Genomic DNA, 72,089 nt, shown 5'->3' with positions numbered 1-72,089 from the left:
TTGGCCAAACTGGATGTTGTCTATCAGACAGTCTACCCCTGGTAGTTTAGAGGAGGAAGGAGTAGCAGTAGGGACAAAAGAGGGGTGAAATCCGTATGAACAGAAGAAGGGTCTGTGTGCTTGGCATTATTGTAAGCAAACTCTGCTATTGATAACAGTTCAGCCCAATTATCTTGAGCTGCTGAGACGTAACAACGTAGGTATCCCTCCAGTGTTTGGTTAAGACGTTCCGTCTGCCCGTTGGTCTGGGGATGATATCCCGAACTGAGTGCCCTCTTGATGCCCAAAAAGTGACAGACTCCCTTCCAATATTGTGAAGTGTATTGGGGCCCTCTGTCAGAGACTATGACTTCAGGTAGTCCGTGTCTGGAAAACACTTCAGAAATGAATATCCTAGCCATTTGGGCTGCCCCTGGCAATTTGACCAAGGGAATGAAGTGTGCCATCTTGGTCAAGTAGTCTATGGTGACCATTATGGTCGTATAACCTGAGGAAGGGGGAAGATCCACTATAAAGTCGGTGGAGATGATTTGCCAAGGTTTCTCTGGTAAAGGCATGCGGGTAAGTAAACCAAAAGGAGGAGCTCGTGAAGATTTAGACTGGATACATGTTGCACAAGAGTTTACATAATCATGAACATCGACCTGAAGAGTTGGCCACCAGAAATATCGTTTTATCAAATCCAGAGTAGTCTGTATTCCCCGGTGCCCTGCCGCTCTAGAGTCATGGCACATCCGAAGGACCTCAGATTGAAGAACGCTGGAAGGAATTAGTACTTGTTCTGCGTGGAAATATAATCCTCGATCCCTTGTAAGATGGTGAGTAGAAAGAAGATTTTCACATCTGGATTGATTCTTAATGGTATCCTGCTTTAGTAAATGTAGAAAGTCGGAAATGCCTGCCACAAATCTCGCTTGAGGAAACATCTTCTCTGAACAGAATTGAGAAACATGTGGTTTCTTTCGAGATAAGGCATCGGCTCTCAGGTTCTGGCTTCCTGGGAGAAAGGTGAATTCGATCCGATAAGGCAAAAAAAAATACGCCCACCGTGCTTGTCTACTATTGGTGGTTTGAGCCTGTTGTAGTACTTTCAAGTTCTGATGATCTGTTCGGACCACTATGGCATGGGGAGAGCCTAGTAGAAGATGTCTCCATTCTTCGAAGGCCTTCTTAATGGCCAATAACTCTTTTTCAAGTACCGAGTAGTGTAGTTCCGAGGAGTTAAACGTTTTTGACAGATAGGTCACCGGTCTCTCCTCCCCTGAATCTGTTGTTTGTAGAAGGACGGCTCCTAGAGCATGGTGAGAAGCGTCCGTCTCAATGATGAACTGACGAGATTGATCCGGATTGAGTAAAACCCTGGCAGAGATGAATAAACCCTTTAAAGTCTCAAAGGCTTGTTGGGCTGAAGGGTCCCAAGAGAAGGCGATCCCCTTCTTGAGTAGTCGAGTAATAGGTAGGATAGTCTCAGAGTAACAGGGAATGAATTTCCGATAGAAATTTGCGAATCCGAGGAATCGCTGAACCTCCTTTACGGTGGAAGGTGCTGGCCAATCCAGCACGGCAGAAACTTTTCTTGGATCCATGGAGATCCCGTTTGCTGAAAGGACAAATCCTAGGTAGGTTATCTGTGTTTGATGGAACTCACACTTCTCCGCCTTACAATACAAATGATTCGTATGTAAGCGACTCAGGACTAGGTTGACGTGCTGGATGTGGTTTTCAAGAGTAGCTGAGAATATCAAAATGTCATTGAGGTAAATGACGACACAGTGAAGAAGCAAATCGGCGAAGAGGTGATCCATAAACCGCTGAAACACAGCAGGCGCATTAACTAGACCAAAGGGCATGACTTGGTATTGGAAGTGTCCGAAAGGTGTTCGAAAGGCCGTCTTCCATTCGTCATTAGGAGCGATTCGGATGAGGTGATAGGCCCCCCTAAGGTCCAATTTAGTGTAAAGTGCCGCTCCACGGACGGCTTCGAGAATGTCTTTAATCAATGGCATCGGATACTTGTCAGGAATAGTGATCTTATTAAGTCCTCTGTAATCGATGCACGGTCTCAATTCTTCTGTATCTTTCTTTGGAATAAAAAATAAGGAAGCTCCAGCAGGAGACTTAGATTCGGTAATGAGACCGTTCTGGAGATTAGCATGGAGGTATTCTCGAAGGGCACTCTTCTCACGTTGGGACAACACATACATGCGTCCAAACGGAACCGGTTGATCTGGAAGCAGGTCTATATGACAATCATCTCTTCGATGAGGAGGAAGTGTTGGAAACTGGGGAGTAGAGAAAACCCTGAGAAAGTGCTGGTGACATTCGGGAATCAGACCCAAGTGACCGATGGAAGGCAACTCGGTGGTAGGAGGAGGCTCTGATGGAATATAGATGCCTACAGAATTGTGTGAAAGACAATGAGCGACACAGTACTCCGAACCCAGAAAAAGTGTTCCTGCCTTCCAGTTTATGTAGGGGTTGTGTAATCGCAGCCAAGGCAGACCAAGAATTATGGGGAAGTGTGCCGCTCTGATTAAATCAAACACCAATGTCTCTTTATGAGAGGCGATCAAACAAGTTAGCTGCTTGGTTTGTTCTCGTATTGGTCCCAAGCTTAATGGACTTCCATCTACCCCTAGGATGGGTGTAGTAAAGGACTTAGGAGTTCTGTCTATCCCATTCTTGGCTGCCCATTTATCGTCAATGAAGTTTCCAGCGGCTCCGCAGTCGAGCAGAGCCGGTATACCCATCAAGTTCCGGTCAGGCAACAAGATGGTTAATGAAAGTACAATCATGGATGGGTTATGAGCCAACGGTTCAGGAGTGGACTCACCTTCGGTCGGGGAACCCTGAAGCTGGACTCCTACCGTGGTTCCCCTTACGGTAGGGGCTTGGCGTTTCCCGACGGCAAAGGTCTGGATCTGCGAGGAGGAACAACTGGACAATCTCGCAACAAATGGGAAGAAGACCCACAATACATACACAAATTTAAGGCTTTCCTTCGTTCTCTCTCTATTGCTGAAATAGGACCCCTAACTGATCCTATCTGCATGGGTTCCTCAGAAGGAATGATCTTATGTGGAAGGGTCAAGAGATCTGGGTTAAGACGAGGGCCTTTCCCCTTCTTCCTTTCTATTGAACGCTCTTGGAGACGGTAGTCTATTTGCATAGTCAAGGATATCATCTCAGCCAGGTTTGCAGGCTGTGGAATCTTGGACACCTCATCCTTCAAATCCTCAGCAAGTCCTCGTCGAAAGAGGGTGAGTAGTCCGTCATCAGGCCAACCGGTTTCGGAAGATAACTGTTTGAATTGGGTAATGTAGGACATAAGGTCCTTATGACCTTGCCTTAGATCTAAAAGCCTTTCCTGCGTGGCTACCGAAATCTCTTGCCGACCAAACATGGACCTGAGAATGTTGGAGAACGCTGGGTAGGAATCCAATATAGCGTTTCCGGAAGTGACTAACGGAGTAGCCCAAGCAAGGGCGGGGCCCGTTAGGTGTGAAATAAGGAAGCTCACTTTGTCCTTATTGGTGGGGAAGAATCGAGATTTAAACATAAACTGGATGGTGCAACTATCAAGAAATTCTTTTAACCTATGAGGGTCACCATCATATTTGCCCGTGGAGAGGGTAACGGGAGGGGTTTCAGAAAAAGCCCGGGCAAACTGTTGCTTCAACTGTGCATTGTCCTGTTTAAGACTCTGCATTTCAAGAGACATGGACTGCATAGCAGCCATCAATTGCTGCATTTGTTGTTCCATCCCAGCACTACCGCTCCGACCAGGTTAATGAGCAGTGGCGTTGCTAACTGTGACACTCTAATCCGGAAAATCAAAAGAAAACCCACAAGCGGGTGAATGTACATACAAGCTTCCACCAACCTGGTCAGAACGCCGGAACCGGGACAGCAACGGCGGAAATGAAGAGCCTCCCTGAGAGTCCTGAGCCCCCTACCCCTTCGGAAGGAAAGAAAACCTCAACTGGGAGAGGCAGGACCCCCAGGGAAACCCTCAAAGGGGAAAAAACCCTTGACGCGTTGTCGGAGATCCTTGCAGAAAGATGTCTATCCAAGGCACAGAACTCCTGGCTCGATGGCAGTATCACAGGTTCTATCGGGAGAAAATAACAGGTAAATATAGGAGGAAACCGGAATAGAAGAACAGAATTAATACAGGGGAGTATGTTCTTACGGATGGTGTTGGTAGATTCTAGCTGTTGATGAGAGGTGAAGAGTTCTCGGAGTGAAAGGTAGGTAAGGATGGAGTTCTAGTTCCTTCAGGAACTTCTATAGTAATGAGAGGAAAGAATACTAAACAGGAGCGGGAAAGAACGGATAAAAAACTAACCAGGAACGGAGAAGAAACGGAGGACCAGGGAAGGAACTCACTGAGTCAGGAAGACTTGGGATTCCGCTGTTTTCACTTTGTAATAAAGGCTTGGGATAGGATAGCGAACGGGTTCCCGGAAATGCAGGCTGAACGGTAGTAATAGCTGGAAGGGAGCGCTGGAAGGGAACGCTAGACGGTAGGAGAGAAAAAGGAATAAGTAGTCACAGGCAGGATAGCTTGGATACACGAGAGTAAGGAGTACCTAGAATTCGAACTTACGGAGCGTCATGCAAGTCAGTAGCGACGCAAGAGAGGGCGAAAGCCTTCGGTTCTGAAATAGTGCCACATGACTTGTCGTAAGAGTCAGCTGGTTGCGTGGATGAATCATGTGACCTATTCTTGACGTGCGCTGGCAACGCGGAACAACAGTACCGCTAAAACTGATAGCATTGACAGGAATAGACAGCGCTGCCGTACAACAAAGCGCGGAACTGCACAGTCTCCACTTATGCAAATGTAAAAAGCAGCGGTGACGGAAAGGTGTAACACTTGATCTCCATCGAGCCTATCACGTGTGTTCCCCTTAAGGCCGGCCCATCTCTTTTCCCACTTCCTTAGTACTTTTGTCCCCTCCCCCACCCTTCTGTGTGGTATTGGGACATGTGCATATGAAATGGCCTGCTTACCCACAATAGAGACATCATTTATTAGCCTTCATCTGTTCCTTTTCTGCTGATGACAAAGGCCCTCGTATACTACCGATTTGCATGGGTTCTACCTCACCTGTCCGTCCTCTACTTCTGTCTAACCACACAAAAGGCCCTGTTTCCGGTCTCTTTTTGTCTCATTTCCTTTCATTCATGTGATAATCCAACCTTAAAGCTAAATCAATCATGGCGGTGCAAGTGCTAGGTTGCGGCTCCACTTGCGCAATAGCATCCTTCAATTCTTCAAGTAGTCCCTGATAGAATAACACCGTTTGTTTAGCCCCCGGCCATTCTGTCTCAATTACCAATCTGTTGAACTGGGTAACATAGGTGACTAAATCCCTACCTCCCTGTCGTAATCCTAACAACTCCTTATCTTGAGCTAATGAAACCTCTCGGCGATCAAATAGCCTGCCAAATTCTCCTAAAAAACCATCCCAATTGTATAGCAAGGGATCGTCTTTCTGTACCAATGGCATAGCCCATGACACTGCATTCCCTGTCAAATACAAAATCACAAAAGCCGTTCTGGCCTGAATAGATTCAAAAGCAGTAGGTTTACACAAGAAATGGGTCAGGAATGTCATGTACTTTCTAGGATCACCCAAAAAGCGCTCTGGCGCTGCCAATGGAACACTACTAGGCGGTTGCACAATTACCGTGGGATTCTGAATCTGCGCACCTCTTGCAGCGCTTGCCCCCTCCAACGGGGTTTGCTGAGCCACCAAATTCTGTACTTGTGCTTTTAACGTATCAGATTCCTGTCTTGCTTGTACTAACTCAACTTGAATATCCTGAAGTGCCTTGAGCACATCGGACAGGGCCGGAGTGGTCGCCTCCATTTGGCTCGGGTGGGTGTAAGTATCTCAATCTGGGGGTGGCTTATTATGTCAATGCTCAAGTACACAATAATGGGGGAAGGTGTGTCAACACTCTCCCCCGAACCACAGAAGCCGAATGTAGTCGACCCTTCACCCGTGGTTGGCACAGATACCTGATTATAGTTACAGGATACCACGTGACAGCCAGTGGGGGGAAGAAGGTTAGGGAAAGATTGTGGACGGGGAGGGGAAGTATAGGAAAACTGGAAAGAGGTTTAGGAAATGCCTAAGGTGGATAGGACCAGGGACGTAACAGGGAAAAAACCCTACACTACCTCCTAACACTTTTACGATCATAGACCAAGACAGAAAAACCCCACACATCAATAGTCCCACTTAATACTGGGTACTGATGTTCATACTAGAAAACACTTGCCCTCCCTGATACCTCTTAATACAGGCACATGTTGTCATTCATATACATGGACCACATATAGGCAAGCAGTGATGAAACAAACAATTGGGAATTCATTCCCACATGAAAAAACGTAACACATGGCCCTCTGGGCAAGCAGTGGCAACATATATATACATACATATATCCTAACACATGTACAGTCATGACCCTCGAAACATAGCTAGTGAACGCACACCCTCCGGAATATCTAGTTGGCAGCACTGATACTCAAATGTAGTCTCTTGTAATGAGGGCAATAAGGCGTTTGATATTCATATGCGCAGCCCAGTAATTTGGTCTTGTAAACAACCTGAGTTCGTAACAACAATGGAATAACAAAACCCTTCTCACACTTATCTTTTCGTCCGGGAAGCTAATCAGCATTCCCGGACGTAATCTCGTGTGGTCCTGATAACAGCGCGGCTCATGTATGCAGCTGCTGCACCTTCGCCGCGGTCACAAAACATGAATGCCCTGATAGCAGCGCAGCTTCTGTATACGGACGCTGCACTTTTGCCGCGGTCACCAACATGTATTCACCAAACATCAAACCCTTCCCGTACTTATCTTTTCGTCCGGGAAGCTAAACAGCCTTCCCGGACGTAATCTTGTGTCGCCTTGGCACGAGTCTTCTCAAGGCCCACACGTTCATGAAAATGAAAAGTACTTGCAAGTACAAGTGGTGTTCCCTCAATCCTCCGGCATGGCTTCCGCATGAAAACAAAATAAGCCACACCTGCCGTGCGCCGTTGGCCCTTGATAAGCTGTACCTAATTAGTGTCAGCTGGCCAACGCGGGCAAGAACTACTCAAGGCCCCGCAGACTGCTGGGAAATGTAGTTTTACAGCCTCCCACATGTCCTCTTAAGCTTTTTTGAAACCCTGTCACCGCTTTCGCCTCCACCAGCCCATATTCCTAACAATGATGGGGTCGCCATTCTTTGTATATGCACAAGGTCTCTGTTGACATCAACCCATGTGTGCAAATTAGCATTTTTCCACAATCAACGAGGCACTTACTGTTCAGGAATGCAACCGCCTCTTCTGCTAGCCCAACCATTTCTTCTGCAAGACACCCCATCACTTCATCCATCCAACCTGGTTTTGTGAAATTCTTCCACATTATGTGGGGCTGTGGCCTGGTCCAATACCAGGGCAGCACAGCTCCTGCAGCATTGGTGCATTTTTAAAATTCTTGTTGTTGATAAATACCCTCCCCTCTATGTGGCACACCATCCTCTATTCCTTAATGTAATCATCTGTAGAAACGTACAAAATAATCATCACTATCTACTGGTATGTCTTGTGCTACAAACAATCTGTGGGCACCCGTGGCATGAAGTATCAGAGAGTAAATGCATCTACTTTCATTCAATCTCTTTCTTTCAACTTCCTGCATGTGTCCGTACCAATCCCTCATATTAGCTCTCAAAGATAATTTCTCTTTCTATATTTCTCTTTTCATTCTTATGCTTCTTCTACTTCTATTCTCTAATTTACTTATATTTTCTACTTCTTCTTTTCTCAAATTGCTACTGTATTCTAACCAAAGGAAAGAAAGAGAAAACAGGAAAATTACCATACACACACTACTATTCATGACAATTTTGTCCTCAAAAAATTATTTCTCCCAAAATGTGGAGCAGACAATCAAATTTGGAGCACATTGATGGCTGCACAATGTTGAAGAAATTCACGTTTCTTAAAGGCCTGCGTCTTCTTCCTCTTCTTGCTCCTGGTCATGGGGCAGGGGGCAGTGCTGTTGCTCTTTTTGACGTCTCCAAGGTGGAGCCATCCTCGCCTTCCTTGGATCTTGACAGCCGATTCAGAAGCCCACTGTATAATATAAGGTCCTAAAAAATATTGGGCGTCCCACTTCCTGACAACATTTCTAATTAATACCCTATCACCAGGGTATTACTACAAGGGTGGTGGTATCTGGACTGTTGGAGCATTATCTTTTCCCTCACTTCTGGCCACTGTGGCTGGTCCTACCTGTTTCAGCTTCACCTGGTGGGATATAAACTTCTGAGCATCAGTGATGGCGGTCAAATATGCATGAAACTTGTGTGCCGAAACTAGGGGAACATTCATTCTCCTGCCAGTAACCAATTAACGCAGAGTGAGGTGGTGATCTGAACCTGGCTGATTGCATGAGGCAAAGAGTGCCAGTGGCAAACTGTTAAGCCAATTTTTGTTGACGGTAGGGAGCAATTTAGCAATGCACTCTTTTAGCAGGCCATTAAGGTGTTTCTACCACACAGTTCACCTGAGGTGATAGATACAATATATAACTTATGCTTAGTGCCGAAAAAGGTGACAATATCGGATCGTAACAATTTGCACAGCTGGGAAACACCTCACGTACAATCAATTTTGCTGTAAATTTTGCATCTGGATGGGCGCATTGGCCTTCCTCTATCCAGCATGAAAAGAGACAAGCCACGACAATCATATACTGATAGCAGTTACATTGTTGCGTCATATCAACGTAATCAATGTGGAGATGCTGAAATGGCCCTGACGGGCGAGGTAATATTGCCTTCACCATCCTCCATGTATGCCCCACCGTAAATTTCTGACAAACTGCACAGTTAATGATGACGTTTTGAACATGCTCTTGCAAATTAGGGAAGAACCACTGGTCATGCAACTCTGCGGCAATGTGTTTTCTGGATGCATGCACAGGGTAGTGTAGCTGTTTTAATGCTACTGTCAACAATTCCAATGCCATTCCAGGCATTCCCATTATGTTCTGCTCCCACATCAGATCTGTAGGGAACAGTGAACAGCCCATCTTGGTCCATAATTCCTGCTTTTCCTGTGATGCGCGTCCTTGTAATTCAATAATCTATGTCATGGGCAATGCACTACATGGCTACGCTATTTATTTCTGACATCCCTTCTCACCACTTGGTGATAATACTAATTCTAACATGTCTTTTAAATATGCTACTTCTTTGGCTGCCTGGTCTGTTGCATCATTGCCACATGCTATTAAATCGGTGCCATTAGAATGGGCAGAGCACTTCATGACCGCCACTGATGTTGGCAGTGAGAGCACCTAATTTCAGAAAGCAGTACAACATGCTGCACTGGTGTGCCCTCTGATCGCTGGAACCCTCTTTTTTCCAGCGGGACAATCCTGAATGTATGGTGGATGTCATGTATGCTGAATTAGAGTAGATCATTAGCTTATTGTCAGTGTACAATTCTGAAGCTGTTATTAATGCCACCAGTTCTCTTCCTTGCTATAACCTTGAGGTCTCCATCCTCACTATGCACAACTGATGCTTCTGTGTGTCTCAATCCTGTGCTCTGATTGATCGTTGATGAACCATCAACTAACACAATCTCTCCCCCCTCAAGACCATTCTCCTTAACTTCGAGTATGTCATCCTATACATCAGTATATGTGGAAAAGTCATGTGCATAATCCCTGTCCTCTACCGGTTCGTTGATAAAGGCTGCTGGGTTACAATGCAGCACCTTTACAATCTTAACTGCAGGATTGGATATGATCACTTCATAGCCGGATGCTCGCTGTGTAGTGAGCGTGTGTTACGGAGAATTCTCATTCTATGGCTATTTTCCCTTACCTATAGAGTCCCCCAGCAGCTTTGCTGGATTTGAAGGGTTTGTTTCTTTTTACCTGCTAAGAGTGAGACTCTTTTTCCCACTCTTAGGCATTTTTGCTATGTGTGTTCTAGGCTATTTTTGTGTTTAATGTCTATGGGATTTTCTCACCCCCATAGGAACCATCTTTATTCCCATGTGTTGCACAGCACCCTCTGTGCAATGACACGGGGTGTCGTAGCGACCCCCAAACATATACTCCATACCCTGGGACTGACTACTGTCTCCCAGGGTATGTAAAGTCCCCATTGACTTTACTAGTCAATTTTTATGAACTTAACCAGTACAACCCATATTACTATGGAGGCACTGGAAAGGGTTAATAGTTTTTCCCTTAGGTTCATTTTCCAGGGGGTACCGTAAAGTCCCTCTCTCTAAAGTTTCTGGCTGGTGGCAGTGGTTACTACCATAAATATTCAACCGCAAATATTTTCCTATGGGATTTTCCCATTGTTCGAGGCTACCACTTTTTCTGACAGCCTCTAACATACCGCCGGTTTATTTTATTACTAACTTTACTCCGGTAGGTTTGATTTGCCAGAACTTTAATATAAATTCTTTCTCGTGTCTTACTCGAAATTCCTAACCCAGGTCGGGGATCGTTTGTTCGTCCTTTTGGCGGGCTTCTGCCAAGAAGCCCTCCTTTCGGCGCCACTGAGTCTGGGGTGGGTCCGTTGTGTGGGAAGGGGAATAGGACCCCTGGACAGGGTTGCCTCCGCAACCCATGTTGCACTCTATCCTGATAGGCTGGAGGATCTCCCGCCAAGATGACCACTCCACTGTGTGAGTGACAGCTAGGCTGTATGAATGGGGTTCTTTTTGCATAAAAGCAGGGTCCTGAGGACTGGAAGGGAAAGATGTTGCTACTGGAACTACGGAACCGAAAGGGAGAGAAGCCACGGACATCTTCAGCACCTGCACCACCGGTGAAGCCCTGCTGCAGCGTCTCACCACTTCTTCCACACGACGAGAGGAGATCTTCTTCGCAAGAGCCTTCTTCCCTTGAGCTGGTGGGACCAACCAGTTCGCCAATCGCTCCCTCAGACCTGCCTTGGTCGAATCGCCAGTGCCCAGCACTTGGAGGCCGGATAGCCAGGCAGCCATCCACCCGGACCGCGATTTAAAGGAGCGTACCTTTTTTTTGTTTGGCAGCACTGCGGCTGGTTTCATCCCTGGGTAGTGCAGTAACTTGGACCTTCCTCCATGTCGAGAGCCTCTCTTCCCTTGCTGGATCCCCCGAACTGCAGGAACTACCAGGAACAACCGCCACCGCAGGAGCCTCTTCTTCATTTTTTTGTTCTGCCAGGCCTCCCTTTCTGTATGGTAGCCCTAAAGGTGTTTTAAATCCTTTACCTACCTGTTGGGTTGGCCGCCCTTTCATCTAACATTGTCTTTCGCCTTGCAACTACCTTTTCAATATTCGTTAACCAAAGACTTGACTGCAGCTACAAGAACATTTTTGCTCCTAAGCTCTTGGTCCTGTACCACTGATTCTGGCTCAGGCCTATTGACTCTGGCTGATTTGTTAGATCTTCTCTCACTAGATTGATTCTCAATGAGAAATGTGTTGATGCACCTGAATCTTCTAAACCCCTCTTCCTTCCTACTGTTTTAACTTGTGAAGTGCCATTTTGCTCAGTGTTCAATTACTTATCTTTCTTGCTAAAGTACTACTGTGCATTACTTGTTCACAAAACTTCAGGGGAGTGTTGCAGGGGTGTCTGAAGATATTTCGGTTTAACTTGTGCTTTCCCTCCCTTTTACTAAATTGCTAGAGTGCCATTTGTAGTTGGTTTTTACTGTGCCGTTTTGCTCAGTTTTCACTCTACCGCAAACTTGTCTACAATTAACTAGGGAGTTGTGTATACTTTTCTTGACTGAATTTAACTTGATTTATTAACTGTGATTTATGTGTTGAACTAGATGTGTATAAAATAAATCTATATATTCCTTTTTTTAATACAAAGCTTTGGTCCGTGTTTCCTTGTGTCATAGTGCTGTAATACCTATCGTGTAAACCCTGAATACTGCTCATCTCCCTCTTGAGATAAGTCTGACTGCTCAGCCACAGCTACCAACTAAATCTTTGTGGTGCGGACTGATACCAAAGGGGATTTTTCTTGCTCATACCTGTAGACTTAATCTTCTGTAGTGCTCCCACTGCACAGGATTCTGCCTAACAGCGTGCTTTTCGGTTTATGCAAAATTGCAAACAGGGCATGGTCCACATACAGTGTCACTGCATAGACCATTGTTATTGATGCTGATTTCTCAATAGCAAAAGTTACTGCGGCCAATGCCTGCTCACATGGGAAATGTCAGTTTGTCACTGGACTTAACGTCCACTGTATCCTATCGAATCGTTCTGTGTGGGTACAGTTGTCATCACATACCTGTTTGAATGTGAAAACAAAAAAAAAATCCTCTGCATAATCTGGTAGTGCTTAAACTGGGTTGTGGGGTTGTGTGTAATTGCATCTTTCAATTTATTAAATGCTTCAACCATCTTTTCTGTACAACTAAGTGCTGTGTGCTCCTCTGCCTCTTTTAGCCCTTGCAACAGGGGTCTGATATACGTAGTATAGTCAAAAACCCATGATCGACAGTAATTGCACAATACCCAAACTGTTGCATTTCTCTCACTGCGGCTGGGTGGGGCATCTTGTGAATAGCTTTTGCCCTCTCTGGTGTCACCCTCCTTCCTTCTACTGATAATATCTGTCCCAAATAAATTACCTCTTTCTGACAATACTGTATTTCTTCCTTTTCAACTTTGTATCCCTTTTCTGCCAATAACTTTAGGGGCATCACTGAATCTCCACTACATTGCTCTTCCGTGGTGCTGCACACCAACAGATCGTCAACATATTGTATCAGTGTGCTCTGTATCTGTATGTTTGCCAAACCCATCTGTAACACTCTGGTAAACACACTAGGGGATTTAGAGTACCCCTGTAGGTAAATGAAGTGAGATTTTGTGAGTCTGGATGCAATGGAACATAAAATAAGATGTTTTTAAAATCAATAACTGTAAAAACTGTGGCAATAGTGTGTATGTTACATAAAACAGTGGATGGATTAGAAACAATTGGGAACTCTGTTTCCACTATGTTGTTTAAGGGGTGTAAATCTTGTATGAATCTCCATGACCCTCCCTTTGCTTTTTTCACTGGGTACACAGTTGTGTTACATGGGGATTCTGATATTACTATTATGCCTTGCTGTAGCAGCACAGCTATTTCCTCACATATTCCTTCATCTGCCTCTCTTGACATGGCATATTGCCTTTGTCTGGATAATATTGCTCCCTTCTTCAATGTAATTCTAACTGCCCCTATGCTTTTAAGTGTCATGCCACTTACCAGAGTAGGAGGGTGGCATCTCCGGGTCCGGCAAACGCTGACATGGAGACTTTATACCTGGTGGCGTTTCCTTCTGGCTCCGGGTCTCCCAGCCTCTGGCTCCTTGGGTGCTGCCATGTTTTTTGGTCTACGCATGCACGGACATCTGTGTTCGATGCTACGCGCATGTGCAGTCCTCCTGGTCCTGCAGTAGCATCCGCTCGTGCTCCAGGCCTTGTTTCCATCCCAGCAGTATTTCTGGGTGCCATGGATACCGGCAAACTGCGTCTCAACGCAGTCTATTCCCTAATTGTGTTCACTCCGTTTAGGATTCTTCTTTCCTTTTCCTCCTTCTTAGGCCCTCCCCTGCCTCCTTTTTGCTGGCCCTGTGCTTCCTTTCTTCCTTCCTTTTCCTCAGGCCTTCTCTGTCCTGCTTCTGCCTGTCCTTACTTGGGAAGGGCCCTTCTTCACGACCATCTCCTGTTACTTCATTGCTTGGAGAACCCCTCATTGTCATTGCATTAGCCTTGTGTCTCAGCATGGTGCTATCAAATCCTGGTGCCTTTGCTTACCTTATCATCGGTTGGAGTTCAGTGCTCAGCTACATACAACATATACTGAACATTTATTGAGGCCTTCCGTGTCACTGCTTGCACTGTCTTGGCTCCACGTAAATCAGAAAAGTGCCATCCCGTGGTGTTGGGAGCTGATCCAGCACCTGCTTGCGTCTACCAGGAAGGTGTTGGGTTGGTACCCCACGTTACTTTTCAACTACCCCAATGCTGGATGACAGACTGGCTTCCTCTACAGTGCCATCACTGAGGAGAACAGGTACGCAGCACCCGTGAGACGCTTTGTCATTAAGGCTACCTACATCAAGGGGGTTACTGGTCCATAATTATTTGGGCACTGTGAAAGCAGCATGAAGCAAGACACAGACAACAGATTCACTTTCTTAACAAAAATGTCAGGATGGAATAAGGCCTCACTTGCCCTATCCTAAGGTTGGTTTTTGCCTACCTAAAGAAAATAAGGATAGTCTGAGTGAGTAAATTCAACTTAAAAGTCTGTCTATGTCCAAAACCTATACTTACCCTGACAACTCTAGATATACAATGAGTAGGGCTGGCAGCACCAAAAGAAACTGTGTTCCAAAATAAAGTTCTGAGCTTCTTCCAGCTCGGGCTTGGTCCAGCTTCCCTTTCCCCAAGTTCAAATAGTTCCACAAAGAAAAAGGACTCAGGGTTTTCCTTCCCAAGTGTAACACAATTCCAGGAAATCTCAGGGGTCCCTTCCCAAGTTCAACACAGTTCCGGAATATCTCAGGGGTCACTTCCCCAGGTTCAACACAGTTCCACATGATTCAAGTCTCTTGATTTTCACCAATATTGTTAGCTTCACTTTACACTCCTTTTGACTCATATCAGATGCTACAGCACTTGTATCACACAGCCTTGGTCTCTGGGCTTTTCTTGGCTCTTTCTCCAGATGGGCTACTCGTTCTAGGCGTAGTTGTCAGACCACATGGTCCATCCATTACAGGTCCTGCAGCCGATAACCCTGAGCCTTTGTCTTTACCTTTCTTGGCTCCTTTTCAGGTTGGGTTCCTCAGTCTAGATGCAGTTGTTGGACCACACGGTCCACACAGGACATGTCACGCAACCGATAATCCTGGGCACTTTGTGATGCACTTTGTTCTTCTTGATTAACACTGGTTGCTTCACCTAGCACCAGCGTTAGCACTTAACATCTGCTGTGGTTTCCCTTTAGCAGTTTTGGGGCTTAATCACCATTTGTATATTGACAGTCTTTTGGCTTTGCCACAACTTGCATTCACCTTGTTCTGTGGTGTATGTTTTCTTCCAAGTATACCTAAGGTGATGCCATATGGAACCGGAACAATATATTTAATTTATTTCTTACATGAGTAGAGGAAGGACTGTGGGGTAAAAGAGAAGACTATGGCAAGTGTGTGGTAAGTAAAACAAAGAACATTTAAATTCATTCAGTTTTATTAAACATGTAACATTCTAAAAACATCAATTTAAAAAATGTAGACAAATCCAGCATTTAAAATCTATAAACATACATTGCAAAGGCCTACTTTCACATATAGTTCAAAATGGGCCTTAAATCATCTAACTTCAAATCAGAATAGCCATTTCATTGTGCAAAACATTTTTGTGCAACGGAACGCAAAGGTAAATCGATTTTGTGCAATACAATTTGCAGTTCTCTGCTTTGTGTGATGAGTGCACTACCGCTAGCCACTCAAATAGTAGTCAACTATAGGTGCCCTAGATAGTAACAAAACATCTTAATATAGGACTTCCCTTATCTGATAGTTTCAACGATGAAAATCTAGATCGCCCCTATTGGGCGCTGATATCCGTCTTCTTCAGGACTGTAAACATAAGCTTATTGGTATTTATGGCTTTTTAAGTGCTTAAAGTAAATTATGAAACCTCTCAGGCGGCAAGGTTCGGATACATCTGTTCCCCCGTGGATCTTCCTCTGCGTGGTTTAAGAGAAAATAACTCACTTTGTGGCCTCTTCGTGTTTACACATTGAGTATACACTTTAGAACAGAAGATTTGGCGCGTCACTCAAACGAAATCTCCTCAATGTCAAGAGTATGTTTTCTTCCACCACCTTGCATTCACTTTGCCCTCTATGTTCAACAACGTGTCTTTTACACTTGCATTTCATTCAGTTCATAAATATTCATGACAGCTTTCACTTTGTTTCTCAATGCTTTCAGCAAATTTTCCTCCTTTCAAAATAGCATGTTATTCGTTTTCCACTTGTGCTATCATTTCGCATGATTTCCATATCTTCTCTTTAGTTCGGTATTCAATAAGTCTTTGCATTTCCCAAATACTTGACACCTGTTTTCATGATTCATTAGTCCTTCGCGTTACTTCCCAAAACACTGGGCAACTTATTCATGATTCCCCCTTTTCATAAGCTTTTCGCTGGTTCTCAAACATTAGATGGCTTAGATTCACCCCAGAGCAGCCCTGCACGAGTATTCCCTGGCGCACACTCACCCAACCTGCACTGCTTCGCCGTGCGTCTTCATGCCATTTTCCGTCCTGCTCTCTACACCTGGATAGACGTTGAGAGCTCCGGCGAGCAGGCTCGCTTTTCGTAAAACCTTCGGGCAGCGCCCCACGGCAGTCAGGACTTCTCTGTGTTCCCCAGCTCCGGCTGGGAACACGTAGTGGAGGCCATTGCTGGGGCTTCGTTCCTCTCACGGCCCACTCGGAATCGCGGCACCTCTCTCCTCCCCTGGGGACACTCAGTGTCCTCTCTGCCGGTCCTGCTCAGGCTTGCTCCCTTCCACACGTCTGCCACTTTCTCTTCAGGCAGGTTCTCCCTGATCGGCTGCTTGGGCCTGCTTTTAGGAGCCTGTAGCCTTCCAATAGGTTGCAGGTCCAAATAGTTTGCTTGAGCCTCATTACACCAAAAAACTGGACATGCCTGATCCTCTATAGGCATCTTCCTCGTCTCAGTACCACAGTGATGAAACTGACTAGAAGTGTGCATTGCTCCTCATCCCAGTCTTAAAGTTATACACTTTAGGGTCATAGGGCCTCATCACGAGTTGGGCGGTAACGCCGGCGGTATTACTGCCGGCGCTATTAGCCCTACCGCCAAACCCCCGGTGCTATTAGTGCCACATCACGGGTTTGGCGGAACGGTTAGTGCCCATTCCCCATTGGGCCCATTCGGGAATTCCTCATTCCCCATTGGGCCCAATGGGGAAAATGCGCGCTATTACTGCCAGCGGATTTCCCGCCGGCGGTAATAGCGCCGAAAATCAGCAAATTTGCCGCAGATTTCCCCCCAGCTCAGAGCTGGGGGGAAATCCGCCAAGGCCATGATCTGGCAGACCCTTAAATGCGGCGGTAATAACGCTACTGCCGCATTTAAGGGTTACCACCAGACTCGTGATGAGGCCCATAGTGTGGGCGTGGTAGATATAGGGACTGACAAAACCCTATGAAGGAAGGGGCAGGGGAGGATTTATTCTCATAGGGAAAAGGGGCTACCACGTCTCACCTGCAGACACCCTCTCCCCACTCGCCAAGGTCCCTTCATGCAGGTGATCCTCCCTCGCATATCCACCCTCAGGGTAGGGATCCAAAGGCGATGGTCTTTCGCTGGCCACCTGAGAGGAAGATCCAAGGGAAGCAGATGGGAGGATGCCCTCAGGTTCCTCGGAGCGCTTTCTCAAAACCCTTGTGACAATATGGTGATACTTTATAAGCCAGCCAATAATATTCTCTGGGGACCACTCTGCACTCTATTTTCAATTGGTATACATAAATAACCAATTACAATTACAATTGGTATGGGATGCTTGTCTGAAAAATAAACTCATTGTCCTTATCTCAGAACAACTGCTCATCAGTAATGTCAGTCAGTCGCAGCGCTGGATCAATCGCACAAACTGCACGCCAGTCAATGCCTTCCTCATTTATTGCTTTGAGGGGACGGACATAGAAGACGGACAAAGGTAATGGACTGTTGCCAAATACTTTTATTCAAATACTAAAAGGGGGTGGAAAAATGCTTCACTAACCCTAATTCTAGAAGGGATTTCCCTGCGTCAACAAAACCAACTAATGAGACAGTCGTCGTCAAGATGTCAAAATAAATATCCACCGTCCTGTGTCCAAAAACGTATTCTGATCCACACACACTAAAGGCAACAAAATTCACTACAAGGGAAAAATAAAAAGTCTTTAGGCTGTTTTCCCACTGCCCTGATCAGCTCTTGTGCGCAATTTTCTTTCTTGTTTGAAAAATAAAGCACCAAAAAGTGTTTCAAAATAAAGTACCTAGAGATTTAATTAAGATCCTCTTACTTGTATCTGGTTTACTACTGGGGAAAGAGACTTTGTTCCCCTGACTAGGATCTCATAATGCCAGAGGGGACAATCCACATCCCCTGGTCTTTCTAACACTACAATTGTCTGTTCAATGTTTGCCTGGTTCTGGCAGATGTGAATTAGTTTCCTGCCAAGCATTTTCAAATGTTACTTCACAAAATTACTGAGATGAGGAAGAGCAGGTCTTTCTTCTCCTATACATAGTCTTTGTTGATTTACTGTATATTTACATATATTTATGTGATCATATCCTTTGCCAATATTCTTTTCACCCTCTCCAGCCCACCCGGTACCTGTATCAGCGTCTCAGTACACGGTTCCTATTTAGAGTGCCTGGTGCTGCACTTGACTTAGTGGCCCTGCTGCACGATTTGACTCACAGCTGTTTCGTCGATGTTGTATGCAGAATAAACAAAAAAAAAGGTTTTGCCACTGCTCCGTCGTGCTGATGCTGCTGGCACCAGCCTGTAAACCCTCTATTTTGAGAGCTTTGATCGTGTCTTGGGTTTATTTTAATTCACTGGTAACACCAACCGAGAACACTGCCACTACAACCATGCTCCGTGATCTCCTCCCATTCTCTTGACAGATTCACGGGGCGGGGAGCGTGGTTGTAGCCGGACTCGGGCTTTAATGGGCCCTGAGAGACTATGGCCTCATTACAGGTCTGGCGGTCCGGAAATAACAGTGGCGGTAAACCCCCCGCCACTGTTAATTCCGGACCGCCGGATCCCGACTCCTGCAGGCGGGAGGTGATGTTCCCGCCAGGTCTGACCTGGCGGGTTGAACACCTCCCGCCTGCAGGCGGACTTGGAAACACCAGCACCATCACGAGATGGTGCTGGTGTTTCCACTTCTCCATTCCCATTGAGTCCGTTGGGACTCAATGGGAATGGGGATTTACCGAATTCCGCCTCCGGAGTTCCCGGGACACCAGGGTCGTAATGCCCTGGTATTTCTTGGAGTCACGGAGGCGGAATGCTAATACGAGTCCAGTGGTAACTAGGCGGTTTTACTGCCTCGGTTATCGCCGGACTCGTAACGAGGCCCTATGTTATCTCTTGTTTAATGTTCAATTTGTGCATCTCTACCTAGGATAATCACTGGTGTGCTTCATGAATATAGCAACGGAGCTGGTAGTGTACGTGACCCAATTGCAATTTGTAAATCTTCTGTAAAAGGAACCTTTGAAAAGCATTAAGACCATTAGCCCCAGAAAATCCCTCTGCATCCATAATCATTCTGACAATGGGAGCTCCCGCTCTGTAATACAGGACCTGGTCACCCCTGTGTCTGCTAAAAAAGAGAATGCCCTATTCCCTATCCTCACTCCCACCCTGGGTTCCTCTTCTGGGTCTGGAGTCACTGATAGTACTGGACACACCAGAGCCCTCCGTGGGCTGTCCTATTGCAGGTACATACTTGTGTCTGTAGGTAAAAAGGGATTCCATCCCGTAACTGCAGCCTCCCCAAAATGTGGTGCAACACCCGATGGTTATCACAAAATTCCAATCCAACTCACACCCTTTCATACACATCAATACATCATCACAACCCTCAACTCTCCTCAACACTGAAACCCTATCCTAACAAAATACAACAATCAATAACTATACAAAGTACAACACCACTGCTATATAACCAGGTCCTCTCCTCATACACTGGACCGTCCTACAATATACAACATGGCCTTCCCCGTCAGGGAATATCCTCTTTTCTTCACAATACTAAACTGCATGATGCTGTCTTCCCTTAATACAATAGGGGTATCGACTTTTTCAATATCTCCTTATCAATTCTACTTCTACAATCACGTGGACTCTTCAGGTCCCATCAACAGGATATTGCTCCCTAGTTCACCAGAAATATCTCTTTTTCCTCTTCTTTTTGGCCTCAACACTTAAACAAACAACAAATCATACATATATACACAGCTATCATTCTTTATGCACTGGTATACTCACGTTCTAGAATTTCGGAGGTCCTCCGATGCCGAACCTCCCTCAACTGCTTGTACTCCCCTGGGTTCAGCATGTTCACAGCAAGATCAGGCAGGACTCTTGCAGAACTCAGCACCAGCGAACCTCCTCATTTGTGCGCAAAGATTCTGGTCTTGATGGGTCAACACCAGTGTCGAATGGGTGCAGCTAAGAGCCTTCAACCCTTCTGAGGACTCTGGAAATCTCACTGGGGCCTCCAAGTGTAAACTCATTAATTAGGCTGGCCATGGCAGGGGGACAGTTTGTCCCCCCCTTATTGAGATGCAGCTTGTAATCCACCTGCCAGATCCCAACTAAATATGACGGGGGGACTGCCCGGTATGCTACGTCCACCCAGAGAACACAGGTGCTAGCCTCACAGGGGGAGGGGAGGTCTCTGTTTGGGAGAAGACACGAATTCCTCACGGTATCCGGTCATATTTTCAAAAACATATTTTCGAATGACCATTATGTCGAAAACACTTCGCCGAAATGTTATTTTTTCGAATGTTTTTTTTAAAAGGTTTTTTGGGTTTTGTTAGTAAAAAAAAGTGTGAATAAAAAAAAAACGTGGGTTTGGGGGGGAACCCCCCATTTTAAAAATAAAATAAATAAAAAACATAAATAAAAAAAAATCAGCAAATTTGGTGTCGAGAAAATGGCATTCGAAAAAATATGGGTTTCGAAAATATCACTATAAACCATTCATCACAGTGCCCTGAATATAGGATGCTGACTGCTTTGCATAAAAACAAGGTGCATTTTGGGAAAATAAGAGTGACCAGCAATGTATTAATTTTATTTTATTTTATTTTATTTATACTGTGCACCACTGACCCTGAGGCTTAAGGGCGCCGACATACAAACAAATACAGAAATCAATAGGCCAAATGCTAAGCACAAAATCTAAAAACATAGGCAAATTAAACAACATCAAAAACAAAATAAAAACAGAAACTGTTATAAAGAAACATACAGGCGAATAAAACAGGTCAATTCAAGACGATTCTTAACTTAATGGACGAGGGCATGTCCTGCAGTTTTGTGATCTTATTCAAAAACATAGGTAACCTGCTGAAGCCACAACCTATGATAATACAGTCAGTGTTGTCGATGGAGCACCAGTTGTTAATCTGAATTCTGCAGAGGACTTTCAAGTTCTGAGTTCTAACGCAATTGGGACCCACTTTTTGGTTGAACCAAGCTAAAATGTTCTTCTTCAGTGCCTCCCGTGATTCAGGTTGACTCGGCTTGGCAACGTTAGCAACGATGATGTTTCTGGAATCCAAACCAAAGCTCCTTAGGCTAGGGTCCATGATCTTAGCCATCATTCCTTTTTTTTGTCAGATATCCTTAGAGAATGGAGGAGCTGATAAAATTACTTTATCGGCTCCTCCATTCTCTAATTGAAAGGAGGCAGAGTACCCTCTTATAGAATTTCACTTGCTGGGCAAAGAACAGGGAGAGCTACCTTCGCCTGTAAGGACCTTTATGAGAATGCTCTATGGGGTATGTTTAGCAGCCCTGATGGGACCCATTCTGAAAGAAAGGAGTTTGGGAAGCCTTTTCCGTTCCTTTGAATTCCTTTCGACTAGGCTTCTGCTAAACTGACTGATGTGGCATTGATATTTTTGGAACTACAGAAACCACACATGTTCCTCGATGTTTGAGCATGCCGCAAGGTCCCGTAGCATGTGTTCCTTGAGAAGCAGCCAGTTTTCTGGTGCTTTGGGATTCCCTAAACCTCTATCAGCTCTTTTTACAGTTTTTTCTCCTGAGTGATCCCATTTTTTAGTTGGCTGGGCTGACAAAGGGCCTCATTACACGGATGGCGGTAGGGATTTAACGTTACCGGTAATGTATTACCGGTAACGTTAAATCCCCATGTGGATCACGACCCGGCACACCGCTATTAGCGGCACTGCTAATTACGGTGCCACTAATAGCGGGCAGGCCACGTGCGCGCGACCCTCCATCCCGTTAATTACGCCATGCCGCTATTAGCACAGCATCACAAGGCCAGTGCACATGCTAATAGCGGCATGGTAAATCCCCCCAAACCCCTTACCGCCATGGTGCAAATACCGGCATCGCGGACCACCCGTTAAGGGAAATGAGCAGTGTTCCCACCTGCCACAGGTGGACCAAATCAGCACAGGTGAAGGCAATGGAGACTGTGGCAGCTCAAAAGGAGCACACCGCACCCCTCCCCACACCCCTCCCCACACCAAGATGGTTCCAATACTGGCAGCATTACATGGCCTGGAGGACCTCATTGCAGGGCAGCTGCTACAACAACAGGCAGCACAAAGGAGACGCAGGAGGAGGAGGAGGAGGGCAAGACAGGCACAGCAGGCACCACAACGGCACCTAATCATACCACAGAGGCACCCACCAATACCCAGGATCAGAGCCAGTCCATTCAACCTGACCCCTGAGCAGATACGCACCCTGTACCGTCTGGACAGGGCTTCAATCACCAGCATCGTGGACATGATCCACGACGACATTGTGAGCCTCATAGACATCAGAACTACCATCCCCCCGCTACTGAAGGTGGTGAGTGTGCTCCACTTCCTGGCCACAGGCACCTATCAGCATACAGTGGGACAGATGCATGGCATCTCACAACCAGTATTCTACGCACGCTGAACCAGGTACTCGATGCACTCCTGAAGCATGCACCTGAACACATATCCATGCCACAGACTGCCCAGGAGATTGCAAACACAAAAGTTGGCTTCTATTCACTGGCAGGCATTCCAAGTTGCATCGGGGCCATCAACTGTACCCATGTGGAATTGGTGGTCCCACATCACAATGAAGTAGTGTACCGAAACAGGAAGCAATTCCACTCTATCAATGTCCAAATGGTATGTGACGCCAACAAGATAATCACACATTTCTGTGCCAGATTCCCAGGATCAACACATGATTCCATGGTTCTGCGGAACTCAACTATCCCACGCTACATGGAGTGACACACCGGACAACGTTCGTGGCTACTTGGTGAGTAGCAGGGCAAGCACATGGCAGTGTGATTTGGGGGGGGGAGAGATACATACTCCAACTGGGTGTGAATGGGGGGGAGAGCTATATACTCCAACTGGGTGTGAATGGGGGGGAGAGATACATAGTATCTAATATCTGGAATACCAGACCAACAAGTAGATACATTTAACAATTGATTTTTCTTAATAAATTCAAGAAAGTCTGTAAATGGTAATGCATAAAAAGCGGTAATATGTTCAAAACAATGACTTTGAATCAGGTAAGGTTACAAGGTGTGGCCTTCCCCCTGGATGTTGCAGGGGTATCCTCCGGCTCCTGTGCCCTTGGCCTCTTGGATGTAGGTGGTGCCTTTGATGCATCAGCGGCATCCTCCCCATCTGTATGTGAGCCTGTCAGGGACGAGAAGGGGGATGGCATTGGTTGCGTTTCAATATACTCAATGTAAATTACAGGAATGATGCAGTTGTGGACATTGGGACTTAGCAGTTGTGGATGCAGGTGATGTGCCAGTTCAGTGCCTCATCCATGCATGGTTGAGTTTGGGACTTGTCTCTGGTGAGGTGTGCATGTGTGTGTGTTTGGGTCTGACACTGACATGGTGATGGATGGGTGCATGTGTGGATGTGTGTCCATGCATGAGTGGGGTCTGGGCTCACATATGGGGGTGACTGTGCATTCACACCGCATCCTGTCATGTGTACACTCACCTGCATCGGAAGTGGTAGCCACGCCGACCTCCATGCTGCCCACTCCCTCGATGCTCTCGGTGGCAATCGTGTTGGCGCATGTCTCCTCCCATTCCTTCAGGCGTATTGGGGAGCCATCTCTGCCAGCAGTGGCAATGCGGTGGTTCTCCGCCAGGATACCCCTCACCCGCAGCCTGAGGTCGTCCCACCTCTTCCTGCATTCGCGCACAGTGCGCGTGCTGGTGCCCACGGTACTGACTTTGACTGCCACCTCCTCCCAGATGGCTTTCTTCTTGAGCAAGGTGGCACGGCGCATATCATTTGCAAAGACTACCTCTGCATGCTCTGCAAGGGTCTGTGTCAACATGACCAGTTCCTCGTTGGTGTACTTTTCCTTCCGCTGCCTGTCACAGGTTTTCTTCAGTGCCTTGGGCATGATGCAGGTGTCACGGTTGATTTCACACAGCTCACTACTCCAATATGGTCCAGGGGGCAGAGGATGGCAATGGATTGTGTTTTTAAAGATGGCCGCCGTGCTCTTTCCCGTTCCGGTGCGATGACGCTATTTCCGGTTCCGCAAATTAACAGTAACCGCTAATAGAGGTGACCGCTAATGGTGCGAGGGCGGAGGTGCTATCTGCACTTTCGCGGATGGCGGTAAATGACTTTTTGGGGACTTTAGCGGCATGGCGGTAGGGTCATTAACGGCATGGCGCTATGCTCGTGTCCGCGTACTCGTAATGGTACGCCATTAGTGCCCTCTTGCGAGGGCGGACACGATAATAGCGCCATGCCGCTAATTTGCAGTTTTTAGCGCACAACGTGTAATGAGGCCCAAAGTCTGGGCGCCCATAGGCACAAGGCCTTCTGATTTATCAGGCTTCTTAGCCTCTAATAACGCCCCAGTTAACCCCTCCATGGGCAACGAGAGGAACTGCTACCTTTGAATGTAATTGCATAGAAGTGGGTAGAAGGGAGCAGGCATCACTCTTGAGGTCTTTATTCGTAAGCAGGGGGTTAGTGAGCAAGAGATGTTCTTTCTGGAGTTTTTGTCTCCTTTAATCACTTAGTGCTAAAACTTCTGATAGGCGGCTGCCACTCCTGTGGAGAGTCGGAGGTGGTGATTGTAGGGAAGAATCCACCCTGCCTACGACATCAGACTGAGTAGTAGTGGGCTCGACCCAGGGCTAGAGGCAGATTGAAGTGCAGTGAGCAGGTCTATACCCTTGTCCCTGCTAGGCATTGTTTGCATACTTGTGGCTGACATACCACTGAGGTAAATGGTTTTAAAATGCCAAAATGAGAGAGGGCAGAATACAAATGGAAGCAGGGAAATGACAAGTGCTTACCCGCAGATGCTGTGCTCATCCCGTCGGAGCACTAAGAAGGTGGCTGTGAGGGTAGAAAACTACAGGAGCTCCCTCTGATATGGACCGTAAGCAGATCCCCTGAAAATAGCTTGAGTGGCTCGAGTGGCTCGAGTAACTCTGCAGGTAACTCGGGTCTATGGCACCGGCAGCTTGAAGACCGCCACAGGGCTGGGGGGCTAAGGGGTATGGGTTCAAGGGGTTCCAAGTGTGTGGAATGATGTGACGTCCTTGCAACCCTGTGAGCCTCACGGCTGAACTCGCTGCTCCACCGCCATGCAAGTTTCAAGGAAGGGACACTATGCTGGGAGAGAGCTGTGTCAGGCCGCACCACCTAGAGCGGCCACCTCCTACGGCAGGCCTCAGCAGTCAGGGAAAATGCCTGGTTAAAAGTAGATTGTGATACCAATTCAAACATGCGTTCCTTCTGACCATGCAATGCTCACTGGGTATGGTGCTCATTTCATCTGTCAGATTAGTCATCACAACAGTGTAAACCCGCTCCCAATAATCCACACCAACCAAAATAAGGCAGCAAAGGTCCACAGACGTTCTCAATCACTTCCTGGTAGCCCAGGGGTTATATTACAATGTCATATTCATTTAAAAACTATATTGACGAGTTACCATTGGTTGTTAAAATAAAATCACCTATACTGTTACATATATTGCTTCTCTCAATTGGACAATCATTATCTTTGAGCCTGCCCAGAGTCCCAACAAGTATCAAGATGTCATGCCCGGGCATCATCAAACTGTGCTCTGATTTGTTGGCACCGCAACATGCTGACATTGTTACAATACTGGGCCATGTTACTGATGTGGCCTTTGCTGTTACACTTATCCGCAACAGTCCAATTAACTTCTGGTGGGAAAGGAGAGATTTAACGCTTCCTTGGCCAAGGAACTATCAAACTCACTCCCATCTCATCTTCCCATGACGGGCCGCAACTTCCCAGACAGTTTGCCCAGCCTTGGACAGCTTGTCCCATACTCCCGCTGATACATTCTGCTGCCTGCTGGTGTTTGATCTAATTGGGTCATGACGTGTATAGCGTATTCATTTTATTTGGAGGCCAGTATGATGCCCGTTGACGTAAATGTATTCAACCTATTAATGTGTTCTTTGTGCGTGCATTGAACTGCTTACACCATAGGGGGCACTGCGGATATATCTTGCTAGTGTGTTATTTGTAATGTTACTGTATGCACCTGGCAATTAATTTGTATATATTTCTGTCTGCTAGCAACAAAACGAAATCAATTGTTGCTTATCTAAAACTGGAACCGTGAGAAAGTCCTATTTGAGCAGTTTCAGCAATCCTCCCTTTCTCTCAGCTTTGGCACCTTCAGTCATCTGGACACCACATGAAAAAAGAAAATCCCTATTAAGCTATGTAAACCGCAATGCTGTGCTTTTATTACCTATTGTGCCAGGCCTTGCAAAGGGGGAAATGGTGCTTCTCGTGTTATTTATATAATGCTGCTATATATATGTACCATACCTAACGGCGCATACAACCATTTACTAGGTTTCCTCTCTGTGTATTCAGCAACCTAACCCTCCCAATAATGTGTGAACTAGCTCCTTACAGCGCAGCGAAACAAACTCTATCCTTACATGGCGGTGGCGTACACAAAATGGCACCTTATTCCAGTTTCCTTAGTTTATATGTTTGCTGTCGCTTGGGAGCAGGCGGACCCTGGCCTTACGCCTCACTGGCCTTATCTACCCCATCACAACAGTAACATGTGTGCAAAGCATGAGGCAAATCTACAGCTTTGGACCGTTGCATTGTTTGAGTTGGTGACGCAATAATACATTTCAGTTGCAGTTTAGAAAATCACCAAACGAGAACGTTCTTGAGACGGGCGGCAGTCACAGGCAGCAAGCTTCCTCAACTTCCATGGAACGCACTCCAGCAAGACTATTTTTGTGGGAGCACAGCTCCGTCTTGCTCCGGGCCAATTCCTTCCCTGCTTGTGAAAGACACACATCAGAGGCTTGGAGAACATCCTGGGAGGACACTCTTGGCTGTGTCTTTCTTGGCTCCGGGGAGATGATGCTTTATCTGGACGCCTTCCAGCAGCTGATGATGGCATTTGGCACAGTGGAGATGGACCTGCGTGCCTCCACAGGGAATTACCTCCTCCTTCTCTGCTGTGTGAGGTTCCCTCACCCCGCAACCTGGGGTACTGATGGCTTGAGGGCCAAATGTCCAGAGACACTCTTCTATGACTTCCATCCTATCACAGCCATTGACCTACTGTGTCTCCTTAAAGATCAGGGACAGCCCTGCGCTGGTCTGGCTGCTTGCCCCATTCTGGGTCAGGAGGGCACCGCATCCCCTTTTGGTCCAGATGTTGGTTGCCCCGTACCTCTTCCTGTCCTAATTCCCTTTCTGATCCTTGGTTCTGGGTTCTTCTGGCCGAGCACTGTTGGCAGTGGGCAAATGGTATTTGAGAGGGAGGGGCTACAAAGTCACAGTTTCTCTTTGAATGTGATCCTTGTCATGTGCAGCTCTAGATCACCCGCCAGCTCTAGAACATCTTGAAACATAACGTCTTACGGGAGGCATTGTGGCTTGTTTGCTTCGGGTGCTGCAGGAACACACCCTGCCCATTTGAGAAGAATGTGGGAGTATTTGGTCTGTATGCCCCATATGTACCTACAAAGCATGTTAAAAAAAATAAGATTGTGGAAAGGATTCCTGGTTGAAGGAGCCTCTTCTTCAAGAAGCAAGTACTGTGACGAGGAAGAGTAGGATACGAGTAATGAAGATCACTTGTCAGTAAGCAGGCCAGTCTCTAGCCTGAATCAGCAGAACAGCACCGTCGTGGATCAATGCTGCCAGACAAGATTAAGTCACGAGGCTTGTTTGTTTAATTTGCAAACTATTTTCATTAAGAGCATTACATATTACATAGCTTGCAGATGGGAAAGAGAGACTGGAATGGACATGAAAAAGTTACTGCTCTCAGCCTTGTAATTAGTGAGACTTCCTTGGCTACATTTGATAACTGCCAGCTGTTACAGATTACAAACAATACACAAATAGTTCAGAATGGCCAAAACATGTGGCCTGTGGTTCTTCTTCACCGCTGGGAGATTGCCGGGAGACTGAGGAGACGCGGCTTTCTTGCTTGGGCGGGAGTCCAGGGCTATTGCTGCACTAACTCTTCTACGCTCATTATGAGTGTGATAAGTTGTCAACTCTCATATATTTCACTCCACATATGAGGTGGAGATTGTATTTTTAAATATCCCCTGAGGTTTATGGGCCCAATTTATGATGGTCATGAGTAACCCATGCTGGTGGAAGGGTAATCTTTAAGAATAGGCTAAGCCTGAGTGTATGCCAGTGCTCGAAGTGTACGAAAAGAAGTAGTGGAACTATGTTCCCTGCTGGCCTGCCCTGGCTCCCCACAAACCCCATCACCACGCCCTCTCCCACGCGCAATCCAAACCCCCAAACACACCGGCTGTTTAAGGGAATGTTCAGTGTAGTGAAGTGCAAGTTTCAACTTCGTCCTACACCTTTATTTTAAAATGAAACCATTCGGTAATGGTTTCTTTTTAAAATAAAAGTATAGGAACAGTAAAACGTTTTATTTTAAAGGAGAAGAGCACCGCTCTGAACCGGTCCCGATCATTCCAATCACTGGTGTAGGCATATTGCATGGCAATACTTATGATCGTGTCTATGACATCCCAATTGATATTGATATCGCACATGTGTCAGCTCTGCTGTGGAAGGGAATGTGTATTAGGGTCAGACAGGCCGATACTGTCCCTCAGCAGGACAGAAACCCAGAGGACCCAGCCTCACTTTGATTCTCTTTGTGAGGGCCGGTAACCGTCTGCCCCAGAGACCGCTGCACAACAGGCAGCGGCCCTGGGCCCAGGTATCAAAGCAGCACATCCATTGAGGAGGAGTAGCCTCACACCAGGGTGCTGCATGTCTAACGGTCTTTTGTTGTCAGTAGGAGGTAACAGGGGTGGGGGTAGGATAGGCAGGAGTGCTCTGGACACTGGAAGAAGCCTTCCACCATCTTGTGTCTCGCTGACTCCCTTTCCTGTCTCCTCTGCTTTCCCTGGAGCAAAGCACTTTGGGTGCAAGATCAAGAGTGCAAAGTCCACTCCTGCCAGGAGCAGGGATTTGTTCTCTAAAGCAGGTGAGCTTTAGACCAATCACTTGAGGACTTAAAAGACAGAGTCTTGCATGCCTTCAACAGAATACCTTCAGTTCCTTGAGGATCCTTTAAGGCAGAAGAGACATTCTGTGGACTCTCACCTGGACTTCCTTTGGGACAGTTGCACTGCCGAGAGCACTCTGCCAGAGTCCCTAACCACTCCCATGGACTATCGGCAGTGACCAGTGCTGTGGACCAGGACCCGAACAACCAATCTGCAACATATCTTCTGTGCCAGAAGAGCAGACCCTGAAGTGGAGCATACTGTCCTCGAACCCTTTGTAAAGGCCTCACAGCAACTCAGCCAAAGCATCCCCTCGGCTCACATTACCACAAAAGGCAAAGGAGGTATATCTCTTCACTGTCCCTGCTTTATCTGTACGATTGCCCTGTGTTTTGTAGAAGTGTGAGGACTGAGCGAGCTATTTTGGCCCTGATGGCCCTTGGACTCTTGCGAGGCAGAATCCAATTCGTCACAGTCCCCCTTTCAAATGGGATTCCATAAAGGCACCTCTACAATGTCAAATGTGAGGACCCTTCAGCTACTGATTAGGTGGGCACATGTAACAAAAGCAACCTTTTACATGGCCTTCATATACTTCCGGGCGGCCTTGGAGACGGATAACAGGGGTTGCCATTGGGCCAGATTGTGCAAGTGGGGTATCCCAGGTGGGCTTCTAAATATCCTTCCAAGACTGCATATGGACCCGACTGTGCGCACACAATTGCATTGGGGTGGTAGGCTCTCTAGCCCCATCAGGGTCAGTGTCGGACTCAGGCAAGGATGTGTCCTGGCCCCCAGACTTTTTAACTTATACCTGGACAATCTGGATGCACTATTAGTGGGTGGTAACAACTACCCACCGAGAGTAGCGGGGGCCAGGACCTCGTGGCTGGGTTACACGAAACAACATTGTCCTTATCGATCAAACACCACTCAGGTTTAGAAGGTCTTTATAAAGTATACAGGATAAATGCCCAGTCTAACTTATTAAGTATCAATTTTACAAAGACAAAAATCATGCGGATCACAAAGGGAAAATCAAAGGGCAATAGCTGGCCAAATTGTAACAAAATGGACGAGGTTAGCCAATGTGTCTATCTGGGAGTCAATGTCAGCAAAACCAACATGGAAGAAAGCCTGGGGATTGCTGCTACTAAAAAGGTCCTTTCAAAACAAGCTGGTACATACGGATTCTGGGCCACTATCTAGGATACTGTTTGGAAGAGTCTATAAAGATATATCAACAGCAAATCGTCGCACGGCACAAGATGTGCTTGAAACGTCCTTTCTAAGGAATCCTTATGACTGGTTAAATGACTAAGGACCAGCTCATTTACAGACCCTAACGCTAGAGATCCCGCCTAGCCTGGAGTGCTTGACTACAGACTAGCTCATCTAGAGGCCCTAATGCTGGAGATCCCACCTAGCCTGGAGTGCTTGACTATGGATCAGCTCATCTACAGGCCCTAACGCTGGAGATCCCGCCTAGCCTGGAGTGCTTGACTAAGGACCAGCTCATCGACAGGCCCTAACTCTGGAGATCCTGCCTAGCCTGGAGTGCTTGACTGCAGACAGCTCATCTACAGACCCTAACGCTGGAGATCCCGCCTAGCCTGGAGTGCTTGACTACAGACTAGCTCATCTACAGGCCCTAACGCTGGATATCCTGCCTATCCTGGAGTGCTTGACTATGGACCAGCTCATCTACAGACCCTAACGCTGGATATTCTCTTTAGCCTGCAGTGCTTGACTATGAACCAGCTCATCGACAGGCCCTAACGCTGGAGATCCCACCTAGCCTGGAATGCTTGACTACAGACCAGTTCATCTGCAGGCCCTAACACTGGAGATCCCGCCTAGCCTGGAGTGCTTGACTACGGACCAGTAAATTTACAGGCCCTAACGTTGGATATCCCACCTAGGCCGGAGTGCTTGACTACAGACCAGTTAATCTACAGGCCCTAACGCTGGAGATCCTGCCTCGCCTGGAGTGCTTGACTACAGACCAGCTCATCTACAGGCCCTAACACTGGATATCCTGCCTAGCCTGGAGTGCTTGACTCCGGACCAGCTGATCTACAGGCCCTAACGCTGGAGACCCCGCCTAGCCTGGAGTGCTTGACTACGGACCAGCTAATCTACAGGCCCTAACGCTGGAGATCCCGCCTAGCCTGGAGGGCTTGACTATGGTCCGACTCATCTACAGGCCCTAACGCTAGAGATCCTGCCTAGCCTGGAGTACTTGACTATGGACCAGCTCATCGACAGGCCCTAACGCTGGAGATCCCGCCTAGCCTGGAATGCTTGACTACAGACCAGTTCATCTGCAGACCCTAACACTGGAGATCCTGCCTAGCCTGGAGGGCTTGACTACGGTCCAGTAAATCTACAGGCCCTAACGTTGGAGATCCCACCTAGGCTGGAGTGCTTGACTACGGACCAGTTCATCTACAGGCCCTAACACTGAAGATCCCGCCTAGCCTGGAGTGCTTGACTACAGACCAGCTCATCGACAGGCCCTAACGCTGGAGATCCACATAGCCTGGAGTGCTTGACTACAGACTAGCTCATCTACAGGCCCTAACGCTGGATATCCTGCCTAGCCTGGACTGCTTGACTACAGACAAGCTCATCTACAGGCCCTAACGCTGGATATCCTGTCCATCCTGGAGTGCTTGACTACGGACCAGTTCATCTACAGGCCCTAATGCTGGAGATCCCGCCTAGCCTGGAGTGCTTGACTATGGACCAGTTACTCTAGAGGCCTTAACGCTGGAGATCCCACCTAGCCTGGGGTGCTTGACTATGGACCAGTTCCTCTACAGGCCCTAATGCTGGAGATCCCGCCTAGCCTGGAGTGCTTGACTACGGACCAGTTCATCTACAGGCCCTAACGCTGGAGATCCCGCCTAGCCTGGAGTGCTTGACTACGGCCCAGCTCATCTACAGGCCCTAACGCTGAAGATCTTGCCTAGCCTGCAGTGCTTGACTACGGACTAGCTCATCGACAGGCCCTAATGCTGGAGATCCCGCCTAGCCTGGAATGCTTGACTATGGTCCAGCTCATCTACAGGCCCTAAAGCTAGAGATACCGCCTAGCCTGGAGTGCTTGACTATGGACCAGCTCATCGACAAGCCCTAACGCTGGAGATCCCGCCTAGCCTGGAGTGCTTGACTACGGACCAGCTCATCGACAGGCCCTAACACTGGAGATCCCGCCTAGCCTGCAGAGCTTGACTACGGTCCAGTAAATCTACAGGCCCTAACATTGGAGATCCCACCTAGGCTGGAGTGCTTGACTACGGACCAGTTCATCTACAGGCCCTAACGCTGAAGATCCCACCTAGCCTGGAGTGCTTGACTCCAGACCAGCTCATCGACAGGCCCTATCGCTGAAGATCCACCTAGCCTGGAGTACTTGACTACAGACCAGCTCATCTACAGGCCCGAACGCTGGATATCCTGCCTAGCCTGGAGGGCTTGACTACAGACAAGCTCATCTACAGGCCCTAACTCTGGAGATTCCGCCTAGCCTGGAGTGCTTGACTATGGTCCAGCTCATCTACAGGCCCTAACACTAGAGACCCTGCCTAGCCTGGAGTGCTTGACTATGGACCAGCTCATTGACAGGCCCTAAAGCTGGGGATCCCGCCTAGCCTGGAGTGCTTGACTACAGACCAGTTCATCTACAGGCCCTACCGCTGAAGATCCTGCCTAGCCTGAAGTGCTTGACTACAGACCAGCTCATCGACAGGCCCTATCACTGGAGATCCACCTAGCCTGGAGTGCTTGACTACAGACCAGCTCATCTACAGGCCCTAACGCTGGATATCCTGCCTAGCCTGGAAGGTTTGACTACAGACAAGCTCATCTACAGGCCCTAACGGTGGAGATCCCGCCTAGCCTGGAGTGCTTGACTATTGTCCAGCTCATCTACAGGCCCTAACGCTAGAGATCCCGCCTAGCCTGGAGTGCTTGACTATGGACCAGCTCATCGACAGGCCCTAACGCTGGAGATCCTGCCTAGCCTGGACTGCTTGACTACAGACCAGCTCATCTACAGGCCCTAAAGCTGGAGATCTCGCCTAGCCTGGAGTGCTTGACTACGGTCCAGCTCATCGACAGGCCCTAACTCTGGAGATTCCGCCTAGCCTGGAGTGCTTGACTATGGTCCAGCTCATCTACAGGCCCTAATGCTAGAGATCCCGCCTAACCTGGAGTGCTTGACTATGGACCAGCTCATCGACAGGCCCTAACGCTAGAGATCCCGCCTAGCCTGGAGTGCTTGACTATGGACCAGCTCATCGACAGGCCCTAAAGCTGGAGATCCTGCCTAGCATGGAATGCTTGACTACAGACTAGTTCATCTGCAGGCCCTAACACTGGAGATCCCGCCAAGCCTGGAGAGCTTGACTACGGTCCAGTAAATCTACAGGCCGTAACATTGGAGATCCCACCTAGGCTGGAGTGCTTGACTACGGACTAGTTCATCTACAGGCCCCAACGCTGAAGATCCCGCCTAGCCTGGAGTGCTTGACTACAGACCAGCTCATCGACAGGCTATAATGCTGGAGATTCCGCCTAGCCTGGAGTGCTTGACTATGGTCCAGCTCATCTACAGGCCCTAATGCTAGAGATCCCGCCTAACCTGGAGTGCTTGACTATGGACCAGCTCATCGACAGGCCCTAACGCTAGAGATCCCACCTAGCCTGGAGTGCTTGACTACAGACCAGCTCATCTACAGGCCCTAATGCTGGATATCCTGCCTAGCCTGGAGTGCCTGACTACAGGCAAGCTCATCTACAGGCCCTAACGCTGGATATCCTGTCCAGCCTGGAGTGCTTGACTACGGACCAGTTAATCTACAGGCCCTAACGCTGGAGATCCCGCCTAGCCTGGAGTGCTTGACTACAGACCAGTTAATCTACAGGCCCTGACGCTGGAGATCCCGCCTAGCCTGGAGTGGTGACTATGGACCAGTTCATCTACAGGCCCTAACGCTGGAGATCCTGCCTAGCCTGGAGTGCTTGACTACGGACTAGCTCATCTACAGGCCCTAACGCTGGAGATCCCGCCTAGCCTGGAGTGCTTGACTATGGACCAGCTCAACTACAGGCCCTAATGCTGGAGATCCCGCCTAGCCTGGAGTGCTTGACTATGGTCCAGCTCATCTACAGGCCCTAACGCTAGAGATCCCGCCTAGCCTGGAGTGCTTGACTATGGACCAGCTCATCGACAGGCCCTAACGCTGGAGATCCCTCCTAGCCTGGAATGCTTGACTACAGACCAGTTCATCTGCAGGCCCTAACACTGGAGATCCCGCCTAGCCTGGAGGGCTTGACTACGGTCCAGTTAATCTACAGGCCCTAACACTGGATATCCTGTCCAGCCTGGAGTGCTTGACTACGGACCAGTTCATCTACGGCCCTAATGCTGGAGATCCCGCCTAACCTGGAGTGCTTGACTATGGACCAGCTCATCGACAGGCCCTAACGCTAGAGATCCCACCTAGCCTGGAGTGCTTGACTACAGACCAGCTCATCTACAGGCCCTAATGCTGGATATCCTGCCTAGCCTGGAGTGCCTGACTACAGGCAAGCTCATCTACAGGCCCTAACGCTGGATATCCTGTCCAGCCTGGAGTGCTTGACTACGGACCAGTTAATCTACAGGCCCTAACGCTGGAGATCCCGCCTAGCCTGGAGTGCTTGACTACGGTCCAGCTCATCGACAGGCCCTAACTCTGGAGATTCCGCCTAGCCTGGAGTGCTTGACTATGGTCCAGCTCATCTACAGGCCCTAATGCTAGAGATCCCGCCTAACCTGGAGTGCTTGACTATGGACCAGCTCATCGACAGGCCCTAACGCTAGAGATCCCACCTAGCCTGGAGTGCTTGACTACAGACCAGCTCATCTACAGGCCCTAATGCTGGATATCCTGCCTAGCCTGGAGTGCCTGACTACAGGCAAGCTCATCTACAGGCCCTAACGCTGGATATCCTGTCCAGCCTGGAGTGCTTGACTACGGACCAGTTAATCTACAGGCCCTAACGCTGGAGATCCCGCCTAGCCTGGAGTGCTTGACTACGGACCAGTTAATCTACAGGCCCTAACGCTGGAGATCCCGCCTAGCCTGGAGTGCTTGACTACAGACCAGTTAATCTACAGGCCCTGACGCTGGAGATCCCGCCTAGCCTGGAGTGCTGACTATGGACCAGTTCATCTACAGGCCCTAACGCTGGAGATCCTGCCTAGCCTGGAGTGCTTGACTACGGACTAGCTCATCTACAGGCCCTAACGCTGGAGATCCCGCCTAGCCTGGAGTGCTTGACTATGGACCAGCTCAACTACAGGCCCTAATGCTGGAGATCCCGCCTAGCCTGGAGTGCTTGACTATGGTCCAGCTCATCTACAGGCCCTAACGCTAGAGATCCCGCCTAGCCTGGAGTGCTTGACTATGGACCAGCTCATCGACAGGCCCTAACGCTGGAGATCCCTCCTAGCCTGGAATGCTTGACTACAGACCAGTTCATCTGCAGGCCCTAACACTGGAGATCCCGCCTAGCCTGGAGGGCTTGACTACGGTCCAGTTAATCTACAGGCCCTAACACTGGATATCCTGTCCAGCCTGGAGTGCTTGACTACGGACCAGTTCATCTACGGCCCTAATGCTGGAGATCCCGCCTAACCTGGAGTGCTTGACTATGGACCAGCTCATCGACAGGCCCTAACGCTAGAGATCCCACCTAGCCTGGAGTGCTTGACTACAGACCAGCTCATCTACAGGCCCTAATGCTGGATATCCTGCCTAGCCTGGAGTGCCTGACTACAGGCAAGCTCATCTACAGGCCCTAACGCTGGATATCCTGTCCAGCCTGGAGTGCTTGACTACGGACCAGTTAATCTACAGGCCCTAACGCTGGAGATCCCGCCTAGCCTGGAGTGCTTGACTACGGTCCAGCTCATCGACAGGCCCTAACTCTGGAGATTCCGCCTAGCCTGGAGTGCTTGACTATGGTCCAGCTCATCTACAGGCCCTAATGCTAGAGATCCCGCCTAACCTGGAGTGCTTGACTATGGACCAGCTCATCGACAGGCCCTAACGCTAGAGATCCCACCTAGCCTGGAGTGCTTGACTACAGACCAGCTCATCTACAGGCCCTAATGCTGGATATCCTGCCTAGCCTGGAGTGCCTGACTACAGGCAAGCTCATCTACAGGCCCTAACGCTGGATATCCTGTCCAGCCTGGAGTGCTTGACTACGGACCAGTTAATCTACAGGCCCTAACGCTGGAGATCCCGCCTAGCCTGGAGTGCTTGACTACAGACCAGTTAATCTACAGGCCCTAACGCTGGAGATCCCGCCTAGCCTGGAGTGCTGACTATGGACCAGCTCAACTACAGGCCCTAATGCTGGAGATCCCGCCTAGCCTGGAGTGCTTGACTATGGTCCAGCTCATCTACAGGCCCTAACGCTAGAGATCCCGCCTAGCCTGGAGTGCTTGACTATGGACCAGCTCATCGACAGGCCCTAACGCTGGAGATCCCTCCTAGCCTGGAATGCTTGACTACAGACCAGTTCATCTGCAGGCCCTAACACTGGAGATCCCGCCTAGCCTGGAGTGCTAGACTATGGTCCAGCTCATCTACAGGCCCTAACGCTAGAGATCCCGCATAGCCTGGAGTGTTTGACTATGGACCAGCTCATCTACAGGCCCTAAAGCTGGAGATCCCGCCTAGCCTGGAGTGCTTGACTATGGTCCAGCTCATCTACAGGCCCTAACGCTAGAGATCCCGCCTAGCCTGGAGTGCTTGACTATGGACCAGCTCACCGACAGGCCCTAAAGCTGGAGATCCTGCCTAGCCTGGAATGCTTGACTACAGACTAGTTCATCTGCAGGCCCTAACTCTGGAGATTCCACCTAGCCTGGAGTGCTAGACTATGGTCCAGCTCATCTACAGGCCCTAACGCTGGAGATCCTGCCTAGCCTGGAGTGCTTGACTACGGACTAGCTCATCTACAGGCCCTAACGCTGGAGATCCCGCCTAACCTGGAGTGCTTGACTATGGACCAGCTCATCGACAGGCCCTAACGCTAGAGATCCCACCTAGCCTGGAGTGCTTGACTACAGACCAGCTCATCTACAGGCCCTAATGCTGGATATCCTGCCTAGCCTGGAGTGCCTGACTACAGGCAAGCTCATCTACAGGCCCTAACGCTGGATATCCTGTCCAGCCTGGAGTGCTTGACTACGGACCAGTTAATCTACAGGCCCTAACGCTGGAGATCCAGCCTAGCCTGGAGTGCTTGACTACAGACCAGTTAATCTACAGGCCCTAACGCTGGAGATCCCGCCTAGCCTGGAGTGCTGACTATGGACCAGTTCATCTACAGGCCCTAACGCTGGAGATCCTGCCTAGCCTGGAGTGCTTGACTACGGACTAGCTCATCTACAGGCCCTAACGCTGGAGATCCCGCCTAGCCTGGAGTGCTTGACTATGGACCAGCTCAACTACAGGCCCTAATGCTGGAGATCCCGCCTAGCCTGGAGTGCTTGACTATGGTCCAGCTCATCTACAGGCCCTAACGCTAGAGATCCCGCCTAGCCTGGAGTGCTTGACTATGGACCAGCTCATCGACAGGCCCTAACGCTGGAGATCCCTCCTAGCCTGGAATGCTTGACTACAGACCAGTTCATCTGCAGGCCCTAACACTGGAGATCCCGCCTAGCCTGGAGGGCTTGACTACGGTCCAGTTAATCTACAGGCCCTAACGCTGGATATCCTGTCCAGCCTGGAGTGCTTGACTACGGACCAGTTCATCTACGGCCCTAATGCTGGAGATCCCGCCTAACCTGGAGTGCTTGACTATGGACCAGCTCATCGACAGGCCCTAACGCTAGAGATCCCACCTAGCCTGGAGTGCTTGACTACAGACCAGCTCATCTACAGGCCCTAATGCTGGATATCCTGCCTAGCCTGGAGTGCCTGACTACAGGCAAGCTCATCTACAGGCCCTAACGCTGGATATCCTGTCCAGCCTGGAGTGCTTGACTATGGACCAGTTAATCTACAGGCCCTAACGCTGGAGATCCCGCCTAGCCTGGAGTGCTTGACTACGGTCCAGCTCATCGACAGGCCCTAACTCTGGAGATTCCGCCTAGCCTGGAGTGCTTGACTATGGTCCAGCTCATCTACAGGCCCTAATGCTAGAGATCCCGCCTAACCTGGAGTGCTTGACTATGGACCAGCTCATCGACAGGCCCTAACGCTAGAGATCCCACCTAGCCTGGAGTGCTTGACTACAGACCAGCTCATCTACAGGCCCTAATGCTGGATATCCTGCCTAGCCTGGAGTGCCTGACTACAGGCAAGCTCATCTACAGGCCCTAACGCTGGATATCCTGTCCAGCCTGGAGTGCTTGACTACGGACCAGTTAATCTACAGGCCCTAACGCTGGAGATCCCGCCTAGCCTGGAGTGCTTGACTACAGACCAGTTAATCTACAGGCCCTAACGCTGGAGATCCCGCCTAGCCTGGAGTGCTGACTATGGACCAGTTCATCTACAGGCCCTAACGCTGGAGATCCTGCCTAGCCTGGAGTGCTTGACTACGGACTAGCTCATCTACAGGCCCTAACGCTGGAGATCCCGCCTAGCCTGGAGTGCTTGACTATGGACCAGCTCAACTACAGGCCCTAATGCTGGAGATCCCGCCTAGCCTGGAGTGCTTGACTATGGTCCAGCTCATCTACAGGCCCTAACGCTAGAGATCCCGCCTAGCCTGGAGTGCTTGACTATGGTCCAGCTCATCTACAGGCCCTAACGCTAGAGATCCCGCCTAGCCTGGAGGGCTTGACTACGGTCCAGTTAATCTACAGGCCCTAACGCTGGATATCCTGTCCAGCCTGGAGTGCTTGACTACGGACCAGTTCATCTACGGCCCTAATGCTGGAGATCCCGCCTAGCCTGGAGTGCTTGACTACAGACCAGTTAATCTAGAGGCCCTAAAGCTGGATATCCTGCCTAGCCTGGAGTGCTTGACTACAGACAAGCTCATCTACAGGCCCTAACGCTGGATATCCTGTCCAGCCTGGAGTGCTTGACTACGGACCAGTTCATCTACAGGCCCTAATGCTGGAGATCCCGCCTAGCCTGGAGTGCTTGACTACGGACCAGTTAATCTAGAGGCCCTAAAGCTGGAGATCCCACCTAGCCTGGGGTGCTTGACTACGGACCAGTTCCTCTACAGGCCCTAATGCTGGAGATCCCGCCTAGCCTGGAGTGCTTGAATACGGACCAGTTCATCTATAGGCCCTAACGCTGGAGATCCCGCCTAGCCTGGAGTGCTTGACTATGGACCAGCTCAGCTACAGGCCCTAACGCTGAAGATCCCGCCTAGGCTGCAGTGCTTGACTACGGACCAGCTCATCTACAGGCCCTAACGCTGGAGATCCCGCCTAGCCTGGAGTGCTTGATTACCGTCCAGTTCATCGACAGGCCCTAACTCTGGAGATTCCTCCTAGCCTGGAGTGCTTGACTATGGTCCAGCTCATCTACAGGCCCTAACGCTAGAGATCCCACCTAGCCTGGAGTGCTTGACTATGGACCAGCTCATCGACAGGCCCTAACGCTGGAGATCCCGCCTAGGCTGGAGTGCTTGACTACGGACCAGCTCATCTACAGGCCCTAACGCTGGAGATCCCGCCTAGCCTGGAGTGCTTGGCTACGGTTCAGCTCAACGACAGGCCCTAACTCTGGAGATTCCGCCTAGCCTGGAGTGCTTAACTATGGTCCAGCTCATCTACAGCCCCTACCGCTAAAGATCCCGCCTAGCCTGAGTGCTTGACTATGGACCAGCTCATCTACAGGCCCTAAAGCTGGGGGTCCCGCCTAGCCTGGAGTGCTTGACTACAGACCAGTTCATCTGCAGGCCCTAACACTGGAGATCCCGCCTAGCCTGGAGAGCTTGACTACGGTCCAGTAAATCTACAGGCCCTAACGTTGGAGATCCCACCTAGGCTAAAGTGCTTGACTACGGACCAGTTCATCTACAGGCCCTAACGCTGAAGATCCCGCCTAGCCTGGAGTGCTTGACTACAGACCAGCGCATCGATAGGCCCTATCGCTGGAGATCCACCTAGCCTGGAGTGCTTGACTACAGACCGGCTCATCTACAGGCCCTAACGCTGGATATCCTGCCTAGCCTGGAGTGCTTGACTACAGACAAGCTCATTTACAGGCCCTAACTCTGGAGATTCCACCTAGCCTGGAGTGCTAGACTATGGTCCAGCTCATCTACAGGCCCTAACGCTAGAGATCCCGCATAGCCTGGAGTGTTTGACTATGGACCAGCTCATCTACAGGCCCTAAAGCTGGAGATCCCGCCTAGCCTGGAGTGCTTGACTATGGTCCAGCTCATCTACAGGCCCTAACGCTAGAGATCCCGCCTAGCCTGGAGTGCTTGACTATGGACCAGCTCACCGACAGGCCCTAAAGCTGGAGATCCTGCCTAGCCTGGAATGCTTGACTACAGACTAGTTCATCTGCAGGCCCTAACACTGGAGATCCCGCCTAGCCTGGAGAGCTTGACTACAGTCCAGTAAATCTACAGGCTGTAACGTTGGAGATCCCACCTAGGCTGGAGTGCTTGACTACGGACTAGTTCATCTACTGGCCCTAACGCTGAAGATTCCGCCTAGCCTGGAGTGCTTGACTACAGACCAGCTCATCGACAGGCTATAATGCTGGAGATCAACCTAGCCTGGAGTGCTTGACTACAGACCAGCTCATCTACAGGCCCTAATGCTGGATATTCTGCCTAGCCTGGAGTGCTTGACTACAGACAAGCTCATCTACAGGCCCTAATGCTGGATATCCTGTCCAGCCTGAAGTGCTTGACTACGGACCAGTTCATCTACAGGCCCTAATGCTGGAGATCCCGCCTAGCCTGGAGTGCTTGACTACAGACCAGTTAATCTACAGGCCCTAACGCTGGAGATCCCGCCTAGCCTGGAGTGCTGATTATGGACCAGTTCATCTACAGGCCCCAACGCTGGAGATCCCACCTAGCCTGGAGTGCTTGACTACGGACCAGCTCATCTACAGGCCCTAATGCTGGAGATCCCGCCTAGCCTCGAGTGCTTGACTACAGTCCAGCTCATCGACAGGCCCTAACTCTGGGGATTCCGCCTAGCCTGGAATGCTTGACTACAGACCAGCTCATCGACAGGCCCTAACTCTGGAGATTCCGCCTAGCCAGGAGTGCTTGACTATGGTCCAGCTCATCTACAGGCCCTAACGCTAGAGATCCCGCCTAGCCTGGAGTGCTTGACTATGGACCAGCTCATCAACAGGCCCTAACGCTGGAGATCCCGTTTAGCCTGCAGTGCTTGACTATGGACCAGCTCATCTACAGGCCCTTACGCTGGAGATACCGCCTAGCCTGGAATGCTTGACTACGGTCCAGCTCATCGACTCCCTAACTCTGGAGATTCTGCCTAGCCTGGAATGCTTGACTATGGTCCAGCTCATCTACAGGCCCTAACGCTAGAGATCCCGCCTAGCCTGGAGTGCTTGACTATGGACTAGCTCATCGACAGGTCCTAACGCTAGAGATCCCGCCTAGCTTGGAGTGCTTGACTATGGACCAGCTCATCGACAGGCCCTAATGCTGGAGATCCCACCTAGCCTGGAGTGCTTGACTACAGACCAGCTCATCGACAGGCCCTAATGCTGGAGATCCACCTAGCCTGGAGTGCTTGACTACAGACCAGCTCATCTACAGGCCCTAAAGCTGGATATCCTGCCTAGCCTGGAGTGCTTGACTACGGTCCTGTAAATCTACAGGCCCTAACGCTGGAGTTCCCACCTAGGCTGGAGTGCTTGACCACGGACCAGTTCATCTACAGGCCCTAACGCTGAAGATCCCGCCTAGCCTGGAGTGCTTGACTACAGACCAGCTCATCGACAGGCCCTAATGCTGGAGATCCACCTAGCCTTGAGTGCTTGACTACAGACCAGCTCATCTACAGGCCCTAATGCTGGATATCCTGCCTAGCCTGGAGTGCTTGACTATAGACAAGCTCATCTACAGGCCCTAACACTGGATAACCTATCCAGCCTGGAGTACTTGACTATGGACCATTTCATCTACAGGCCCTAACGCTGGAGATCCCGCCTAGCCTGGAGTGCTTGACTACGGACCAGTTAATCTACAGGCCCTAAAGCTGGAGATCCCACCTAGCCTGGGGTGCTTGACTACAGACCATTTCCTCTACAGGCCCTAACGCCAGAGATCCCGCCTAGCCTGGAGTGCTTGACTGCGGACCAGTTCATCTACAGGCCCTTACGCTGGAGATCCCGCCTAGCCTGGAATTTTTGACTACGGACCAGCTCATCTACAGGCCCTAACGCTGGAGATCCCGCCTAGCCTGGAGTGCTTGACTACGGACTAGCTCATCTACAGGCCTTAACGCTGGAGATCCCGCCTAGCCTGGAGTGCTTCACTACGGACCAGCTCATCTACAGGCCCTAACGCTGGAGATCCCGCCTAGCCTGGAGTGCTTGACTATGGTCCAGCTCATCGACAGGCCCTAACTCTGGAGATTCCGCCTAGCCTGGAGTATTTGACTACAGACCAGCTCATTTACAGGCCCTAACACTGGAGATCCCGCCTAGCCTGGAGTGCTTGACTACAGACCAGCTCATCTACAGGCTCTAACGCTGGATATCCTGCCTAGCTTGGAGTGCTTGACTACAGACCAGCTCATCTACAGGCCCTAACGCTGGATATCCTGTCCAGTCTGGAGTTCTTGACTATGGACCAGTTCATCTACAGGCCCTAACGCTGGAGATCCCGCCTAGCCTGGAGTGCTTGACTACGGATCAGTTCATCTACAGGCCCTAACGCTGGAGATCCCACCTAGCCTGGGGTGCTTAACTATGGACCAGTTCATCTACAGGCCATAACGCTGGAGATCCCGCCTAGCCTGGAGTGCTTGACTATGGACCAGTTGATCTACAGGCCCTAACGCTGGAGATCCTGCCTAGCCTGGAATGCTTGACTATGGACCAGTTCATCTACAGGCCCTAACGTTGGAGATCCTGCCTAGCCTGGAGTGCTTGACTACAGACTAGCTCATCTACAGGCCCTAATGCTGGAGATCCCGCCTAGCCTGGAGTGCTTGACTACGGATCAGTTCATCTACAGGCCCTAACGCTGGAGATCCCACCTAGCCTGGGGTGCTTAACTATGGACCAGTTCATCTACAGGCCATAACGCTGGAGATCCCGCCTAGCCTGGAGTGCTTGACTACAGACCAGCTCATCTACAGGCCCTAACGCTGGATATCCTGTTTAGCCCGGAGTGCTTGACTACGGACCAGTTAATCTACAGGCCCTAACGCTGGAGATCCCGCCTAGCCTTGAGTGCTTGACTACGGACCAGCTCATCTACAGGCCCTAACGCTGGAGATCCCGCCTAGCCTGGGGTGCTTGACTATGGACTTGCTCATCTACAGGCCCTAATGCTGGAGATCCCGCCTAGCCTGGAGTGTTTGCCTACGGACCAGTTCATCTACAGGCCCTAACGCTGGAGATCCCACCTAGCCTGGAGTGTTTGACTGCAGACCAGTTATTCTACAGGCCATAACGCTGGAGATCCCACCTAGCATGGAGTGGTTGCCTACGGACCAGTTCATCTACAGGCCCTTATGCTGAAGATCCCACCTAGCCTGAAGTGCTTGACTACGGACCAGCTCATCTACAGGCCCTGACGCTGGATATCCTGCCTAGCCTGGCGTGCTTGAATACGGACCAGTTCATCTACAGGCCCTAACGCTGGAGATCCCGCCTAGCCTGGATTGCTTGACTACAGACCAGTTAATATACAGGCCCTAATGCTGGAGATCCCGCCTAGCCTGGAGTACTGACTATGGACCAGTTCATCTACAGGCCCTAACGCTGGAGATCCCGCCTAGCCTGGAGTGCTTGACTACAGACCAGCTCATCTACAGGCCCTAATGCTGGAGATCCCGCCTAGCCTGGAGAGCTTGACTACGGTCCAGCTCATCGACAGGCCCTAACTCTGTGGATCCCGCCTAGCCTGGGGTGCTTGACTACGGTCCAGCTCATCTACAGGCCCTAACGCTAGAGATCCCCCCTAGCCTGGAGTGCTTGACTATGGACCAGCTCATCAACAGGCCCTAACGCTGGAGATCCCGCCTAGCCTGGAGTGCTTGACTACGGACCAGCTCATCTACAGGCCCTTACGCTGGAGATACCACCTAGCCTGGAGTGCTTGACTACGGTCCAGCTCATCGACAGGCCCTAACTCTGGAGATTCTGCCTAGCCTGGAGTGCTTGACTATGGTCCAGCTCATCTACAGGCCCTAACGCTAGAGATCCCGCCTAGCCTGGAGTGCTTGACTATGGACCAGCTCATCGACAGGTCCTAACGCTAGAGAACCCGCCTAGCCTGGAGTGCTTGACTACAGACAAGTTCATCTGCAGGCCCTAACACTGGAGATCCCACCTAGCCAAGAGAGCTTGACTACGGTCCAGTAAATCTACAGGCCCTAACGTTGGAGATCCCACCTAGGCTGGAGTGCTTGACCACGGACCAGTTCATCTACAGGCCCTAACGCTGAAGATCCCGCCTAGCCTGGAGTGCTTGACTGCAGACCAGCTCATCGACAGGCCCTAATGCTGGAGATCCACCTAGCCTGGAGTGCTTGACTACAGACCAGCTCATCTACAGGCCCTAACGCTGGATATCCTGCCTAGCCTGGAGTGCTTGACTACAGACAAGCTCATCTACAGGCCCTAACGCTGGATATCCTGTCCAGCCTGGAGTGCTTGACTATGGACCAGTTCATCTACAGGCCCTAACGCTGGAGATCCCGCCTAGCCTGGAGTGCTTGACTACGGACCAGTTAATCTACAGGCCCTAAAGCTGGAGATCCCACCTAGCCTGGGGTGCTTGACTACAGACCAGTTCCTCTACAGGCCGTAATGCTGGAGATCCCGCCTAGCCTGGAGTGCTTGACTACGGACAAGTTCATCTACAGGCCCTTACGCTGGAGATCCCGCCTAGCCTGGAATGCTTGACTATGGACCAGCTCATCTACAGGCCCTAACGCTGGAGATCCCGCCTAGCCTGGAGTGCTTGACTACGGACTAGCTCATCTACAGGCCTTAACGCTGGAGATCCCGCCTAGCCTGGAGTGCTTGACTACGGAACAGCTCATCTACAGGCCCTAATGCTGGAGATCCCGCCTAGCCTGGAGTGCTTGACTACGGTCCAGCTCATCGACAGGCCCTAACTCTGGAGATTCCGCCTAGCCTGGAGTATTTGACTACAGACCAGCTCATCTACAGGCCCTAACACTGGATATCCTGCCTAGCCTGGAGTGCTTGACTATGGACCAACTCATCTACAGGCCCTAATGCTGGATATCCTGTTTAGCCTGGAGTGCTTGACTATGGACGAGTTCATCTACAGGCCCTAACGCTGGAGATCCCGCCTAGCCTGGAGTGCTTGACTACAGACCAGCTCATCGACAGGCCCTAACGCTAGAGATCCGCCTAGCCTGGAGTGCTTGACTACAGACCAGCTCATCTACAGGCTCTAACGCTGGATATCCTGCCTAGCTTGGAGTGCTTGACTACGGACCAGCTCATCTACAGGCCCTAACGCTGGATAACCTGTCCAGTCTGGAGTGCTTGACTATGGACCAGTTCATCTACAGGCCCTAACGCTGGAGATCCCGCCTAGCCTGGAGTGCTTGACTATGGACCAATTGATCTACAGGCCCTAACGCTGGAGATCCCGCCTAGCCTGGAATGCTTGACTATGGACCAGTTCATCTACAGGCCCTAACGTTGGAGATCCCGCCTAGCCTGGAGTGCTTGACTACGGACTAGCTCATCTACAGGCCCTAACGCTGGAGATCCTGCCTAGCCTGGAGTGCTTGACTAGGGACCAGCTCATCTAAAGGCCCTAACTCTGGAGATCCCGCCTAGCCTGGAGTGCTTGACTACAGACCAGCTCATCTAAAGGCCCTAACGCTGGATATCCTGTTTAGCCCGTAGTGCTTGACTACGGACCAGTTCATCTACAGGCCCTAACGCTGGAGATCCCGCCTAGCCTTGAGTGCTTGACTACGGACCAGCTCATCTACAGGCCCTAACGCTGGAGATCCCGCCCACTCTGGGGTGCTTGACTACGGACTTGCTCATCTACAGGCCCTAATGCTGGAGATCCCGCCTAGCCTGGAGTGTTTGCCTACGGACCGGTTCATCTACAGGCCCTAACGCTGGAGATCCCACCGAGCCAGGAGTGTTTGACTACAGACCAGTTATTCTACAGGCCCTAAAGCTGGAGATCCCACCTAGCATGGAGTGGTTGCCTACGGACCAGTTCATCTACAGGCCCTTACTCCGAAGATCCCACGTAGCCTGGAGTGCTTGACTACGGACCAGCTCATCTACAGGCCCTGACGCTGGATATCCTGCTTAGCCTGGAGTGCTTGAGTACAGACTTAGCTCATCGACAGGTCCTAACGCTGGAGATCCTGCCTAGCCTTTGATGCTTGACTACGGACCAGCTCATCTACAGGCCCTAACACTGGAGATCTCGTCTAGCCTGGAGTGCTTGATTATGGACCAGCTCATCTACAGGCCCTAATGATGGAGATCTCGCCTAGCCTGGAGTGCTTGACTACAGACCAGCTCATCTACAGGCCCTAACGCTGGAGATAGCGCCTAGCCTGGAGTGCTTGACTACAGACTAGCTCATCTACAGGCCCTAACGTTGGAGATCCCGCCTAGCCTGGAGTGTTTGACTATGCACCAGCTCATCTACAGGCCCTAATGCTGGAGATCCCGCCTAGCCTGGAGTTCTTGACAATGAACCAGTTAATCTACAGGCCCTAACGCTGGAGATCCCGCCTAGCCTGGAGTGTTTGACTACGGACCAGCTCATCTACAGGCCCTAACAATGGAGATCCTGCCTAGCCTGGAGTGCTTGACTACGGACCAGCTCATCTACAGGCCCTAACGCTGGAGATCCCACCTAGCCTGGGGTGCTTAACTATGGACCAGTTCATCTACAGGCCCTAACGCTGGAGATCCCGCCTAGCCTGGAGTGCTTGACTATGGACCAGTTGATCTACAGGCCCTAACGCTGGAGATCCTGCCTAGCCTGGAGTGCTTGACTACAGACTAGCTCATCTACAGGCCCTAATGCTGGAGATCCCGCCTAGCCTGGAGTGCTTGACTAGGGACCAGCTCATCGACAGTCCCTAACTCTGGAGATCCCGCCTAGCCTGGAGTGCTTGACTACAGACCAGCTCATCTACAGGCCCTAACGCTGGATATCCTGTTTAGCCCGGAGTGCTTGACTACGGACCAGTTAATCTACAGGCCCTAACGCTGGAGATCCCGCCTAGCCTTGAGTTCTTGACTACGGACCAGCTCATCTACAGGCCCTAATGCTGGAGATCCCGCCTAGCCTGGAGTGTTTGCCTACGGACCAGTTCATCTACAGGCCCTAACGCTGGAGATCCCACCTAGCCTGGAGTGTTTGACTGCAGACCAGTTATTCTACAGGCTGTAACGCTGGAGATCCCACCTAGCATGGAGTGGTTGCCTACGGACCAGTTCATCTACAAGCCCTTATGCTGAAGATCCCACCTAGCCTGGAGTGCTTGACTACGGACCAGCTCATCTACAGGCCCTGAATCTGGATATCCTGCCTAGCCTGGCGTGCTTGACTACGGACCAGTTCATCTACAGGCCCTAACGCTGGAGATCCCGCCTAGCCTGGAGTGCTTGACTACAGACCAGTTAATATACAGGCCCTAACGCTGGAGATCCTGCCTAGCCTGGAGTACTGACTATGGACCAGTTCATCTACAGGCCCTAACGCTGGAGATCCCGCCTAGCCTGGAGTGCTTGACTACGGACTAGCTCATCTACAGGCCCTAACGCTGGACATCCCTCCTAGCCTGGAGTGCTTGACTACAGACCAGCTCATCTACAGGCCCTAATGCTGGAGATCCCGCCTAGCCTGGAGAGCTTGACTACGGTCCAGCTCATCGACAGGCCCTAACTCTGTGGATCCCACCTAGCCTGGGGTGCTTGACTACGGTCCAGCTCATCTACAGGCCCTAACGCTAGAGATCCCCCCTAGCCTGGAGTGCTTGACTATGGACCAGCTCATCAACAGGCCCTAACGCTGGAGATCCCGCCTAGCCTGGAGTGCTTGACTGCGGACCAGCTCATCTACAGGCCCTTACGCTGGAGATACCACCTAGCCTGGAGTGCTTGACTACGGTCCAGCTCATCGACAGGCCCTAACTCTGGAGATTCTGCCTAGCCTGGAGTGCTTGACTATGGTCCAGCTCATCTACAGGCCCTAACGCTAGAGATCCCGCCTAGCCTGGAGTGCTTGACTATGGACCAGCTCATCGACAGGTCCTAACGCTAGAGAACCCGCCTAGCCTGGAGTGCTTGACTACAGACAAGTTCATCTGCAGGACCTAACACTGGAGATCCCGCCTAGCCAAGAGAGCTTTACTACGGTCCAGTAAATCTACAGGCCCTAACGTTGGAGATCCCACCTAGGCTGGAGTGCTTGACTGCAGACCAGCTCATCGACAGGCCCTAATGCTGGAGATCCACCTAGCCTGGAGTGCTTGACTACAGACCAGCTCATCTACAGGCCCTAACGCTGGATATCCTGCCTAGCCTGGAGTGCTTGACTACAGACAAGCTCATCTACAGGCCCTAACACTGGATATCCTGTCCAGCCTGGAGTGCTTGACTATGGACCAGTTCATCTACAGGCCCTAACACTGGAGATCCCGCCTAGCCTGGAGTGCTTGACTACGGACCAGTTAATCTACAGGCCCTAAAGCTGGAGATCCCACCTAGCCTGGGGAGCTTGACTACAGACCAGTTCCTCTACAGGCCGTAACGCTGGAGATCCGGCCTAGCCTGGAGTGCTTGACTACGGACCAGTTCATCTACAGGCCCTTACGCTGGAGGTCCCGCCTAGCCTGGAATGCTTGACTACGGACCAGCTCATTGACAGGCCCTAACTCTGGAGATTCCGCCTAGCCTGGAGTATTTGACTACAGACCAGCTCATCTACAGGCCCTAACACTGGATATCCTGCCTAGCCTGGAGTGCTTGACTATGGACCAACTCATCTACAGGCCCTAACGCTGGATATCCTGTTTAGCCTGGAGTGCTTGACTATGGACCAGTTCATCTACAGGCCCTAACGCTGGAGATCCCGCCTAGCCTGGAGTGCTTGACTACAGACCAGCTCATCGACAGGCCCTAACGCTAGAGATCCGCCTAGCCTGGAGTGCTTGACTACAGACCAGCTCATCTACAGGCTCTAACGCTGGATATCCTGCCTAGCTTGGAGTGCTTGACTACGGACCAGCTCATCTACAGGCCCTAACGCTGGATAACCTGTCCAGTCTGGAGTGCTTGACTACGGACCAGTTCATCTACAGGCCCTAACGCTGGAGATCCCGCCTAGCATGGGGTGCTTGACTAAGGACCAGTTCATCTACAGGCCCTAACGCTGGAGATCCCACCTAGCCTGGGGTGCTTGACTACGGACCAGTTCATCTACAGGCCCTAACGCTGGAGATCCCGCCTAGCCTGGAGTGCTTGACTATGGACCAATTGATCTACAGGCCCGAACGCTGGAGATCCCGCCTAGCCTGGAATGCTTGACTATGGACCAGTTCATCTACAGGCCCTAACGTTGGAGATCCCGCCCAGCCCGGAGTGCTTGTCTACGGACTAGCTCATCTACAGGCCCTAACGCTGGAGATCCTGCCTAGCCTGGAGTGCTTGACTAGGGACCAGCTCATCTATAGGCCCTAACTCTGGAGATCCTGCTTAACCTGGAGTGCTTGACTACGGACCAGCTAATCGACAGGCCCTAACTCTGGAGATCCCGCCTAACCTGGAGTGCTTGACTACTGACCAGCTCATCTAAAGGCCCTAACGCTGGATATCCTGTTTAGCCCGTAGTGCTTGACTACGGACCAGTTCATCTACAGGCCCTAACGCTGGAGATCCCGCCTAGCCTTGAGTGCTTGACTACGGACCAGCTCATCTACAGGCCCTAACGCTGGAGATCTCGCCCACTCTGGGGTGCTTGACTACGGACTTGCTCATATACAGGCCCTAATGCTGGAGATCCCGCCTAGCCTGGAGTGTTTGCCTACGGACCAGTTCATCTACAGGGCATAACGCTGGAGATCCCACCTAGCCTGGAGTGTTTGACTACAGACCAGTTATTCTACAGGCCCTAACGCTGGAGATCCCACCTAGCATGGAGTGGTTGCCTACGGACCAGTTCATCTACAGGCCCTTACTCCGAAGATCCCACCTAGCCTGGAGTGCTTGACTACGGACCAGTTCATCTACAGGCCCTTACGCTGGAGATCCCGCCTAGCCTGGAATGCTTGACTACGGACCAGCTCATCGACAGGCCCTAACTCTGGAGATTCCGCCTAGCCTGGAGTATTTGACTACAGACCAGCTCATCTACAGGCCCTAACACTGGATATCCTGCCTAGCCTGGAGTGCTTGACTATGGACCAACTCATCTACAGGCCCTAACGCTGGATATCCTGTTTAGCCTGGAGTGCTTGACTATGGACCAGTTCATCTACAGGCCCTAACGCTGGAGATCCCGCCTAGCCTGGAGTGCTTGACTACAGACCAGCTCATCGACAGGCCCTAACGCTAGAGATCCGCCTAGCCTGGAGTGCTTGACTACAGACCAGCTCATCTACAGGCTCTAACGCTGGATATCCTGCCTAGCTTGGAGTGCTTGACTACGGACCAGCTCATCTACAGGCCCTAACGCTGGATAACCTGTCCAGTCTGGAGTGCTTGACTACGGACCAGTTCATCTACAGGCCCTAACGCTGGAGATCCCGCCTAGCATGGGGTGCTTGACTAAGGACCAGTTCATCTACAGGCCCTAACGCTGGAGATCCCACCTAGCCTGGGGTGCTTGACTATGGACCAGTTCATCTACAGGCCCTAACGCTGGAGATCCCGCCTAGCCTGGAGTGCTTGACTATGGACCAATTGATCTACAGGCCCGAACGCTGGAGATCCCGCCTAGCCTGGAATGCTTGACTATGGACCAGTTCATCTACAGGCCCTAACGTTGGAGATCCCGCCCAGCCCGGAGTGCTTGACTACAGATTAGCTCATCTACAGGCCCTAACGCTGGAGATCCTGCCTAGCCTGGAGTGCTTGAGTACAGACCAGTTAATCTACAGGCCCTAACGCTGGAGATCCCGCCTAGCCTGGAGTGTTTGACTACTGACCAGCTCATCTACAGGCCCTAACAATGGAGATCCTGCCTAGCCTGGATTGCTTGACTACGGACCAGCTCATCTACAGGCCCTAACGCTGGAGATCCCGCCTAGCCTGGGGGGCTTGACTACGGACCAGCTCATTTACAGGCCCTAAGCTGGAGATCCCGCCTAGCCTGGAATGCTTGACTACGGAACAGCTCATTGACAGGCCCTAACGCTAGAGATCCCGCCTAGCCTGGAGTGTTTGACTACAGACCACCTCATCGACAGGCCCTAACACTGGAGATCCGCCTACCCTGGAGTGCTTGACTACGGACCAGCTCATCTACAGGCTCTAACACTGGATATTCTGTCCAGCCTGGAGTGCTTGACTATGGACCAGTTCATCTACAGGCCCTAACGCTGGAGATCCCGCCTAGCCTGGAGTGCTTGACTATGGACTAGCTCAACTACAGGCCCTAACGCTGGAGATCCCGCCTAGCCTGGAGTGCTTGCCTACCGACCAGTTCATCTACCAGCCCTAAAGCTGGAGATCCCACGTAGCCTGGAGTGCTTGCCTACGGACCAGTTCATCTACAGGCCCTAACGCTGGATATCCCGCCTAGCCTGAAGTGCTTGATTATGAACCAGTTAATCTACAGGCCCTAACGCTGGAGATCCCGCCTAGCCTGAAGTGCTTGACTATGAACCAGTTAATCTACAGGCCCTAACGCTAGAGATCCCGCCTAGCCTGGAGTGCTTGACTATGGACCAGCTCATCTACAGGCCCTAACGTTGGAGATCCTGCCTCGCCTGGAATGCTTGACTACGGAACAGCTCATGAACAGGCCCTACTGCTGGAGATCCCGCTAGGCTGGAGTGCTCGACTACAGACCTGCTCATCGACAGGCCCTAACGTTGGAGATCCGCCTAGCCTGGAGTGCTTGACTACAGACAAGCTCATCTACAGGCCCTAACGCTGGATATCCTGCCTAGCCTGGAGTGCTTGACTACGGACCAGCTCATCTCCAGGGCCTAACGCTGGATATCCTGTCCAGCCTGGAGTGCTTGACTACATCCCATTTCATCTACAGGCCCTAACGCTGGAGATCCCGCCTAGCCTGAAGTGCTTGACTACGTACTAGCTCAACTACATGCCCTAACGCTCGAGATCCCGCCTAGCCTGGAGTGCTTGACTACGGACCAGTTCATCTACAAGCCCTAATGCTGGAGATCCAGCCTAGCCTGGAGTGCTTGACTACGGACCAGTTCATCTACAGGCCCTAACGCTAGAGATCCCGCCTAGCCTGGAGTGCTTGCCTACGGACCAGTTCATCTACAGGCCCTAACGCTGGTGATCCCGCCTTGCCTGGAGTGCTTGACTACGGACCAGTTCATCTACAGGCCCTAACGCTAGAGATCCCGCCTAGCCTGGAGTGCTTGACTACGGACAAGTTCATCTACAGGCCCTAACGCTGGAGATCCCACCTAGCCTAGAGTGCTTGACTACGGACAAGTTCATCTACAGTCCCTAACACTGGAGATCCCGCCTAGCCTGGAGTGCTTGACTAGGGACAAGGTCAACTACAGGCCCTAACGCTCGAGATCCCGCCTAGCCTGGAGTGCTCGACTACGGGCCAGTTCATCTACAGGCCCCAACGCTGGAGATCCTGCCTAGCCTGGAGTGGTTGACTGCGGACCAGTTCATCTACAGGCCCTAACGCTGGAGATCCCGCCTAGCCTGGAGTGCTTGACTGCGAACCAGTTCATCTACAGGCCCTAACGCTGGAGATCCGCCCTAGCCTGGAGTGCTTGACTATGAACCAGTTAATCTACAGGCCCTAACGCTGGAGATCCCGCCTAGCCTGGAGTGTTTGACTACTGACCAGCTCATCTACAGGCCCTAACAATGGAGATCCTGCCTAGCCTGGATTGCTTGACTACGGACCAGCTCATCTACAGGCCCTAACGCTGGAGATCCCGCCTAGCCTGGGGGGCTTGACTACGGACCAGCTCATCTACAGGCCCTAACGCTGGAGATCCTGCCTAGCCTTTGATGCTTGACTACGGACCAGCTCATTTACAGGCCCTAACGCTGGAGATCCCGCCTCGCCTGGAGTGCTTGACTACAGGCCAGCTCATCTACAGGCCCTAACAATGGAGATCCTGCCTAGCCTGGATTGCTTGACTACGGACCAGCTAATCTACAGGCCCTAACGCTGGATATCCCGCCTAGCCTGGAGTGCTTGACTACGGACAAGTTCATCTACAGGCCCTAACGCTGGAGATCCCGCCTAGCCTGGAGTGCTTGACTACAGACAAGTTCTGGTGCCATTGCTCTACAGCTTATCCAACCTCTATGACTATCGCACTTACGCACCATGGTGATCTATTTTGAACTATCTCCTTGAAGTAGGAATCGATTGAATAAATATATAGTATTTAATTTTTAGGTAACAGTGACCCATTGAACTTGACTATGAATTAGTGTTTCTATGTAATAATTTAATTATTATTGTAATTATTGCATGATAATGTAATGCATGAATTTCCTTTTTTTTCTCCAATATAATGTATCTACTTTTTAATATTTCAACAGTTTGGGCTTTGTGTAATCATGAGATGAACCTCTGCCAATCACTTCCACAATGCTGCAACTTGGCCCTAAGAGGGCACCAGCTGGAAAATGGTGAAGTACCCGGGCAAATGATGGCAGTGCCTTGCAAATGCATATGCAACACTTACACACAAGACAAAACATTGGTTTTGACAATGCTTGCTTAGAACAGGACTTCAGTGCAGGGAGAAGATGTGAGGGCACACATGCTGCTTATAAAGCAAGCGGATGAAAGCACACTTGGTCAAAACATTATTATTGCACCAGTAGCATATTTACAGCTGCAATAACGCCTTTAACTCTCAGAAGAGTGCTTTGAAATAACGGTGGCAGGAAGTGTAGAGCACACAGAGGGATGATACTGCTTGAAAGAGCTAACTCAAAGTGATCTCAGGGGGGGTTTGGTGTGGAGGGACAGACAGTTTGTGGGAATGGCCAGAGGGATTTGCGTGGCCAAGGGCAGTCAATAGGTCAGTAAACAACCAAACTACACCTGCACGCGTCGTGCCCCTCCGCACGCCTCATTTCCCTCCTCGCTGTTTTCCAATTCAGCAGTTTTGGCTCATAGAGGATGCGTAAGCACCATCTAACAGATTAAACTAAACGAGAACAGTAGTGGTAATAACACCCACGAGTGTCGATAATCCTTTTCATTCTCAAAAGGAGGGTAGAAATAGAACAACAGGGAAATAATGTACACCGATTTCTAAATTACTGCATGCGTTCCTCGGATCCCAGCGGGGGTGGGGGCTGGCTGTAACTGACCCCTGCAGAGATGCAAAGTCACCAAACCTATAGTGCCCAGGGGTTGCCTGGCAATCACTCGGTGCCCGTGGGCTGTACCACACCCATGCCAGGAGTAGCTGGGTTGGTTACTTACCCCTGTCCATTTGTCCTGCTTCTGTCCTCTTAACCTGGGCAACGCATATGGTTTGCACCCTGCCCTGCACACGTGGCAGCACGATCCTGCGGGCCATTAGTGGTGACGTCATGCAGTTTATTATACGTCTTCCACCGCCCCTAAATATCCTGATGGCACTGCAAACCCCTGCCTACAGCAAGCACACCCGAAATAAAGACTGAGCCATCCCCGGGCGGCGCATCCCTGGCGTGCTACATGCCTGGGGTCCCTAGGTCTAACACAGGACCTAATCTAAGGCAGGAGTCTGCTACCTGCGCCTCTCCAGCAGGGCTGGCATAGCTCTGGCAGTGGTCTGGGCGAAACAAAATATGCAGCCAGCATCAGCACGGGAGCTTTCACTTAAATAGGGGGGCACCAACCGCTGGCTTGGGAGGGCTTACGCCTCCTACTTTCAGAAGGTTGCGGGCAGAAAGCTGGACTCTGCCTTGATGTATGAGTGCTGAGCCCTGAGGGCGCTACCAAGATCCTGCCAGATTTCTCACCTGGGAGAACCTGGGTGAACCGGGGCTACGATGGGAAAAGGGGTGCTACCAAGATCCTGCCAGATTTCTCACCTGGGAGAACCTGGGTGAACTGGGGCTACGATGGGAAAAGGGGCCCTACCAAGATCCTGCCAGATTTCTCACCTGGGAGAGCCTGGGCTCCGATGGGAAAGGGGCACAACCAAGATCCTGCCAGATTTCTCACCTGGGAGAACCTGGGCTCTGATGGTAAAGGGGCGCTACCAAGATCCTGCCAGATTTCTCACCTGGGAGAACCTGGTCTCTGATGGGAAAGGGGCGCTACCAAGATCCTGCTAGATTTCTCCCATGGGAGAACCTGGGCTCCATGGAAAGGGATGCTTTCTCATCTGGGAGAACCTGGGCTATGGGGAAAGGGGTGCTGCAAAGATCCTGCCAGATTTCCCACTGGGAGAACCTGGGCTCCGATGGAAAAGGGGCGCTACCAATATCCTGCCAGATTTATCACCCGGGAGAACCTGGGCTCCAATGGGAAAGGGGCGCTACCAAGATCCTGCCAGATTACTCACCTGGGAGAACCTGGCCTCCGATGGGAAAGGGGCGCTACCAAGATCCTGCCAGATTGCTCACCAGGGAGAACTTGGGCTTCGATCGGAGAGGGGGCGCTACCAAGATCCTGCCAGATTTCTCACCTGGGAGAACCTGGGCTCTGATTGGAAAGGGGCGCTACCAAGATCCTGTCAGATTGCTCACCAGGGAGAACTTGGGTTCCGATCGGAGAGGGGGCGCTACCAAGATCCTGCCAGATTTTTCACCTGGGAGAACCTGGGCTCTGATAGGAAAAGGGGCGCTACCAAGATCCTGCCAGATTTCTCACCTGGGAGAACCTGGGCTCCGATGGGAAAGGGACGCTAGCAAAATCCTGCCATATTTCTCACTTGGGAGAGCCTGGGCTCCGATAGGAAAGGGGTGCTACCAAGATCCTGCTAGATTTCTCACCTGGGAGAACCTGGGCTCCGATGGGAAAGGGACGCTAGCAGAATCCTGCCAGATTTCTCACCTGGGAGAGCCTGGGCTCCGATGGGAAAGGGGAGCTACCAAGATCCTGTCAGATTTCTCACCCGGGAGAACCTGGGCTCTGATGGGAAAGGGGCGCTACCAAGGTCCTGCCAGATTTCTCTCCTGGGAGAGCCTGGACTCCGATGGGAAAGGGGCACTACCAAGATCCGGCCAGATTTCTCACCTGGGAGAACCTGGGCTCCGATGGGAAAGTGGCACTACTAAGATCCTGCCAGATTTCTCACCTGAGAGAACCAGGGCTCCGATGGGAAAGGGGCAATACCAAGATCCTGCCAGATTTCTCACCTGGGAGAACCTGGGCTCTGATGGGAAAGGGGAGCTACCAAAATCCTGCCAGATTTCTCACCTGGGAGAACGTGGGTTTCCGATAGGAAAGGGGCGCTACCAAGATCCTGCCAGAATTCTCACCTGGGAGAACCAGGACTCCGGTGGGAAAGGGGCACTACCAAGATCCAGCCAGATTTCTCACCTGGGAGAACCTGGGCTCCGATGGGAAAGGGTCGCTACCAAGATCCTGTCATATTTCTCACCTGGGAGAACCTGGTCTCTGATGGGAAAGGGGGGCTACCAAGATCCTGCCAAATTTCTCCCCTGGGAGAACCTGGGCTCCATGGAAAGGGGCGGTTTCTCATCTGGGAGAACCTGGGCTACGGGGAAAGGGGTGCTACAAAGATCCTGCCAGATTTCTCACCGGGAGAACCTGGGCTCCGATGGGAAAGGGGCGCTACCAATATCCTGCCAGATTTATCACCCGGGAGAACCTGGGCTCCAATGGGAAGGGAGCGCTACCAAGATCCTGCCAGATTACTCACCTGGGAGAACCTGGCCTCCGATGGGAAAGGGGCGCTACCAAGATCCTGTCAGATTGCTCACCAGGGAGAACTTGGGCTCCGATCGGAGAGGGGGCGCTACCAAGATCTTGCCAGATTTCTCACCTGGGAGAACGTGGGCTCCGATGGGAAAGGGTCACTACCAGGATCCTGTCTTATTTCTCCCCTGGGAGAACCTGGTCTCTGATGGGAAAGGGGCACTACCAAGATCCTGCTAGATTTCTCCCATGGGAGAACCTGGGCTCCATGGAAAGGGATGCTTTCTCATCTGGGAGAACCTGGGCTATGGGGAAAGGGGTGCTGCAAAGATCCTGCCAGATTTCCCACTGGGAGAACCGGGGCTCCGATGGAAAAGGGGCGCTACCAATATCCTGCCAGATTTATCACCCGGGAGAACCTGGGCTCCAATGGGAAAGGGGCGCTACCAAGATCCTGCCAGATTACTCACCTGGGAGAACCTGGCCTCCGATGGGAAAGGGGCGCTACCAAGATCCTGCCAGATTGCTCACCAGGGAGAACTTGAGCTTCGATCAGAGAGGGGGCGCTACCAAGATCCTGCCAGATTTCTCACCTGGGAGAACCTGGGCTCTGATTGGAAAGGGGCGCTACCAAGATCCTGTCAGATTGCTCACCAGGGAGAACTTGGGCTCCGATCGGAGAGGGGGCGCTACCAAGATCCTGCCAGATTTTTCACCTGGGAGAACCTGGGCTCTGATAGGAAAAGGGGCGCTACCAAGATCCTGCCAGATTTTTCACCTGGGAGAACCTGGGCTCCGATGGGAAAGGGACGCTAGCAAAATCCTGCCAGATTTCTCACTTGGGAGAACCTGGGCTCCGATAGGAAAGGGGTGCTACCAAGATCCTGCTAGATTTCTCACCTGGGAGAACCTGGGCTCCGATGGGAAAGGGACGCTAGCAGAATCCTGCCAGATTTCTCACCTGGGAGAGCCTGGGCTCCGATGGGAAAGGGGAGCTACCAAGATCCTGTCAGATTTCTCACCCGGGAGAACCTGGGCTCTGATGGGAAAGGGGCGCTACCAAGGTCCTGCCAGATTTCTCTCCTGGGAGAGCCTGGACTCCGATGGGAAAGGGGCACTACCAAGATCCGGCCAGATTTCTCACCTGGGAGAACCTGGGCTCCGATGGGAAAGTGGCACTACTAAGATCCTGCCAGATTTCTCACCTGAGAGAACCAGGGCTCCGATGGGAAAGGGGCAATACCAAGATCCTGCCAGATTTCTCACCTGGGAGAACCTGGGCTCTGATGGGAAAGGGGAGCTACCAAAATCCTGCCAGATTTCTCACCTGGGAGAACGTGGGTTTCCGATAGGAAAGGGGCGCTACCAAGATCCTGCCAGAATTCTCACCTGGGAGAACCAGGACTCCGGTGGGAAAGGGGCACTACCAAGATCCAGCCAGATTTCTCACCTGGGAGAACCTGGGCTCCGATGGGAAAGGGTCGCTACCAAGATCCTGTCATATTTCTCACCTGGGAGAACCTGGTCTCTGATGGGAAAGGGGGGCTACCAAGATCCTGCCAAATTTCTCCCCTGGGAGAACCTGGGCTCCATGGAAAGGGGCGGTTTCTCATCTGGGAGAACCTGGGCTACGGGGAAAGGGGTGCTACAAAGATCCTGCCAGATTTCTCACCGGGAGAACCTGGGCTCCGATGGGAAAGGGGCGCTACCAATATCCTGCCAGATTTATCACCCGGGAGAACCTGGGCTCCAATGGGAAGGGAGCGCTACCAAGATCCTGCCAGATTACTCACCTGGGAGAACCTGGCCTCCGATGGGAAAGGGGCGCTACCAAGATCCTGTCAGATTGCTCACCAGGGAGAACTTGGGCTCCGATCGGAGAGGGGGCGCTACCAAGATCTTGCCAGATTTCTCACCTGGGAGAACGTGGGCTCCGATGGGAAAGGGTCACTACCAGGATCCTGTCTTATTTCTCCCCTGGGAGAACCTGGTCTCTGATGGGAAAGGGGCACTACCAAGATCCTGCTAGATTTCTCCCATGGGAGAACCTGGGCTCCATGGAAAGGGATGCTTTCTCATCTGGGAGAACCTGGGCTATGGGGAAAGGGGTGCTGCAAAGATCCTGCCAGATTTCCCACTGGGAGAACCGGGGCTCCGATGGAAAAGGGGCGCTACCAATATCCTGCCAGATTTATCACCCGGGAGAACCTGGGCTCCAATGGGAAAGGGGCGCTACCAAGATCCTGCCAGATTACTCACCTGGGAGAACCTGGCCTCCGATGGGAAAGGGGCGCTACCAAGATCCTGCCAGATTGCTCACCAGGGAGAACTTGAGCTTCGATCAGAGAGGGGGCGCTACCAAGATCCTGCCAGATTTCTCACCTGGGAGAACCTGGGCTCTGATTGGAAAGGGGCGCTACCAAGATCCTGTCAGATTGCTCACCAGGGAGAACTTGGGCTCCGATCGGAGAGGGGGCGCTACCAAGATCCTGCCAGATTTTTCACCTGGGAGAACCTGGGCTCTGATAGGAAAAGGGGCGCTACCAAGATCCTGCCAGATTTTTCACCTGGGAGAACCTGGGCTCCGATGGGAAAGGGACGCTAGCAAAATCCTGCCAGATTTCTCACTTGGGAGAACCTGGGCTCCGATAGGAAAGGGGCGCTACCAAGATCCTGCTAGATTTCTCACCTGGGAGAACCTGGGCTCCGATGGGAAAGGGACGCTAGCAGAATCCTGCCAGATTTCTCACCTGGGAGAGCCTGGGCTCCGATGGGAAAGGGGAGCTACCAAGATCCTGTCAGATTTCTCACCCGGGAGAACCTGGGCTCCGATGGGAAAGGGGCGCTACCAAGGTCCTGCCAGATTTCTCTCCTGGGAGAGCCTGGACTCCGATGGGAAAGGGGCACTACCAAGATCCGGCCAGATTTCTCACCTGGGAGAACCTGGGCTCCGATGGGAAAGTGGCACTACTAAGATCCTGCCAGATTTCTCACCTGGGAGAACCAGGGCTCCGATGGGAAAGGGGCAATACCAAGATCCTGCCAGATTTCTCACCTGGGAGAACCTGGGCTCTGATGGGAAAGGGGCGCTACCAAGATCCTGCCAGATTTCTCACCTGGGAGAACCTGGGCTCCGATTGGAAAGGGGCGCTACCAAGATCCTGCCAGATTTCTCACCTGGCAGAGCCTGGGCTCCGATGGGAAAGTGGCACTACTAAGATCCTGCCAGATTTCTCACCTGGGAGAACCAGGGCTCCGATGGGAAAGGGGCAATACCAAGATCCTGCCAGATTTCTCACCTGGGAGAACCTGGGCTCTGATGGGAAAGGGGCGCTACCACGATCCTGCCAGATTTCTCACCTGGGAGAACCTGGGCTCCGATTGGAAAGGGGCACTACCAAGATCCGGCCAGATTTCTCACCTGGGAGAACCTGGGCTCCGATGGGAAAGTGGCACTACTAAGATCCTGCCAGATTTCTCACCTTGGAGAACCAGGGCTCCGATGGGAAAGGGGCAATACCAAGATCCTGCCAGAATTCTCACCTGGGAGAACCAGGACTCCGGTGGGAAAGGGGCACTACCAAGATCCAGCCAGATTTCTCACCTGGGAGAACCTGGGCTCCGATGGGAAAGGGTCGCTACCAAGATCCTGTCATATTTCTCACCTGGGAGAACCTGGTCTCTGATGGGAAAGGGGGGCTACCAAGATCCTGCCAAATTTCTCCCCTGGGAGAACCTGGGCTCCATGGAAAGGGGCGGTTTCTCATCTGGGAGAACCTGGGCTACGGGGAAAGGGGTGCTACAAAGATCCTGCCAGATTTCTCACCGGGAGAACCTGGGCTCCGGTGGGAAAGGGGCGCTACCAATATCCTGCCAGATTTATCACCCGGGAGAACCTGGGCTCCAATGGGAAGGGGGCGCTACCAAGATCCTGCCAGATTACTCACCTGGGAGAACCTGGCCTCCGATGGGAAAGGGGCGCTACCAAGATCCTGGCAGATTGCTCACCAGGGAGAACTTGGGCTCCGATCGGAGACGGGGCGCTACCAAGATCTTGCCAGATTTCTCACCTGGGAGAACCTGGGCTCTGATGGGAAAGGGGCGCTACCAAGATCCTGCCAGATTTCTCACCTGGGAGAACCTGGGCTCCGATTGGAAAGGGGCGCTACCAAGATCCTGCCAGATTTCTCACCTGGCAGAGCCTGGGCTCCGATGGGAAAGAGGAGCTACCAAGATCCTGCACTACCAAAATCCTGCCAGATTTATCATCTGGGAGAGCCTGGGCTCCGATGGGAAAGGGGCGCTACCAAGATCCTGCAGATTTCTCACCTGGGAGAGCCTGGGCTCCGATGGGAAAGGGGCGCTGTTAGGGAGAATTCTCATTCTATGGCTAATTTCCCTTACCTGTAGAGTCCCCCAGCAGTTTTGCTGGATTTGAAGGGTTTGTTTCTTTTTACCTGATAAGAGTGAGACTCTTTTTCCCACTCTTAGGATTTTTTTCTATCTGTGTTCTAGGCTATTTTTGTGTTTAATGCCTATGGGCTTTTCTCTCACCCATAGGAACCATCTTTATTCACATGTGTTACACAGCACCCTCATTGCAGTGACACAGGGGTGTGGTAGAGACCCCCAAACATAGACCCCATACCCTGGGACTGACTACTGTCTCCCAGGGCATGTAAAGTCCCCATTGACTTTACTAGTCAAATCTATGAACTTAACCAGTCCAAACCATCTTACTATGGAGGTACTGGAAAGGGTTAATAGCTTTTCCCTTGGGTTCATTTTCGAGGGGGACCTTAAAGTCCTGCTCTATAAAGTTTCTGGCTGGTGGCAGTGGTTACCACCAAAAATATTCAACCGCAAATATTTTCTTATGCGATTTTCCCATTGTTCGAGGCTAACACTTTTACTGACAGCCTCTACCATACAGCCGGTTTATTTTATTATTAACTTTACTCGGGTAGGTTTTATTTGCCAGAACTTTAATAAAACTTCTTTCTCGTGTCTTACTCTAAACTCCTAACCCAGGTCGGGGATCCTTTGTTCGCTCTTTTGGCGGGCTTCTGCCAAGAAGCCCTCTTTTCGGTGCCTCTGAGTCTGGGTTGGGTCTGTTGTTTGGGAGGGGTAGAAGAACCCCTGGACAGAGTTGCTGCAGCAACTCAGGTCGCACTCTAACCTGATAGGCTGGAGGGTCTCCCGCCAAGAAGACCACTCCACTGTGTGAGTGACAGCTAGGATGTATGAATGGGTCTCTTTCTGCATAAAAGCAGGGTCCTGAGGACTGGAAGAGCAAGACGTCGTCACTGGAACTACGGAACCGAAGGGGAGAGAACCCACAGACATCTTCAGCATCTACACCACCGGTGAAGCCCTGCCGGATCTTCTCACCACTTTTTTTCCACACGACAAGAGGAGATCTTCATCGAAAGAGTCTTCTTCCCTTGAGCTGGTGGGAACAACCAGTTCACCCATCGCTCCCCGGACCTGCTTTGGTCGAATCGACAGTGCCCCGCACTTGGAGACCGGATAGCCAGGCAGCTATCAACCCAGACTGCGATTAAAAGGAACGTACATCATCCCTGGGCAGTGCAGTGACTCGAAGCTTCCTCCACGACGAGAGCCTCTCTTCCTCTCCTGGACCCCTCGAACTGCAGGCACTACCAGGAACAACCGCCACCGCAGGAGCCACTTCTTCACGTTTAAGGTACATTGTTCCGCCAGGCCTCCCTTTCCCTGTGGTAGCCCTAAAGGTGTTTTAAAACCTTTATCTACTTGTTGGGTTGGCCGCCCTCTCTCAAACATTGTCTTTCACCTCGCATCTACCTTTTCAATATTCGTTTACCAAAGACTTGACTGCAGCTACAAGAACATTTTTGCTTCTTAGCTCTTACCACTGACTCTGGCTCAGGCCTATTGACTCTGGCTGATTTGTTAGATCTGCTCTCACTAGATTGGTTTTCAATAAGAAATGTGTTGGTGCGCCTGAATCTTCTATACCCCTCTTCCTTCCTACTGTTTTGACTTGTAGAGTGCCATTTTGCTCAGTTTTCATTCACTTATCTTTCTGCTAAAGTGTCACTGTGCATTGCTTGTTCACAAAACTTCAGGGAAGTGTTGCTAGGGGATGTCTGAAGATATTTTGGTTCCCTTTCGTTAAATTGATAGAGTGCCATTTGTAGTTGGTTTTCACTCTACCGCAAACTTGTCTGCAATTGAATAGGGAGTTGTATATACTTTTCCTTGACTGAACTTAACTTACTTTATCAACAAATTTATGTGTTGAACTAGATGTGTATAAAATAAATATATTCTCTTTTTGATACAAAGCTTTGGTCAGTGTTTCCTTGTTCCATAGTACTGTGATACCTATTGTGTAAACCCTGAATACTGCTCATCTCCCTCTTGAGATAAGTCTGACTGCTTAGCCACAGCTACCAACTAAATCTTTGTGGTACAGACTGATAACAAAGGGGATTTATTGCTCTCACCTGTAGTCCTAATCCTGCGTAGTGGTCCCTGAGGGAACTGCACAGGATTCTGCCTACAATGGTGGCAGCGGTGGGATCAAAGTATTCGATTTACATTTTAGTGTGCTACTAGTACCTTGATTCAATCAACCACAAGGTTAACAATCACAAAAAGTTATTTTGAACAAAGTCAAAGATGAAAAGTTAGAGTCAGGAGACACTCCTTGCAAAACTGCTGATTATCTTAAAGATTTGTGCAGTCTTCCTGTCAAAGGCAAGAAAACAGAAATGATTGATAGACTGTTAGAGAAACAAAGTCTGGATAGTGGTGTTGTAGGCCCTACTACTCCAGCAAATGTGGCAAACAGTAATGAGGATAATGTTGAAAATGTTATTGTTGAGTCAGATGAGGAAGAGGAGGATATCAATGTCACCCCCTCTGGCCCTCTGCCTGGCCAAGGGCCTCAACCAGTAGCTATTGGACCCTTACCAGGTCCCACATTAAGTCCTGAATTTATATCTCTAGAAAAAATCAGACTTGTACTTGAATTCAAACGAATTAGTGCCCAAACTGAACAGAGACATCAGGAACTAAGGCTCAAAGAAATGGAGCTCAACCATGAGCTTGAAATGAAGAAATTGTCTTTGGAAAATGCTTCTCTCCCCGAATCCTCTAGATCATCCAGTCCAAAAAGACCCCGGATGCCTAAAGAGATTGTGGGTATGTTTGAACCTAAGTTGGATGTATTGGATTGGTTAGCTATGTTTGAATATAATCATGGGCTCCAGGATATCACAGGGAATCAGTTGATCCCCTGGTTATTCTCCAGGCTCCCCCCTGTTGCATCTGATGTGGTAATGAAGTTGGGGGAGGTGGATAGGATGGATTATGAATGTGTAAAACTAGCTTTAATAGCTATATTTGGGAAGACTCCTTCCCAGTACCTTAAGAGGTTTAGGGCCCTCAAAAAGCATGATAGTACCCCTTGGGCTACTTGGGTGAATGAATGTTTGAAGAATTTAGAGGGATCGATTAAGGATTACAGAGTTAACACTTATGAAGGAATGAGAAATCTTGTTATGATGGAGTCTATCTATGATGCCTGCTCACCTGAGCTCAGACAACACTTGGCTGATTCAAAAGAATTAGATTCTAAGAAACTAGCTAAGGCTGCTGACTTGTGGGTTGCTAACAGGGCCACTCACAAGGATTCAGGGGTAACTCAGAAAAAGGATGAGGGAAAGCAGCCAAAGAAAGGCAACAAAGAGAATTCAAATAATTCCAATTCCAAAGAGGGCCCCAAATAAAATTCTAAGGGTAAGCCACAAGGGAAACCTAATCAGGCCAGTGTACCTTCTGGTCCCAGACCAGAAGGAGGTCAAAACAAGCCAGCATTCATAAAGACATTTGGAAAATGTTATGTTTGTGGCTCTACTGATCATGTGAAAGGGGATCCCAGATGTAAGGTTAAACCTTCAGTGGTCCACACTGTATCCTTAGCCTTCGCTCCAGAGACGGAAGTACATATGGCCCGTGGAAACTTTCAACTACTAGCTGATGATCTCATTGGAGTCTCAGCTAGTGTATATTTAGTATCTCTAGGCTTGTGGGAACAACATAATTTAGATGTGTATTATCCTATCCCTCCTAATACTAAAGAGTATTATAAAGACAGTGTCCTAGTCAATGGTCAGGAGACCCCTGCCATTAGAGACACTGGGGCCAGCATAACTGTTGTGGACAAATCTTTTTTCAAGGTGGAGGATGTTGCTAAGGCACCAAAATGCCTCACCAGGTTAGCTGGAGGGCCTGTGCAGATGCTTCCTCAATTAGCAGCTCTCATCCAGTGCAATGAAATGACTGTCAGGATACCTGTAAGTGTACAATCTGAAGTACCAGGAAGGGTGCTGTTGGGCAATGATCTGAAAGACCTGGGGGTAGTGTCAAGTACTCCCAGACCTCCTAGTAAAAGAGTATAGGAGCTTACCAGACCTGCAAGGGAGAGGACATTGAGAGGCTCTCCTGAGGAGATGATAGAAAAAGAAATCACTCCTATCCCACTGGAGTTACTAACTGCTATTTCCAAGCAACCAGAAGCAAAGGGGGAACCCAAGACGTCAAGGAAGAAGACAGCAGAAAGCACTCAAGTGCTGCCAACCAGGAAATCTCCTAGGTTAGCAAAACTCACACCTGTGATTCCTCCTCCAGCTGAGGCTGAGAGTGAGGTACAACCCTGTGTGGTTGAACTAGAGCCTGAGGACTCAGATCTGGTAGGAGGCCTGGAACTCATTGGAGATCTTGACCCTGTGGACCATCCTGAGCTGCAGTCTTTACTGGCAGAAGGTGGACCCCAAAGGGCACACTTCAGTAAGGGACAAAGAGAATGTCCAACTCTGGAAGGTCTTCGCCACCAGGCAGCTTCTCAGCTTGAAGGGCAAGAACCTGGGAAGTATAGGTTACACTGGGAAGATGGCCTCTTATATAGTGAACCAACAGAGTCAATCCCTGGAGACTACAAGAGACTTGTGGTGCCCCAAGCGAACAGACTCCAATTCTTGCAACTAGCCCATGAGATACCTTTGGCTGGTCACTTGAGCTTCAAGAAGACCAAGGAAATGCTCTCTCTCTACTTTAATTGGCCTAAAATGGGGGCTGAGGTAGAGAAGTATTGCAAGAGTTGCCACACTTGCCAAACCTCTGGTAAAAGTGGCTCCAAGAAAGTGGCACCCTTAGTGCTTCTCCCTGTGTTGGGAGTACCATTTGAGAGGGTAGGAATCGACATTGTTGTTCCCCTTGATCCTCCAACTTCTTTAGGCAACAGGTTTATCCTTGTGGTAGACAAGGTTTCCTAAAGCAATTCTTATGAGGACTGTTACAGCTCCGGTGGTGGCTAAGGCCCTCCTTGGTATTTTTACTAGGGTTGGGTTTCCTAAGGAAGTAATATCTGACAGGGGGTCAACCTTTATGTCTCACTACATGAAAGCCATGTGGGAAAACTGAGGAGTTACCTAGAAGTTCTCAACAGCATACCACCCTCAGACAAATGGGTTGGTAGGAAGGTTCAACAGAACCATGAAGAGCATGATAGGTGCCTTAGAAGACCCCCTTAAGAAAAAGTGGGATCTTCTACTGCCACGCCTTCTCTTTGCATATAGAGAAGTCCCTCATGAGGGAGTGGGTTACAGTCCCTTTGAACTTCTCTATGGCCATCCGGTTAGAGGTCCATTGGCCCTGATCAAGGAGGGGTTGGAGAGTGCTCCTTCCCCCACACCAGTCAGAGTCACTGACTATGTGATAGGACTACGGAGGAGAATGCCTAGCATTGGCACGACCAGAAGGCCAACATGGTTGAGTTCTTTCAAGACCAGATAGTTCTTGTTATGGTCCCCACAAGGCAGAGGGCTTTGCAGGACAAATGGATGGGACCCTTCAAGATTGTGGGAAAACTTGGAGAGGTGAACTTTCTGGTGGATTTAGGCAATCCTGAGGAGGCTCCTAGAGTCTTTCACATCAACCGTCTAAAAGCTTATGTCTCGAGACCAGAACGGGGAGCTTTGCTTCTAGCTTCAGCTCAAGAGGAGGAGGAGAGCGAACCTGTACCTGACCTCCTCAGAGGCAAACCTTTAGATGAAAAAATAGAAGGAGTCAGCCTCTCTTCTAATCTGACACCTGAGCAACAGGAGGATTGCAAAGTTTTGTTAAATCAATTTGCCCCTCTGTTCTCTCTGATACCAGGTTTGACCCATTGGGGCCAACATGATATCCAAACTGGTGACAGTTTACCTGTCAAAAGCAGGGGCTACAGGATGTCAGAAAATGTAAGAACACACATCAAAGGAGAGGTCAACAAGATGCTTGATCTCGGGGGTAATAGAGCCCTCTACGAGCCCAAGGTCTAGCCCAGTCGTGTTAGTACCAAAGGCAGGATCCAAAGAGTTGAGATTCTGTGTGGACTATAGAGCTCTAAATGCAGTCACTAAGACTGATGCCCATCCTTTGCCAAGGACAGATGAGCTGGTGGATAGACTTGCTTCAGCCAAGTTCCTCCGCACATTTTATCTCATGTCAGGCTATTGGCAAATAGCCCTGACTGACCATGCCAAGGAGAAAACTGCATTCTCCACCCCAGTTGGCTTATACCAATTTAAGGTGATGCCTTTTGGACTAAAGAATGCACCTGCTACATTCCAAAGGATGGTTAATCAGGTTCTGAATGGGATGGAGGACTTCTGCATGGCATACTTGGATGACATTGCAGTGTTCAGCCCTACTTGGAAAGAACATGTTGACCACCTAGGATATGTATTGCAGGCTCTTGAACAGGCCCATCTGACAATAAAGGCAAACAAATGTCAAATTGGTAAGAGTAAAGTGGTCTACCTTGGGCATGAGGTAGGAGGTGGGGAAATAAGGCCTTTGCTTAGCAAGATAGAAGCTGTGCAAAACTGGATAACCCCTTCTACTCAAACCCAGGTGAGAGCCTTCGTAGGCCTCACTGGGTATTACAGGAATTTCATTGAGAACTATGGGTCCATAGCTTCTCCCCTGAATGTAATCTCCTCTCCAAAGTTCCCTAAAAAGATCAAATGGAATGTGGAGTGCAATCAGGCCTTTGAAAACCTGAAGAAAGCCCGTTGTCAAGCTCCAGTTCTCAGAGCTCCTGACTACCACCAACCCTTCATTGTACAAACAGATGCTTCCAATATAGGTATAGGTGCAGTACTCAGTCAACTGGATGACAAAGGTAGGGAGCACCCCATTTGCTTCATCAGTAGGAAACTGAAGGAACCTGAGACAAGGTGGGCAACTATTGAGAGAGAATGTTTTGCCATTGTGTGGGCTTTGAAGAAGTTTAGACTATACTTGTTTGGATCTACTTTCATCATTCAAACAGACCACCAACACTTGAGATGGTTGATGCAAATGAAAGGGGAAAACCCAAAACTGCTAAAATGGCCAATCTGCCTCCAAGGGTTTGACTTTACCATTGAGCACAGGTCAGGATGTCACCACCAAAATGCTGATGGTCTCTCTAGGTGTCATGATTCCTGCCCCTCATGTCCCCAGCCCTCCAAGACGTCAGGCTAGAGCCAGGCCACAATCACCTACATGGCCCTCAAGGGCCTCTCCATCCCTCCAAAGACCCACTTGTAGTCAGACTTGGCGCTTGTGGCACCAGACTCACTCACTCCCATAGGATAACATTGGGGATTGGACTTGTAGTGCATTGATGGCGACAAGATGGATGCCCCCACATATTTCGGTTCCCAGAACTGCATGTGCAGTCTAGTCTTTTGGGTGTGGTTCAGCCCAGAGACACCTGGGATTCCCAGAGACTATTTAAGCCACGCCCAGGCTGAGAAACATGCTTTGTGTTTTCTGCACCTGCAGCGTGACACTCACCGTGTTCGGATCGGTCTCCAGTACGCCTGCATCTTTCTTCTGCGCTCAGCTCCTGCAAGAACAAGAACACCGTTAGGAACAGTCTTACCTTGCGGCGCTTCTGCCCGTCATTCATCGCTCCTTCTGTTCTGCAGGCATCTTCGGCGGTGTCATTCCCATCCCGGCACGCCGCTTCCTAAGGAAAAGGGAAAAGAACAGAAAAAAGGCATTAGTAAGCATTTAGCAAATCTTTGCTTATTTTTAAAGACTGTACAAGCTTTAAACGCTTACCTGAATCCCAGCCGCTCTGGGGGAACTCTGTCTCCGGTATTTCTCATCCATCTTCAAGAGGGAAAAGACACTCCAGGTTAGCGTGGCAACATCTAGAGGCGCCACATACAGCGCTTACTCACAGCATTTCTTCTTCATAACCGGCATCCACGTTGAAAACGTTGTGGCATCTAGAAGACACAGAAAAAGAACTCAGTTCAATAGAAATACGAAAGGGTCGCATCGCTCACTCACCTTCAGCGATACTCATCTCAGCAGCACGTCGCCATCCCCGGACGCCGGCCATCATCTAAGGAAGGAAAGGAACAAAGTTAGGAACTGTTCAAAAGACTCATTCTACTTACCTGTTAGACTCTTGCCAGTGATGTAACTAGGCAGCAACGAGCCTGCATCAATCAACGTGCCCCTGCACTGAAAGTAGGATGGAGAGCACACTATCCAAGAAAACAAGGTGAGGTGTGGATCAAAGGGAAGGGTTGGACCCCGGGGAAGAAGGGGTTCAAGCACACAGAGGCAATAGGGAGTTAAACTCTACCAATCCTGTGTTTCAGGCCCATTCTCCAGTCGAGTAGACTCCAGGGAAGGGTTTGAGGTCGTAAGAAGTCAGAACAGGCTGAGTGACGTCCCCGTGGATACCAGGTGAGCATTACAGAACACAAAGCCTCACATCAAAATCCACCTGGGCGTCATGGAAACGTCAGAAACCGATCACATGTTGGGACAGCTACGTTCCGAAAGTACATGCAGCCAGGCAGTAGACCAACACCCTGAGGAGAGAGCTGATAGTAGCCAAAGAACGCACTGATGTTTTAAGCCGGCAACTTCTCCAGTCACAAGCAGGGCATGCACCATTGCCGGGAAGCGTGCATCGATGCCAGCACCATCAGCCAATCCCGTTCAGATAACCCTTCCTGGGGCAGTTCACTTTGCCCCGCCCGAACGATTTACGGGGGATCCCAAGAGGTTTGCAACGTTCATGAACCAGTGCCGCCTGCACTTCTTTTGTAGACCAGGGGCCTTTCTGAATGACCAATCACGGGTCGCTTTTGTGCCATCCTACCTGAGTGGTAGCGCCACGGACTGGTCTGTACCCTTTGTGGCCCGAGACGATCCTTTGCTGTATGACTTCAGGGGCTTTCAGCAGGAGATGGAAAAGCTGTTCGCCCGTCGTACTCATGGGCAGGCATTAGACAACGAGCTTCTGTCCCTACGCCAAGGGAATCAAGACCTATTAATATACATAGCCACCTTCAATAGACTCGTAGTTGAAGCAGAATGGCCAGTGGAGAAGAGAACCATGTTATTTCATCAGGGGTTGCGGGGGGGAGCTCAAGGATGTTCTCGCACAAGTAGTGAACCCCCTGAAAGACTGCTCAGAATTCATTGACCTTGTTGTTCAACTGGATCATAGGTTGCAGGACCGAAGAGCAAATCGAACCAGACCGGACCCTCACCTTATGTATGTGTGTTCAAAGGACAATATTGCCCGCGCAACGGAAGGTTCAGGAGAACCAATGCAAATTGGGGGGGTCAGATCCCCCTTGACTAAAGCGGAAAGGGATAAAAGGAGACAGCAGCAGTTATGTCTGTACTGTGGAAGGTCAGGTCATTTCCTTAAAGAGTGCCCTGTGAAGCCACCGAGGAGGACGGTAGGGGCCATGGACAAGGAAGATACCATGAAGGAATCGGAAAACTCCCCAGCCCGGCAAGAGTAGGGGTCCGCTTGTCGAGCGAAGAAAGTGAACTACAGACCTCCCATGTTGCACTATCTATGGTCTTGATCAATCACCAACAACCATCTCGGATGCGCGCAGTAAGAGCGTACATTGACGGTGGAGCCGCTGGGAATTACATCGACCAGGATCTTGCGGCAAAGATGGGGCTTCCGTTATGCCCTAAATCAACCACCGACACTGTTACCACTGTCGACGGCACGGAAATAGCTTCTGGTCCAGTATCCCAATGCACTGCAGCCTTAACCCTTCTGTGCAAGGATGGACACCAAGAATTTATCGTTTTCGACCTCATTAAGGCACCACAGTTCCGGTTGATTTTGGGAATGCCATGGTTGGTAGCTCACAATCCTCGAATCGATTGGCGAGCAAAAGAATTGGCCTTTCCTGAGAATTGCGCCCACACATGTTATCGCCAAGAGAAACAACCAATAGACACCAGAACCTCCACACTTGTGACTGTGGCAATCGGCACCCTACCAAGTGAATACCAGGACTTTCAAGATGTCTTTCAGAAAGAACAGTCTAATACCCTGCCACCGCAT

Source organism: Ambystoma mexicanum, chromosome 8 (assembly GCF_040938575.1).
Source record: "Ambystoma mexicanum isolate Mex_15411 chromosome 8, UKY_AmexF1_1, whole genome shotgun sequence".
Lineage (NCBI taxonomy): Eukaryota > Metazoa > Chordata > Amphibia > Caudata > Ambystomatidae > Ambystoma > Ambystoma mexicanum.
The sequence above is the reverse complement of the archived record's forward strand: the minus strand, read 5'-3'. Positions refer to the sequence as shown.